Genomic DNA, 72089 nt, shown 5'->3' on the forward strand with positions numbered 1-72089 from the left:
GATAGGTTAACAGCAGGTATAAACTTAGCATGATTTTCATCTCTTTGGTGATATGATTAAAGTTCAATTTGAGCATAATGCAATAATGGTCAACACTGTGCTATGATGCCTCATATCTCTTCTCAAAGCTTATTTGGCTTTCCCCAGATCACCCCAATTTGACTCCAACCTCCTGTATTTAGTCAAAAATAGTTTTTTGTATGACAGAACTTATTGTATTTTTGTATTTTTAGATTCAAACATATATAGAGGTTGAACGTTGGACTTACAGTTAGCAACATGCCTTTCATTCAAGATGAGACAGATTTTGCCAACATCTTTGTAGTTCTTGTTGTAACCCTCTTGTTTGATAAAATATTTAAAACACTTATCAACTTTTGGTTGATTTATTCATTCTTCCCCTTTTTTTTGATATTTTCTCAAATTTTCTTAAAGCATGTTCTTTGTCATATTTAAAAATGTTTCATTTTAGTTGACCAAATAACAACAGGCTCGAGTATGACTGGGTAATCACTTTTCTGCCGTATCATTCGGAGAGATCTATCTTGAGACATGCAAAACAACTATGCATCTCCACATAAAGATTAGCATATTCATTATGTTTATATCACCTTAGATTTTACATCATCATGGGAAAGCAACCATACATGTTAATGGCTATACTAAGGTCTTTTTAGCCTATTAATTCCATATGATCAGCTAAGTAGTCAATGTACTATCATTTCCCATAAATACAGTTTAATATTCAATCACCCCAATATCTCTTTCTTATCAGGTTAATGGCTATCCTGTTTTGACCAAAAGTGGTCAACAGGGCCAAACATACATGTGAATATATGTCCTGTCAAAGTCAGAGTTGTTGACATAGTTTTAAGTGAAGAAATAAGAAACAAGTCATAATTGCCCCAAATGCATTCAGTTTTCAGGTCAATGGCTATCCTTTGAATCTATAGAGATTTAAGGACCAAACATACACAAGTGTATGTCCTTCCAACTGGGCAAATGACATAATTTTTCAGCAAAAATAACTACTTGAGACTTTTCCTTTTAAAAATCCTTCTTTTAAGCTTCTTAAAAGCTTGAACTGAATAATCTTATCATATCTCTACACCATTAATCAACTTGCTCATGTTCTGACCAAAATATAGTATTTATGCAAAATTCATTATTAAAATTCATTGAATCACTTAATTTTGACATAAAACAATTTTGACACAAACAGTTGCATCACACACTCAAATCTTAATCATTCTTAATATCATCAAGAAAAACAGACTGTTCTAACATTCAATGTCTATCCTATCTTAACAACTTCAGAAAATCAGATTAAGGACATATTCAAGTAACCATAAACATGTGATTACTCATGACATCACATAAGCATTTAATTTCACCTAAACAGATCAAACTGCTTATCATAACATCAGATCAGTTAACATGATAGTCAAGAATTACCATCAATTTCAAACAAATTGCACAGATATTTACTTAAGCACCTATCAGTTAACTTCAAAACAGTGACATAATCAAAACATATTCAATCAACATTCAGTTGAAACATATTCAATATGTGTAATCTCTAATCAAATAATCAGTTATCACAGAGAGACACACATAGAAACAGTTAAGTCACATAACATTTAACATACTCAGTAAAATATTCAGCAACATACTCAGTAACATATTCAGTAACATACTCAGTAACATATTCAGTAACATATTCAGTAACATACTTAGTAACATACTCAGTAACATTCAACATGTGTGACCTCTTCTAAAATATTCAAGTAGCACATAGAGGTACCCAACCAAGCACACATCCTTAATCAGATTTCATCAGAGTTGATCATCCCCAGGGCTTTCAAAAGAAAGTTGAATCTGGTTCTATCAAGTGGTTTGGTGAATAGGTCAGCCAAATTATCACTTGTATCAACTCTTTGCATTTCAATCAGACCTTTTTCACTGCAATCTCTGATGAATTGATGTCTGATCTCAATGTGCTTAGTCTTAGAATGTTGCACAGGATTCTTAACATTAAAATATGCAGCAGTATTATCAATCAGAATAGGGGTGTTTAGAAAATTCAAACCATAGTCCAGCATCTGATTTTGAATCCAGAGAACTTGTGCACAACAGGCAGATGCAGCAACATATTCAGCTTCTGCAGTGGAGATTGATACTGTAGTCTGTTTCTTGCATTGCCATGACACTAGCCTTTCTCCCAAAAACTGGCATCCCCCTGATGTTGACTTTCTACTCATATTGCATCCATCATAATCACTGTCTGTATATGCAATCAGATCAAAGGATTGGTTCTTTGGATACCAAATCCCAAAGTCTGGTCTTCCCTTCAAGTATCTGAATATTCTTTTAACAGCATTCATGTGGGAGACTTTTGGATTTGACCGGAACCTAGCACACACACAAACAGCAAACATGATATCTGGTCTTGTTGCAGTCAGATACATCAGAGATCCAATCTTGGCTCTGTATTCATGCTCATCAACTGACTCCCCCTTTTCATCAGCTATCATCTTTTCTTTGGTGTCCATTGGAGTTGAAGCAGTCTTGTAATCATGACAGTTGAACTTATTCAAAATGTCCTGCACATACTTAGTTTGGTGAATGAAGATCCCTTCAGCCTTTTGTTGAACTTGCAGTCCCAAAAAGAAGTTCATTTCACCCATGGAACTCATGCTGTACTTGGACTTCATCACTTCTTCAAACTCCAAATACATATTTTCATTTGTAGATCCAAAGATGATATCATCAACATAGACTTGTAAAAGCAGCAAATCTAACCCTTTTCGTTTGTAGAAGAGTGTCTTGTCAATGGCTCCCCTTGTGAAGCCATTTTCAAGTAAATGAGTTGACAGCTCATCATACCATGCTCTAGGAGCCTGATGCAATCCATAAAGGGCTTTGTTTAACTTATACACCCTGTTTGGATACATGGGATCCTCAAAACCTGGTGGTTGAGCCACATACACTTCTTCATCAATCTTTCCATTTAGGAATGCAGATTTAACATCAAGCTGGAATACTCTTATGTTCTTTGAGGCAGCATATGCAAGACAAATTCTTATGGCTTCCAGTCTTGCAACTGGTGCAAACACTTCCTCAAAGTCTATCCCTTCTTCTTGAAGACATCCCAGTGCTACAAGTCTTGCTTTGTTCTTAATCACCAAACCCCTTTCATCCCTTTTGTTTCTGAACACCCATTTGGTTCCAATTGCATATCTGTCATGTGGCTTGTCTACAAGATCCCATACATGTAGATCTCTAAACTGGGCCAATTCCTCTTGCATAGCCTCTACCCAACTATTATCTTTTAAGGCTTGAGCAATATACTTTGGTTCTAATTGGGATAGAAAGCAAGAGTAAAGACAGATGTTTGCTATCTCAGAATGACTCCTTGTTACTCTTTCATGCAGGTCACCAATGATATTTTCAACTGGATGATTCTTTTCAACAGTAGGAGTTTGTATTATCATATTTGTAGACAAATTTGTGTCAAGATTTGATTCATTAAGTTCAGGTTCTTCAATGATCAAATCAGCTTCTGCATCATGAAACTCTGGTGCTTCATCATTGGTTTGTCCTGAAGTAGATGCACCATTGTTTCCCAGATTCAAGCTTTGAAACAAGTCTTGAAATCTTACTGTGGAAGCATTTTCATCTTCATTTGATTGGTTGCATGTGTCACTCCCATTCTGAACATGATCATTTTGTACATTTGGAATGTCCTGATTGTTTACTTCCTCATCTTGTTCAGTGGCATTGCTTGAGGAGCTTTTCACAAAAGTATATTCCTTTTCTTTTCTTGCAACCTTTTTCCACAATTCCTCCAAGTCCAGTTCTTTCTTCTTATTCTCTTCAATCACACTGGTCTTGTAGAATGAATCATCAAAGTCTTCAGAATAAATCTTGAATGACTTTATTAGTCTCTCATGATCAAACAGCCATGTTGCACCACTGACTGTGTTGAATTGATTTTCATTAAAAATGATGTCAGATGACTCTATCACACTCATGTGATCTTTCACATAAACTTTGTATGCCTTTGAGTGAGTAGAATATCCAATAAAGAAACAATCTAGTGACTTGGTTTGAAACTTGTTCAAATAATCTCTAGTGTTTAATAGAAAACATTTGCAACCAAAGGTCTTGAAAAACTTGATGTAAGGCTTTCTATTATTGAAAGTTTCATATGGATTCTTGTTATGCCTTTTGTTTACAAGTATCCTGTTCTGAACATAACATGTTGTATTGATTGCTTCAGCCCAAAAAGTGACAGGCAGATTTGCATCAGTCAACATGGTTCTGGCAGCTTCTATCAAAGTTCTGTTTCTTCTTTCTGCCACACCATTTTGTTCAGGAGTTCTAGGAGCTGAGAATTGTTGAAATATTCCTTTCTTTGTGCAAAATTCTTCCATAACTCCATTTTTGAACTCTGTACCATTGTCACTTCTCATCATTTTGACTTTCTTATTCAGCTTGTTCTCAATCATTGTAACACAACCCATAATCAACTCAGCAGACTCATCCTTGGTACTTAGGAAATAGACCCAAGTATATCTAGAATAGTCATCAATGATCACCAAACAGTATCTTTTCTTTCCAATACTTGGCACACTCACAGGACCAAAAAGATCCATGTGAAGTAACTCAAGTGATTGATCAATTGAGTTGATGAGCTTTGTCTTATGAGTAGACTTGTGTTGCTTTCCCTTTTGACATGAATCACAGTGATCATCAAACTTAAATTCTCTTGTAGGTAAACCAATCACATGTTCACCCTTGACTAGTCTATTCATGTTCTTTAAGTTTACATGACACAATTTTCTATGCCACAATTTTGATTCATTTTCAATGGCTTTGGAAACAAAACATGCACCACCTCTTGAAATGGCTTCCTTCATATTTAACTCATATAAGTTGCCATTTCTGGGTGCCATCATCATAATCATCTCAGGTGGAATTACAAATTCAGGTTTTAAGATGAAGCAATGAGAATCATCAAAACTAACTTTGTAACCTTTATCACATATCTGTGATATGCTCAGAAGATTGTATTGAAGTCCCTCAACATGAAACACATTGTCAAATGACACCTTTCCATTTGTCAAGATTCCTTTTCCCACAATCTTTCCACCATTTTCATCACTCCCAAAGGCAACAGGACCTTCATATTTCTCTTCATAGTTTACAAGTGACCTCTTGTCACAAGTCATGTGCCTAGAACAACCACTATCCATATACCATATGTCATTCAATGGAGTGGCCTGTTCCTGCACAAAGAGAAATTTGATTAGTTAAGTGATGAGGTGCAAGTTTCATCAACTTGCAACCTATCAGTGTTAATTTCAGTGGCAGCCTGGGAAGTGAGTGTTGTAGGTTCAGAATCTGCATGAGTGATTTCCAGATTATTAGAATGATCAGTTTCATTGCCACATTCTCTTGGTGTTTTGAAAAGTGAAACTGAACATTGAGGCTCAACTGAGTCAGTGACATTCTCTCTCAAGACATAGTCCTTTGTTTCTGAGTAGTCTCTTACATCAGCCACAGCTTCAATTTTAGTTTCTGCTTTAGGTTTCCAAGTGAAACCTTGTGGTTCATATCCATGTTTCATCAAGAACTTCTCATCACCAGTAAGTTCAGTTGATTTCATTCTCTGATAAGTATCTTTTCTTCTTGTCTTTTCACTGTTTGATGATCCTTGAGAGTCATCAGACTTAACTGATTGAATGTCTTGATTAATCTTCAATGACTGATTTTTCTTCCTTGTCATATTCTTGTGCTTCTGTGGTGACATACTTCTTCTTACATACTCAGCCACTTGTTTCTTTCCTTTGATTTCAGCATTCTCTTCATTACTTGTCTTCTTTCCACATAGATTTCCTTTTCCCAAATACATTTCATACTTCTCTTTGTACAGAACAAAATCTTGACCATACATTTTTCCATCTGGTACATGAAATGGTTTGAGTTTGAATCTCTCATGGCATGAATCTGTGTGGTGACCATATTCATCACACCTTTTGCACCAAACCTTGCCTTTGAAAACTTCATGTTCTTTTGGTTTCTTGAATCTTTCACTTGGCTTAGGTGAATTGACTCCTAGAGTCTTCTGATTTTTCAAACCATCAAAGTCAATTGAAAAAGGAACAAATTCCTCAATCTTGATGTCTTGTCTTTCAACATTGCTTTTAACAAAGACAATCTTCTTCATAATCATAGGTTCTTCATCACTGCTTTCTCTAACCCTTGACTGTCTTTTCTCATATTCTTCCATTGTCTCCACTTCTCCAACATCCAACACTTTATGACTAGAAAAGATTGGATAAACTGGGATAAAGTTTTATGTATCAATCTTTTCATTTTCCTTCTTCTTCTTGTTGTTCTGCTTTATCCTATTCAATATAGTCTTGCTTGGAGGTCTAACTGCATTGTAGTTTATCTTCCTCCTTTCACAGATGTCAAAAGAGACATGTTCCCTTTTAATGTTGTCCTTTTGCTTCTTTGATTTTGGTGGGACTGGTGGATACTTTGGAAGCTTGTCAACAGATTCAGGTTTTTTATACTTTCTCCCTTTTTCAGCAGCTTGAATTTCCTTTTCAGTAATTTGATCACTCAGATCATCTTGATCAAACTCATTTGAATCAAAGTCATCCTCAGAGACTTGAACTCCAATTGACTTTTCCATTTTCACTTCTTTCTTAATCGCAAACTCTCCATCTTCATTCACTTCTACCTTTCTGTATAAATCAACAAATTCTTCCCTGTCTTGAAAGACATCTTTGAATTGTTGTAAGTATGCATCTCTTTTCTCTTTGTTAACTTTTGGCATAAAGTTGTTGTTGAATGGAGGTGGAACTGTCTTGTATTTGTCCTGTTCTTTCACTTGATTCAGAATTCCACAAATGTTGCCAGTTGAGACCAAATTCTTAAGAAATTCAGTTTCAACCTTTAGTCTTGTGTTTTGCACTTTTTCTTCAATCAACAATTTTTTTAAACCATCAATCTCAGTGATGTATCCTGTTTAAGATCTATAAATGACCATACAATCATATTCAAGGCTCTTAATCTTTTCATCACTAATCATTTCACTTGCCTCATACTCATTTATGATACTTTGTTTTCTGAAACACTCACCTTCCAGCTTACCTACCTTTGTTTTTAGTTCACTAATAAGTTCATTTAAATCAACTGTAGGAGCAGAGTGTACCTGAGAGGAGGTTCCCTTTTCTTTCTCAATTATGGCCATGAATGCCACATTTGCCTTTCTGATGTCATCAGCAATATCCTCCTCATGACTGCTCCAATCAAAGCTTCCTTCATGTTGTGTAGTCACTGCCACATTTCCTTGATTTCTGATCTGATTTTGATTTGCTGGAACAGTGTTGTTTTGACTACTTTGTGTTACTTGAAGGTTTTGATTGTGATTCATTTGAGGTTGAAAGCCTTGAGTCTGTTGCATATTCTGTTGTTGATTGTTCATATGAGGCTGAAAGTTGTTGAAGTTTGGATTGAAGTTTGGATTGTAACTGTTGTTGTTATTGAAATTGTTCATCTGATTGCTGTTGTTGTTGAATCTTGGCTGATTTTGCTGGTAATGCTGTTGACCTCTTGATTGATTTTGCTGATATTGAGGTTGACCTCTTGGTTGTTGATTCTGAAATTGATTCATCTGAAAATTTCTTGGATGATTGTATTCTCTAGCAAAATGACCAGGTTGCTGACAATTGTAGCATATTGCTTTTAACTTGTCAAACCCAATCCTGTCATTTGGACCAGAAACCAGAGATCTACCAGTTCTATTGTACAGCCTTCTACTTCTCAATCCCAACATAGCAGCTTGCCATTTCAAATCCATGTCTTCTAAGTCATCTGCATCAATTTGTTCTAAATCATCTTGAACCACACTTGCGTGAATCATGTTCTTTGCAACAAATGCATTATATGACTCAGTAAACATAGACAACAAAGCTTGTGTCTCATTGCTTTGAACATGTCCTGTTCCAGGGTTAGGAGCATTTCCATTAGACACAGATGCAGAGTCAGAATCATCAATTAGTTGCACATTGAACCTCTGCTGATTTCCTTGAGTACTTGTACTACCCCCAATGAAAGACTTTGGAGTCACAACATTATGTTCAGCAGGTTCTTCTATGATGGGAATTTGTTGTAGGTTCTTTGTTGACAGGTTTCCCATAGGTGCAATTAATGCATTTGAAATATTGAAGCTTGGTCTATCTTCCTTGATCATTTCATTTTCAATCATTTCAAGTTCAGCAGCTTGAAGAAAACATACCACATCATCCAATTTCAATTCATTGAAATTCTGCTTTTGAATGATGAATTTGCAAGCAGTATACCATTCTTTTGGCATTGAGTTGAGCAACTTTGTATTCAAATCAAAGTCAGTCATTACATAATCAGTTGTTCTCAACTCATTCACAATACTCAGAAAACGTTCAAGTATTGACTTCAACCTTTCTCCATCTCTATACTTGAACCTTTCCAACTGTTGCTTCAGTCTTTGTTTCTTAATGTTCTTCAATTCAGTGTTCCCTTCATACATCTCAAGGATGGCATCATACATTTGTTTAGCAGTTGTGTGATGAGCCACCTTGGTCAGAATTTCCCAAGACAAACCTAGCTTAAACATAGCCAAGGCTTTGTCATCCACCTTTCTCATCTTTTCTCTTATAGCAGCAGTTGCAGTAGCATTTGCACCCTCTTCAACAGTAGTTTGTGGACCATTCTTGATGGAGTGCCACATGTCAATGTCATTGTAGCATACAGCTGCTTCAAAGAGTACCTTCCATTTGATAAAGTTTTCCTGTCCATACAACCTAGGTATCTTGTTAGTAGACACCTCTTGTTCCTCATATCCAGACATTTTGAGAAATCAAAAATCAGTTTCTTTAAAAAGTTTCAAAATAATAAGATCTGAAAACAGAATGCTCAGATCTGAGGTGTCTGATATGATTAGAACAAGATTTAGATATAAATATTAAAAATTTAAATGAAATAAGGAAGAGAAAACACCGGTAGATTGTAGATCTGGAAGAAAAATGAAAAAACAGGGCTGCTGACGTCACAAATCAATCGAACAGTGCCTGCTTACGTCATTCTTCTTTAAATCTTAATCAGCAACAATCTTTCTAAAAATAGCAGTAAGCAGGCTCTGATACCACTTGTCAGGTCCCACTTATATGATGTTCGATTCGGCTCGGATCTTAATCAATCATGTCACAACTCACACAAAATTAATCGTGTTGACAAGAGAGTTAATGACGGGTTACTATATTTAGAAAGATGACCGTTTGTTAAAGGCGGAATCAATAACAAACATACGGTTGTAATGAATATTCAGGGACAGAAGGCACACCCAGGATTCACTCAAAAGATTTCCATTTATATAATGTTAATCATACAAAAGGATAATCGATTTAGGGTTTTCTAGGAATCCTAAGACAGCCGTCACACAATATTCTCTCAATAAATGAGTCAGTGTTATCCGTATTTTTTTTTGGCGGCGTGCCCTAAATATTCTATTTATAGGCCTGCCAACCTAAAACAGCTGTCATTCCTTCTAGAAACCCTATCCGATAATACATATTCAAAAATAAAACTAAGTGTAAAACAAGTCTTCCGGGTAGGCTTTTCATTAATCTTCAGTCTCCGAGTTCGCAGTGTACTCGGCCTTCCTTCAGACTTGGTAAACATAGAAGTGTACTCGGAATCAGTTTCCGGGTAGACTTTACTTAAAGAATATTTTACCAAGTAAAATATTCACCGAGTAGACTTCAATCTTCTTGGACTTATCAAACTTTGCCCGACAAATCCTTACGAGCAACCTTGTTATTCTATGGTCCTGTTCGGCTCATTGTTAGTTGAACAACTTATTGATAAGGCGTACTCAGGAGTACATACCTTACTTGAGCAAAACCTTACTCGAAATAACTTAGAGATATTCTATTAACTCATCAAGTATAATCGGACCATAATTATTAAAGAATACCTTGCCCGGTCTTCCAATTACTTGGCTTCTTGGACTTGGTTGACCATACCTTACTCGGAAGAGTAAAATACTTGATCTTGAAGAACAACCCTGCTTGACAAAGTGAACCTTGCTCGGATATGCCAAATCAATTATCCTTACTCGGGAAATCACTAAAAAGCATACCTTGCTCGGATATCCACTTAAGAAGACTATTTGAAGTAAACCTTGCTCGGAAGGCAAAATCTCGTACTCGGCTAAGTAAAAGCTTACTGGAAGGTCCAAGGTGTGCTCGGATTCAATACTTAGCAGTTTCTGAGGAGGTTGAGAAGATTCCAATCTTCCAAATTCTTCGTTTAGGTCAAATCTCCTCATTTGGGTCAAACTCTTGACCCAACATGTCCCAGGATAATTGATGCAAGTTCGTCTTAAAGTTGATATACATGTCTAACACATCACCATACTAAACGCAATCATTAGTAAACAAACAATACCGAGGATCGTCGATCCTTTATATCCTGATGTATATTTCAAGGATAAACTATCCATAAGACAGTCAAGGATAAAGGATCCTCAGTATAAAAATCGTGACCTAACAATTGCCCCCAAAATGGCGGGTGACAGTGGAGCACAGCTGTCATTTTGAAATTTAAAATCCTGCAAAACAGAAGGTGATTAGACGTGTGTCAGGTGGTTTAATATCCACAAACCATAATTACGCTCCGCCTATATATATGATAACTATAATATTCTTATAACCACATATCCAAGGGTCTCTCAGGTATCTTTCTTTCTTTTCATTAATCTTCCTTTAACCTGTCAACTGCTACTACATCTTCCTCCTCTTCTTTTTTCCATCCTGATGACCTTTATTCACAAAATCTCCTTCAATCACCCTCCTCCGAAATCTGTAAATTCACAAATTCGGATATCGATGAAATTCGATCACATTTTCCAGCAGACACCGTTTTTCAAACTTTCGATCCTTCAGCTCGTAGTGACAGCATTTTGAAAAACTGGGTTTTCTTTCCGGCCCAACCGTTTCTCATCGGTTATAAGTGTTAGGGCACGGAAATTTGACACTGTGGATACGTTATCCTGACATATGTTCTTGGATCAGTTATCCTTAGACAGATCCTGTCAGGATCAGTGGTCCTCAGTACTTGGTATTATTAACAATTGTTTCTTGTGTGTAGGTTGTTATTTAATAAGTATAACGGCTCCAAGACTTATTCCACCGGATATTTCGCTATTGGACTTGTCAAACACGTGGTCAAATGGCTATAACACGTTTAGCGGGAGAAGTGGCGGATTTATAGGACTTCTTATTGAGTCACAAATAACTGAATGCTGAGGATATGTTATTCTTGAAGACATGTCTGGATCAATTATCCTTCTGAATAGTTCCAGAGCTATATCAGGATCATGGATCCTCGGTATTTGTTGCTGTTAACGGTTGTTTCTTATATGAAGGCTGATATTTATCAAGTGTAACGGCTCAAGGACGTGGTCTACCTAAAATTATGCTACAAGGCACCCCCAGCACGTGGTCAATAGTGAAGACTAAGTTAGTGGGAGTAGTGCCATAAAAATAGGAGTTAGTTAGCCTTTATTTTTATATATATTGAGATTATGATCAAAGTTAGGTCACTTGTTCACATTCATTCACTGCTTACACTCGTAAATACTCTGTCAAGAACTCTCTAGCAGCTCATACACACACACTTAGATATTCTTTGTAATCTTTGATCATATCTTCACCTTTGTAACCCGATTTTTACCATTAATAAACTTGACGGTGATAATTTTCACCGTCCGGGGGTTTTTTGTGCCGGAGATCACGATAATCATATACTCGTCGACCAAAGGTTACCTTGTTGATCATTGACTAAAGTAATTCGACCAAAGATTATTTTATTAATCCTTGACCGAAGTTATTTTACCAAAGATTACCTTGATAAGTTTTGACCGAAGTAAGACTATCTTGGTTAAGGGCTTTTTCCCTTGTGATCAAACCTTTGTGTTCACCAATATTACGATTACACACTTGTCATTATCGAGTTAGCACCTTACCTCACTTAACAGATTTGGATACTTGATCCTTAGCAGATTTTTGTCCAAAACAATTTGGCGCCCACCGTGGGGCAATTGGTGCTATAATCCATATTAATCCCATCAATTTTTGATTTTCTCATACCCATATTACTATTAATGGCCTCTCAACCAACCTCTGCTTCATCAACCATGCCATCATCGATTTCTTTCTCATCAAGAAATTTGCCACCAATGCCTCCGCCAATCACGGGAGTACAACGAACTGCTGCTGCTGGGAGCAAGACGCAACTACCAGTCTTCCAGAGCTCAAAATCCGCTGCTGTAGCCCAGATGATTAATACTAACAATGATGATTCATCTATGTTTTCGCAGGTTAAAGAATATACGAAGCAACAGAACAAGACCAACCAGAGAATCCTTCGTGCGATAGAAGATCTCAAGAAGACTAAGAGGCCAGCGGAGGATCACACTCCTCTTATGCCCAGGGTACTGGATTTCACCAGTCCAGGATCCATGGCTCAGTTCTCGCAAGGATCATCTATCCTTCAATAGGGGTCCATGGGTCAACAGGCTCAAGGACCCTCAACTTTTCAGCAAGGATCATCTATCCTTCACCACGGGTCCATGGGCCAACCAGCTCAAGGACCCTCAACTTTTCAGCAAAGATCATCTATCCTTCACCACGGGTCCATGGATCAACCAGCTCAAGGACCCTCAACTTTTCAGCAAGGATCATATATCCTTCACCAGGGGTCCGTGGGTCAACCAACTCAATGATCCTCAACCTTTCAACAAGGACTATTGATCCTTCAACCAGGATCCTCCAGATTATATGTTCAAGGATCCTACAACTTCCAGCCTCAAGGATCCTTCTATCAGGGTCAAGGATCCTTAGGATTTCAACACCAACGATCTTCTGAAATCCATGAAGGAGATATAATCCCCATGCAGACCATAGCTTATGGTGGACCAACTCCTGTAGCAGACGCTTGTTACATCAGCCACTCTTCTGGAATGCCGACTTTCACGCAAAAAAGAGGTAACTTGTATGATCCTATATCCTTAGATGCTAACTGTGGTTCCATGCAGGATGCAGGTATCAACCAAGCTATGGCTAAGGAACTACAGAAACTCAAGGATATGATATCCAGCGTACCAGGGGTGATCCGTCCATTTCCTGAGATACCAGAAGGAAGCCACAAACTTTCCAGATTTGCTCCACCAATCTGCGACGCGGAGATCCCAAAACGCTTTCGAACCCCCAACATGAAAGTGTACGATGGTACCACTGATCCTGAAGAGCATGTAGCCCAATACAGGGAAAGAATGGAGATCAATCCAATTCCCGAGAGACTCAAGGAGGCTTGTCTGTGCAAGGGTTTCGGATACACACTAACAGGATCTGCATTAAAATGGCTGCTAAGTCTTCCTCCCTTTTCTGTTATTTCTTTCTCACATTTAGTTAACTTGTTCAATATCCAATTTTCTTGTAGTAGGAAATTTGAGAAGTTAACTAGTGACTTATATAGAGATGTCCAACCTTATGATGAGTCCCTTAGGGATTTTGTTACAAGGTTTGGCAGGGAGGCCCTAGAGATTCCTAATCTTGATATAGTTACAGTTGTTGAAGCATTCAAGATGGGACTTCAAAGGGGCTCCCCATTTTATAACAATCTTGTGATGACTCCATGCAGGACTTTAGATGAAGTCAGAAACAGGGCACTCAGATTCATAAGACTAGATAGAGGATGATAAAAGGATCTAGGAAAGATTGGGTACTTCAACAAAATAGGAGTCACCCGGTAAGAAATCAAGGATCCAGGATCCTGAAGAAGCCCCTTAGAAAGCAGCAGCACCACTACCAGATGCGCACGTGATCAACTTCGTCTCCAGAGGCGCAGATATATTTTGAAGTTCCTCTCCGACAGCAGAGACCCTCGTTGAGAAGACCGAATTGAATAATGAGGAAAGACCGCTTATCCCCACTACGTCAATAGCTGATAAAAGAATCTTCTTTGAACAAGAAGATAGTATAAGGATCCATGATCCTCATCGAGATGCTCGCATGATCAATTTTATTTTCGGAGGGTCAGACATATGCGGCACTTCTTTCTCTGCAGCTAAGAGGCTAGCCAAGGAAATAAAATTGGATGGCGGGGACCAACCGATTATATTCACCACTCTGACCACTGACAAAAGAATCTTTTTTGATGAAGAAGAAAAATCAAGCATCCAGGATCCTCACCACGATGGTTTGATTATTACTTTATTTATAGCTAACCATTATGTTCGCAGGATCCTAGTTGACGGTGGTAGCTCGGTCAATATCATCCAACATGATGTACTTCAGAAGATGAAGTTGATCACGTGCGCATCCCAAGAACATCGGTACTAGTTGGTTTTAATGGAGAAACCAAGAAAACATTGGGGGACATCAACCTCCCGATATACATCGAAGGGTTAAATTCTTATCAAAGATTTTGTGTAATTGATAACCTTTCTTGTTGCAATGTTATTTTAGGCAGGCCTTGGCTACATGGAATGAAAGCAGTGGCTTCTACATACCATCAGTGCATCAAGCTTCCTACCCCTTGGGGAGTAGTAAGGATAGACGGTGATCAGGTGGAAGCCAAGAACTACTATTCTTCGTCAATGAAGTCGACAGCCAAGCAGACTGTGGCATAGCAACCACAGCAACATCCTAGGGACGTTCTGGAAGCTCGGGAGAAAGACGTTAAAGAAGTATCCTTCGATCCCGAGGATCCAGACATAAAGGTGTTCCTAGGATCCAGTATCCCCAGCAAGATTGAGGAGGATTTGGTATCCTTCTTAGGGCGAAGAAAATCTACCTTTTCCTTTAAGCATTCAGACATGACAGGGGCAACATATCAAAGACGGTCAATATGATGTTCAAAGACCAGTTAGGCAAGACCATGGAAGTTTGAATGGACTCAAAAGCATGAGGATGCGCTGAAGGCTCTTAAGGATTAGCTATCCTCAGCACCAGCCTTGATGAAGCCAATTTATGGTGAGCCGTTGTCTCTATACTTAGACGTTTCAGGTAATGTAGTCAGTGCTGTTCTGTCCAAGGATCATGAAGGTCCACCGCATCCGGTATATTATGTAAGTAAAAACCTCTTAGACGTAGAGGTCAAGTATTCTCACATTGAGAAATTAATTCTTGCTTTGATTATTGCCTCAACCAAGTTGAGACATTATTTTTAAACACCATACTATTATTTTGATAACTAACTATTTTGTTAAGGATATGCTTAGAAAGATAGAGTTGTCAGGAAGGATGGCCAAGTGGTTTGTGAAGTTGAGTGCATATGACATTCAGTATGAGCCTAGAATAACCATTAAGTCACGAGAGCTTGCAGACTTTGTGGCTGATTTTAGTAGCGACATGCAGAAGGAAGCTGATTTGGAAGTTTAGCAACTAGAAGAAACAAAGGATCCTTGGACCCTCTTCACATATGGAGCATCCAACGTAAGAGGAACAGGATTGGGTATCCAACTGAAATCGCCAAATGGGGACATAATATCCCAGTCCATTGCATGTGCATTCCAAGCCACCAACAATGAGGCAGAATACGAAGTACTTATCGCAGGTTAACTTTTAGCCAAACAAATGAGGATCAGGTATCTTCAAGTTTATGTAGATTCTTTATTGATAACTAACCACTTTAATGGCTCGTATGCTGTTAAAGGTGAGAAACTAATGAAATATTTAGATGTTGTGAAGGAGTTATCAAAATCCTTCGAAATATTTAGTATTACACAGGTATCGAGGGAAGAAAACGCTGGGGCAGTCGCCTTGGCAAACTTAGCCTCATCTTTGAAGATTCCTGAGGATTTGAAGATCCCAATAATCCACATTCTCGCGCCAGCAATAGGAGAGCAAGAAGTTGGGGAAATAACAAATGATAAGAAGATTATGCTTTGGGATCCATTATCCTTGGACAATCAAGGATCCTGGATCTTCCCGATCAAAAAGTATATACAAACAAGAGAAATTCCAACAACAGAGAATCCTAGATCCTTCAAACTCAAGGTACCACAGTACATTTTATTAGATGATATGCTATATAGAAAATCTCTTGCAGGTACATACTTAAGATGCATTGAGGATCCTAAGATCAAAGAAGTACTCAAGGATTTTCATGAAGAAGATTGCGGCAATCACATAGGTGGAAGAGCATTATTTTCTAGAATAATTAGAACCGGATACTTCTGGCCAAAAGTGAAGAAGGATGCAGTGGAGTATTCAAGGAAATTTGATGCTTGTCAAAGACATGCAAACATCCTTCATCAGCCAGCGGAGCCTTTATATCCTATATTCTCCTCATGGCCTTTCATAAAATGGGGTATGGATATTGTAGGCAAGTTACCAAAAGCACCCGATGGAAAAGTATTTATGCTCGCCATGACTGACTACTTCTCCAAATGGATCGAGGCAGAAGCATTTGTACAAGTCCGAGAAAGGGAAGTAATATCTTTTATTAAACGAAATATAATAACTAGATTTGGTATTCCTGCTGAAATTATTTGTGATAATGGTTCCCAGTTTATCGGGAATAGAACCACTAACTTTTGTGACAGTTGGGGCATCAAAATGATTACTTCCACTCCGGTTCATCCTCAAGCCAATGGTCAAGCAAAGTCTAGCAACAAGATCATCATCAACAATCTGAAGAAGAAGCTAGGATCCAAGAAGGGAAAATGGGCTGAAGAACTTCCTTATGTTCTTTGGGCAGACAGAACAACTCCAAAGAATGCAACAGGTCAAACACCCTTTTCAGTGGTGTTTGAATCCGAAGCAGTAATTCCCACAGAAATGGTGGTTCCTACTACGAGAACGAGCATCCGTGATCCTCAAGCCAATGAGGATATCCTTCTTGAAGACTTGGATACTATAGAAGAACTCAGAGACCTAGCAAAGATCAGAATGGCAGCTTATCAACAAAGGGTAGCTGGGGCATACAACAAAAATATCAGAATCAGAAGATTTCAAGAAGGAGATTTGGTGTTAAGGAAAGCCTTCCAAAACACAACAAATCCGGTTGATGGGAAGCTAGCGCCCAAATGGAAAGGACCTTATCAGATTGAGTCGGAAGCAGGAAAGGGAGCATATCATTTGCTTACAATGGAAGGCAATAGACTACCAAGAGCATGGAATGCTATCCACCTAAAGAAATATTTTTTCTAATTAGGATCCAATATCCTGAGAGGATATATTATCCTTAAAAGATCAAGGATCCTAAAATCGGTAATATCTATCTGATTACTTATCATTCTATATTCTTGTTATTCTAAGGATAATATATTTTTAACGTTTATCTTTTCCAAGTTTTTAAGTAACAATGTAGATTCTAATTAGAAGTTCAATGTCTAAGAGGTTGGCCACCTCTCCTTTACATATAAGGTACTTTACTATTTCCCTTGGCTTTGTCCACGATTGGGTATGACCCCCGATGGTCATATCCCCTAAGGTTTAAAGGTTTTCACCTTTCTCACGATCGCCAGTTGCGCACGATATCCGATGTATAGTCCGGGGCAGCGGGACCAGTACACGTTTAGTGGCTGACAATTTCGTTGTTTCCGGCTATATGGAGGATCCTACGATATATGGTAGACGTACCATTCCCTAAGGTTTAAGGGGTTTTCACCTCTTCTCAAGGGCCTTGTCGCCAATTTAACCCTACGGTTTAAGGGGTTTTCACCTCTTCTCAAGGGCCTTGTCGCCAGTTTAACCCTATGGTTTAAGGGGTTTTCAACTCTTCTCAAGGGCCATGTCGCCAGTTTAACACCAGATTATTGGGCTTGTCCCCAGAATATTTGTTGGGTTTGTCCCCAGAATATTTGTTGGGCTTGTCCCCAGTTTATTGTATGGGCTTGTCCCCAGTTTGTTGGGCTTGTCCCCAATTTATTTTATGGGCTTGTCCCCAGTTTGTTGGGCTTGTCCCCAGTTTATTTTATGGGCTTGTCCCCGGTTTGTTGGGCTTGTCCCCAATTAATTTTATGGGCTTGTCCCTGATTTATTGGGTTTAATCCCAGATAATATCCTAAGTTATTTGCATCAGGTATCATAAATTAGATTCTGAGGATCACCGAAGGATCAATACTTATGGATTCAAAATCCTTTAATTCAGTTTTATAAGGATTGCAAAAGGATCAATACTTATGGTAAATTAGGTCTAACTAGACCTTACGGTATGATTTTTGTTTATCGGTTTACACTTATTTGATTTCAGTTTATATCTTCATAGATATAAGGATTCATTATTCTCAATCTATTTTTATAAGGATTTGAGATCCTGGTTTATTTTTGCAAGGATATTTTATCCTAAAAACTTTTTACTAAAATATATTATTTCTTAAAACTTTCAATAAAGCTAAAGCTATATCAAACAAACTTTCACAAAAATAAATAACAAGCAAACAGTCAAAAGTTTTATATTATTAAACATAAGTCACTTGGACTTATCCAAACCCTTAACCCGGATTTCACCATATGAAAGATGAACTGTCCACCCGGGTTAAACAGATGTTGCTAGTTGTTCATGATTTACGTGGAGAATAAGAAAATTTAGATATCTAGCTTGAAGGGAAGTTCTCAAGGAAACTCTACAGATATATGATAATTATATCTAGCTTGTCAAATCTCATATGTTTTTGCAGGAAGTTTGAAATCAAAGGCAAAATGACAGCTGTAATCTTATCACAACCGCCATTTTGGGGGCAATTGTTAGGGCACGGAAATTTGACAATGTGGATACGTTATCCTGACATATGTTCTTGGCTCAGTTATCCTTAGACAGATCCTGTCAGGATCAGTGGTCCTCAGTACTTGGTATTATTAACAATTGTTTCTTGTGTGTAGGTTGTTATTTAATAAGTATAACGGCTCCAAGACTTATTCCACCGGATATTTTGCTATTGGACTTGTCAAACACGTGGTAAAATGGCTATAACACGTTTAGTGGGAGAAGTGGCGGATTTATAGAACTTCTTGTTGAGTCACAAATAACTGAATGCTGAGGATATGTTATTCTTGAAGACATGTCTGGACCAATTATCCTTATGAAGAGTTCCAGAGCTATGTCAGGATCATGGATCCTCGGTATTTGGTGTTGTTAACGGTTATTTCTTATATGAAGGCTGATATTTATCAAGTGTAACGGCTCAAGGACGTGGTCTACCTAAAATTATGCTACAAGGCACCTCCAGCATGTGGTCAATAGTGAAGACTAAGTTAGTGGGAGTAGTGCCATAAAAATAGGAGTTAGTTAGCCTTTATTTTTATATATATTGAGATTATGATCAAAGTTAGGTCACTTGTTCACATTCATTCACTGCTTACACTCGTAAATACTCTGTCAAGAACTCTCTAGCAGTTCATACACACACACTTAGATATTCTTTGTAATCTTTGATCATATCTCCACCTTTGTAACCCGATTTTTACCATTAATAAACTTGACGGTGATAATTTTCACCATCCGGGGGTTTTTTGTGCCAGAGATCACGATAATCATATACTCGTTGACCAAAGGTTACCTTGTTGATCATTGACTAAAGTAATTTGACCAAAGATTATCTTATTAATCCTTGACCGAAGTTATTTTACCAAAGATTACCTTGATAAGTTTTGACCGAAGTAAGACTATCTTGGTTAAGGGCTTTTTCCCTCGTGATCAAACCTTTGTGTTCACCAATATTACGATTACACACTTGTCATTATCGAGTTAGCATCTTACCTCACTTAACATATTTGGATACTTGATCCTTAGCAGATTTTTGTCCAAAACAATAAGTATCCTTTCCCCAGTTTCACGCAAAGGTTCTTCAATTTAGCGGGAATTTTTTATATCCAGGCCACGCCAATGCTGTGGAGAGTCCTTCATACCATAGAAATGATAATCGTAGAAGAAGGAGTCGAGTTCGGCTTAGCAGAATTAGCGTATCAATACAATCTTGTTACCAATGGTTCCCAACGCTTTGTCTTCAAATCAAAACCTCACCAAGAAAATCCCATTTCCAAAGTCACCCTTAATAGTACCCTTTGGAAAAACCAATTTTTCTTCGTAAGACGAGATTCTTTTCCGGGTGGAACTAACCTTCCCAAAAGGTGGATACCAAAGGGTATGATCCAGGATCCTTAGGTCACCAAGACAGGATATTCTATCCTTCTGCTAATAGTTTTTATCATTTGTGCAGTTGAAAATTTCGAATTGTTGGCTGATCTTCCAGGAGTTGAAGATAGAGTGAAGAGGTTTCTGTCATTAGATCCTGCAATTAGGACTTTTCAAGCAAAATCTGTTGAAGCTTTCCAAAGATCAAACTCAGAATCAATTATGTCAAATATTAACTCTTAGTATAAAAAGTATTAATCATTTGAAAACTTATTTGTCTATTTGTTGTTCATAGGTGCTCCGAAATCAGGAAAATCTGCCTCCAAGTTTTCCCTTAAAGATATTGATTGCATGCTTACCAAGAAAAAGACCCCGAAATCAACCCCTACATTCGAGCCTCGCTTGATCACAACTTGAACGAAGTCTGGATCCAAGAGAAAGAGGAGTTCAGATACGGAAGATCCCTTTGACGCCGAAAAGCAGATTCTGGACATGCTTTCTTCTGTAAGGATCCTTTATCTTCGTTAATTTCTATTATTCCATGCATCTTCCTGAATTTATTCCGCTTTCACTCATAGGCCATTGATTCTGCCCGAAACCACTATGAGAAGACTATGGAAGAGCATGAGAAGACCCTCCCTGTGCTGAGATCAACGGCTGCTGCCAAGTAGAAGGCCCTCTCGAAGATGACCAAAGAGAAAAGAGAGATAGAGGCACACGCTGCTGCTTTGGCCGTTCAGATGCAGGACAAAATCAATCGGGTTTCCGAATAAGCGAAAGTATGGGCAGCCAAGTCATGGGAGATCAAAGAATGTTTACCGAAGCTAACGATCCATCTTTCGATAAGTCGTCATGGGAGATCAAAGAATGGAAGCAAGCCTTGATCGACTTGGATGGAGGCGAGGATGAGACTGAAGCAATAATGGTTGAAGCGGGCGATGCAAGAACAAGCGGTGTGAAGGATCTGAATGAGGCTGAAGGTGGAAACGAGGCACCGGTGGAGGTGAAGACAATCATATGAACGGGCGATGAAGGATACGAAAGACAAGGCCTAAGCCCGTTCTATTTTGTTTTTATTGTGTTTTTATGAACAATTAGTAACTTTCACTTAACCCGGATGGATGGTCCATCTTTTCGTATGGTGAAGTCCAGGTTAGGTAATTTTGGATTCGTCCTCGGGGCTTATCTTAATTAATATATAAATCTTTTGACTATTTACATGTTATTCATCTTCAAATATTTGTTATATATAACTTTTAGCATTATTAATAGTTTGACAAATATTCATAAGTAAAAGGTTTTTAGGATAAAAGATCCTTAAAAGTTGTTTAGGATAAAATATCCTTAAGGAAGAAAATATTTAGAAAAGAATATCCTTAAATCATAAATTTTAGGATAAAGTATCCTTAAGATAGAAAAATTTTTAGTATCCAAATAACCTTAAGAAAATAGTCTTTCCAATCGGAATATCCGAATTTATTGCAATGAATAACAAGTCTAGGTTTATCGATAAAGATCATACCAGAAGGTCCAGATAGACCTAAGTTACCAGAAGTATTGAACTCTCAATGTTCCTTACAAGAGTAGTTTTAGAATCCGAGATCCTTAGTTTCTCAATCTTCAGTAATAACTTAGAAAATTCGTTGCAAATAATTCATATTATTAATCGGGATCAAATTCGTTAAGCTGGGGACAAGCCCATAAAATAACCTGGGAACAAGCCCAACATATATTCTGGGGACAAGCCCAATAAACTGGGGACAAGCCCAACAAATATTCTGGGGACAAGCCCAATAAACTGGGGACAAGCCCAACAAATATTCTGGGGACAAGCCGAATAAACTGGTGTTAACTGGCGACATGGCCCTTGAGAAGAGGTGAAAACCCCTTAAACCTTAGGATTAAACTGGCGACATGGCCCTGGGGAAGAGGTGAAAACCCCTTAAACCTTAGGAAATGGTACGTCTACCATAATTCGTAGGATCCTCTATATAGCCGGAAACAATGAAATTGTCAGCCACTAAGCGTGTACCGGTCCCGCTGCCCCAGACTATACATCGGATAGCGTGCGCAACTGACGATCGTGAGAAAGGTGAAAACCTTTAAACTGTAGGGGATATGACCATCGGGGGTCATACCAAATCGTGGCCAAGACCAAGGGAAATAGTAAAGTACCTTATATGTAAAGGAGAGGTGGCCAACCTCCTAGACATTGAACTTCTCACTAGAATCTGCATGGTTACTTAAAAACTTGGAATAGATAAACGTTAAAAATATATTATCCTTAGAATAACAAGAATACAAAATGAATAAGTAATCAGATAGATATTACCGATTTTAGGATCCTTGATCCTTTAAGGATAATATATCCTCTCAGGATATTGGATCCTAATTAGAAAAAAATAATTCTTTAGGTTGATAGCATTCCATGCTCTTGGTAGTCTATTGCCTTCCATTGTAAGCAAATGATATGCTCCCTTTCCTGCTTCCGACTCAATCTGATAAGGTCCTTCCCATTTGGGCGCTAGCTTCCCATCAGCCGGATTAGTTGTGTTTTGGAAGGCTTTCCTTAACACCAAATCTCCTTCTTGAAATCTTCTGATTCTGATATTTTTATTGTATGCCCCAGCTACCCTTTGTTGATAAGCTGTCATTCTGATCTTTGCTAGGTCTCTGAGTTCTTCTATAGTATCCAAGTCTTCAAGAAGGATATCCTCATTGGTTTGAGGATCACGGATGCTCGTTCTCGCAGTAGGAAGTGGGAATTACTGCTTCGGATCCAAACACCAGTGAAAAGGGTGTTTGACCTGTTGCATTCTTTGGAGTTGTCCTGTCTGCCCAAAGAACGTAAGGAAGTTCTTCAGCCCATTTTCCCTTCTTGGATCCTAGCTTCTTCTTTAGATTGTTGATGATGATCTTGTTGCTAGACTCTGCTTGACTATTGGCTTGAGGATGAACCAGAGTGTAAGTAATCATTTTGATGCCCCAACTGTCACAAAAGTTAGTGGTTCTATTCCCGATAAACTGGGAACCATTATCACAAATAATTTCAGCAAGAATACCAAATCTAGTTATTATATTTCGTTTAATAAAAGATATTACTTCCCTTTCTCGGACTTGTACAAATGCTTCTGCCTCAATCTATTTGGAGAAGTAGTCAGTCATGGCGAGCATAAATACTTTTCCACCGGGTGCTTTTGGTAACTTGCCTACAATATCCATACCCCATTTCATGAAAGGCCATGAGGAGAATATAGGATATAAAGGCTCCGCTGGCTGATGAAGGATGTTTGCATGTCTTTGACAAGCATCAGATTCCTTGAATACTCCACTGCATCCTTCTTCATTGTTGGCCAGAAGTATCTGGTTCTAATTATTCTAGAAAATAATGCTCTTCCACCTGTGTGATTGCCGCAATCTCCTTCATGAAAATCCTTGAGTACTTCTTTGATTTCAGGATCCTCAATGCATCTCAAATATGGACCTGCAAGAGATTTTCTATATAGTATATCATTTAATAAAATGTACTATGATACCTTGAGTTTGAAGGATCTGGGATTCTCTGTTGTTGGAATTTCTCCTGTTTGTATGTACTTTTTGATCGGGAGGATCCAGGATCCTTGATTGTCCGAGGATAATGGATCCCAAAGCACAATCTGCTTATCATTTGTTATTTCCCCAACTTCTTGCTCTCCTATTGCTGGCGAGAGTATGTGGATTATTGGGATTTTCAAATCCTCAGGAATCTTCAGAGATGAGGCTAAGTTTGCCAAGGCGTCTGCCCCGGCGTTTTATTCCCTCGGTACCTGTGTAATACTAAATATTTCGAAGGATTTCGATAACTCCCTCACAACATCTAAATATTTCATTAGTTTCTCACTTTTAACAGCATACGAGCCATTAAAGTGGTTAGTTATCAATAAAGAATCTACATAAACTTGAAGATACCTGATCTCCATGCTTTTGGCTAATTGCAAACCTGCGATCAGAGCCTCATACTCTGCTTCATTGTTTGTTTCCTGGAACTCACAAGATATGGATTGGGGTATTATGTCCCCTTGTGGCGATTTCAGTAGGATCCCTAATCCTGTTCCTCTTACATTGGATGCTCCATCTGTGAAGAGTATCCAAGGATCCTTGGTCTTTTCCAGTTGTTGGACCTCCAAGTCAGCTTCTTTTTGTAGATCACTAGTGAATTCAGCCACAAAATCTACTAATGCTTAAGATTTGATTGTTGTTCTTGGCTCATATTGGATATCAAATGCACTTAATTTCACAGCCCACTTGGCCATTCTACCTGATAATTCTGGTTTCCTGGCTTCTGCATCTAACAGACTCTTACATAATATACGGGGTGTTGTTCACCTTCATGATCCTTAACAAGAACAGCACTTACTGCATTACCTGAAACTGCTAGGTATAAATATAAGGATTCTCCATCTACAGGCTTCATTAAGGATGGTGCTGAGGATAACTAATCCTTCAACGACTTGAATGCTGCCTCATGCTTTTCTGTCCATTCAAACTTCTTATTCTTTCTGAGAATATCGTAGAAGTCTTTGCATTTCTCGGTGGATCTTGAGATGAATCGGTTGAGAGCAGCTATTCTTCCTGTAAGCCTTTGGACATCCTTTGTGTTTGCAGGAGATTTCAAATTGAGGATGGCCTCAATTTGTTCGGGTCTTATTTCAATTCCTCTCTTAGTCACCATATATCCCAGAAATTTTCCAGCCTTAACACCAAAGTGGCATTTTGATGGATTTAATTTCATGTTATATTGGTCGAGGATGTTGAATGCTTCCTTGAGGTCTCTAAGGTGATCCTCAGCTTTCTTTGATTTCACCACCATATCATCTATATAGACCTTCATGATCTTACCCAACTGATCCTTGAACATCATGTTGACTAATCTTTGGTATGTTGCCCCTGCATTTCTTAGTCCAAACGGCATAGCGGTATAACAGTATATGCCGGTAGAAATCATGAATACTGTATCCTCTTAGTCGAATGGTTCCATCTGAATTTGTTGAAATCCAGAGGAAGCATCCATAAAGGTAAGCATTTCATGTCCTGCCGTAGCATCCACCATGGAATCTATATGTGGTAATGGGAAAGGATCCTTGGGGCATGTCTTGTTTAAATCAGTAAAATCGACACACACCCTCCACTTTCCATTCTTTTTTGAAAAAACGACCACATTAGCTAACCATCGAGGATATTGAACCTCTCTGATCATACCGGCCTTAAGAAGTTTTTCAACTTCTTCTTGTATGATCTTGTTCCTCTCAGGAGCGAATTTCCTTCGCTTCTGATGGACAGGTTTTATAGATAAATCAAGGCCGAGTTTATGAGTGATTACCTCTTTTGAAATATCTGTCATGTCCGAGTGCTTGAAGGCAAAAGTAGACCTTCTTCGCCCCAAGAAGGATATTATATCCACCTCAATCTTACTTGGGATACTAGATCCTAGGAACACTTTTATTTCAGGATCCTCGGGGTCCAATGATACTTCTTTAAGGTTTTTCTCCCGAGCTTCTATCACGTCCCTAGGATGTTGCTGTAGTTGCTATGCTATGGTTGGCTTGGCTTTCGGCTTCATCGATGATGAATAATAGTTCTTGGCCTCCGCTTGGTCACCTACTATCTTTACAACTCCCCAAGGAGTAAGTAGCTTGATGCACTGGTGATAAGTTGAGGCTACAGCCTTCATTCTATGGAGCCACGGCCTACCTAAAATAACATTGCAACAGGAAAGGTTATCTATAACACAAAATTTTTGGTATGAATTTAACCCTTCGATATAAATTGGGAGGTTGATGTCCCCCAGTGTCTTCTTGGTTTCGTCACTGAAGCCAACTAGCACCGATGTTCTGGGGATGATTTCTGAATCCGGGATATTCATTTTCTTAAGGACATCATGTTGGATAATGTTGACCGAGCTGCCGCCGTCTACTAGGATTCTGCGTACATAATGGTTAGAGATAAATAAAGTAATAATCAAACCGTCATGGTGAAGATCCTGAATATTCAGCTTGTCTTCTTCATCGAAGAAGATTCTTTTGTCTGTAGTTAATGTGGTTGAAACTATTGGACGATCTCCGTTATCCATCTTGATCTTCTTGGCGAATCTTTTTGCGGCAGAGAAGGAAGTTCCACATATGTCTGAACCTCCCGAGATGAAGTTAACTGCTCGCACATCTGGCTTGTCTTGTCGAGGATCTTGGATCCTTGAATTAAAAAAGATTCTTTGATCAGTCACTCGAGTAGTGGGGATGAGTGGTCTTCTCTCATTATCCAACTCGAATTCTTCTGCGGGACTTTCTGCTATGGCACAAGAATCTCTAAACAATTCGTAGTCTCTGGAGACAAAGTTGATCACATGAGCATCCGGTGGTGGCGGTGTCGCCTTTTGTGGAGGATCTTCAGGATTCTGGATCTTGGTTTTCTTCCTTCCCAAGAGTTCTTTAAAGTGACCCTTGCTCAGGAGGTATCCAATTCCTTTCCTTAAGGCGATGCACTCATCTGTAGCGTGGCCAAAATCTTCGTGAAAAGCGCAACACTTAGACTTGTCTTTGAAGCCGACAACCTTTTCATTCTTTCGTGGCCACCTCGCTTTTTCTCTCAAGTCCTTCATGGCACAGATCAAGCCATGAGTGTCCATAGAGAAACAATAATCGGAGATGCAAGGATAGTCTTCATCGTCATCTCCTTCTTCAACTGCCCGTACGTTGTGATTATTGGGCTTGGCGTACGGCTTTGAGTTGTTGTTCCTATTCCAGAATCCTTTATTCTTTTCAGGAGTTTCTTGCTTCGTTTGTCCCCCAAGACAATCCTGGATCTTTTTATCTTCTTCTAAGCGGATGTATCTTAATGCCCTGCTTCTGACTTCATCTAATGTCCTGCATGGAGTCATCACTAAATCATCATAAAAAGGGGAGCTCTTTTGAATTCCCATCTTGAATGCTTCAACAGCAGTAGTCATATCAAGGTTTGGGATTTCTAGAGCTTCCTTTCCGAACCTGGTAACGAAATCCCTAAGGGGTTCATCACTAGGCTGGATAACACGATATAAATCACTGGTCAACCTCTCAAATTTCCGACTACAGGAAAATTGAGTGTTAAACAAATTAACTAAATGAGAGAAAGATGTAACCGAGAAAAGGGGGAGACTTAGCAGCCATTTTAGTGCAGCTCCCGTTAGTGTGGCTCCAAATCCTTTACAAAGGCAAGCCTCTTTGAGTCTCTCAGGAACAGAATTAATTTTCATTCTCTCCCGATATTGGGCTACATGTTCCTCAGGATCGGTGCTCCCATCATACGTCTTCATGTTGGGAGTTTGAAACCGCTTCGAGATTTCAGCATCACATATGGGCGGAGCGAATCTGGATAATTTGGGACTCCCCTCCGGTATTTCAGGGATTGGACGTATCACTCCCGGGACACTGGATATCATATCCTTTAGCTTCTGTAATTCTCTGGCCATGGCCTGGTTGATACCTGAATCCTGCATGGGAACATGGTTAGTATCTAAAGATATAGGATCGTGCCAATTACCTCTCTGCTGGGTGGAGTTTGGTATTCCAGACGAATATCTGGGATAAGAGGAGTCAGTAATCGGAGTAGGTCCTCCAGAAGATATGGTCTGCATGGGGATTATATCTCCTTCATGGACTTCAGAGGATCGCTGATGTTGGACGCCCGAGGATCCTTGATTCGGAAATAAGGATCCTTGATTCAGGGTGAAGAATCCTTGAGGTTGGGTACTATAGGATCCTTGTGGAAGGATGACCGATCCTTGCCGATAATATGAGGATCCTTGATTCTGCTGACCCATGAATCCCTGTTGAAGGATAGATGATCCTGGCTGAAATAGCAAGGATCCTTGAGTCTGTTGACCCATGGACCCCTGTTGAAGGATAGATGATCCTTGAGAGAACTGAGCCATGGATTCTGGACTGGTGAAATCCAGCATCCTTGGCATCAGGGGGTGAGATCCTCTGCTGGCCTCTTGTTCTTCTTGAGATCCTCTATCTCACGTAGGATCCTCTGATTAGTCTTATTCTGTTGTTCCATGTATGCTTTAACCTGCGAAAACATAGATGAAACATCACTGTTAGTATTAACCACCGGGGCAACAGCATTTTTTGAGCTCTGGAAGACTGGTAGTTGCGTCTTGCTTCCAGCAGCAGCAGGCCGTTGCATTCCCGTGATTGGCGGAGGCATCGATGGCAAAGTCCTTGCTGAGAGGAACCGTAGCCGGCATGGTTGATGAAGCAGAGGTTGATTGAGAGGCCATTGATAGTGATATGGGTATGAAAAAGTTGAGAATGATAAGAATAATATGGATTATAGCACCAATTGTCCCACGGTGGGCGCCAAATTGTTTTGGAAAAAAATCTGTTAAGGATCAAGTATCCAAATTTGTTATGTGAGGTGAGGTGCTAACTCGATAATGACAAATGTATATGCGTAATGTTGGTGAACACAAAGGTTTGATTACGAGGGAAAAAGCCCTTAACCAAGATAGTCTTACTTCGGTCAAAACTTATCAAGGTAATCTTTGGTAAAACAACTCCGGTCAATGATTATTAAGATAATCTTTGGTCGGATTACTTTAGTCAATGATCAACGAGGTAACCTTTGGTCGATGAGTATATGATTATCTTGGTATCAGGCACAAAAAACCCCCGGACGGTGAAAACTATCACCGTCGAGTTTATTGATTAACAAAAAGTGATTACAAGTGTTTGTGGAGTATACGATCGAGGTTACAAAGTAAGCTAGTGTATAGAGAGTATTAATTTCTGCTCTAGTGTGTGTGTAAGTACATGCGTTTTCCTACCCGATCATACTCAAATATATAAGGAAAAAGTAATTAACAAACTTAACAATTTCATCCTATTAATCCGCTAGTCTTCCATTCTTCACCAACGTGCTCTTTAACCACGTGCTGGTAGCCACTCACTAGCGAATAAAACGGTAGACCAGGTCTAGATACCGTTGTTGTTATTTAAACGTCAATCTTCTAGAGGGTTCGTCCATAATCAGCTATGTTGAATTAGGATCCTAGATCCATGTTCCAGCTATAGGATGTCCCATGAGGATAATTGATGCAAGTTCGTCTTAAAGTTGATATACCTGTCTAACACATCACCATACTAAACGCAATCATTAGTAAACAAACAATACCGAGGATCGTTGATCCTTTATATCCTGATGTATATTTCAAAGATAAACTATCCATAAGACAGTCAAGGATAAAGAATCCTCAGTATAAAAATCGTGACCTGAAAATGTTCATGTGGAAACAACACTTATTGCTGCCTAATTCTTTTTGGTTTTGTATTTGTAAATAAATTAATTAGATGTTTAATTATTGAAATCGAATGTTGGTTGGACATTTGAACTATGTAATATGTAAATATGTAATAGCTCAAAATGCAAACATCATGATATTATATCATGGTACATTAACGAGGATTATTTGTCAAGTTAAGACGTTACACTACCATTAAAGAATTATTTTTACCAATTATATAAACTCTTTCAGATTAAAATGTTTCAACTTGTAATTCAAAATGTCAATCGAATAATTCAAAAAAACAATAGCAGGTGCGTATTTCAATCTTAAGTATCAACCAAACTGTAAAAAACGGTGTTTTTAACACTAGCAAAGAATCAAACTTTTGATGAAACGATACAACGTTTCATTGAATAACCGAAACCAAAAATCAGATTAAACTTGAATGAGCCATATGCGCCCTACACCGGCCTCTAACGCATAAGAAGGTTTATCTAGATTTTCGTTTGATTCAAGTGAAACTCTAATAGTTAGGATGTATTAATAACACTAAAATCATCAACAATGTTTTAACCTGATTAAAGCTTCGTGCAAATATAACAATATATAGTATTGTCTTTGTATGCCATAAATCTTTATATGTTGTTCAATCTAAGTTACAAAGGTTATAATAGTGCTTCGTTTTTTGGATTTATTATTGAAAAACACTTTTGATTGTTTATTTAAAATAATATCATATACGTATTTATGGCTCTTTTTTCACTTGTGGAGCTTATGAAACGTTGGACCACCATACCAACCTTTCAAGGGCTCAAATAAGTTGGTCGGACTCATAGAGGAAACTTTCTCAAATGCCCTTGTCATGGATGTCTAGAAATTTAACACGTACAACTATAAATCAACATGATATATATAACAAACTAAACACAAATATTTGTACTTTTGTACATCGAATGTCGTCAAAAACCGGTCAATTTGAGTTTGTCATATGTGTTGATATGGTATTTACCTAATGTTAGATATGAAATACTTAGGGTACATCTTGGCTCTTTGAGTTTTGAAAGCCCAAAGATAACAAAGTTTATGCAATTATATACAACATACAAGCTATTATAGTTGTATGTTTAATAGAGAGATTTAATATATGTTGTAATATACTAACCAACATCTGGCTTATATGAACCAATATTACCTGTTTTACTACTAAGATCTCATATTAACCAGTGACGGATCTTGAAATCTAGTATAGATGAGCGAAATTCACGAAATTCACAAGAGCCAAAAAATATTTCCCCTACTTCTATGTTTCGGGTCGGCAATCTGATTCGGGTCGGGTCAAACAATATAAACTATATTCAATCATTCAAAAAAATACTAATTTGATAACTTAAATTTAAATTCAGTAATTCAAATTACCGTTCTAACAAAAAAAAATCAAATTTTTAAACAAACAAAAACAAGATGCAAGGAGAATGATAAATACCTTAAAAAGAATCACAACTCAGCTCGGCGACCTTTAAACTCTTTGAACTCATCAGTTATTCATGAGATAATCATCGGACATCTTATTAAGAAAACGATTCTTAAAAATTTTCATTGCTAAAAATCCCCTTTGTTGTTGCAGTAGAGACTTGAAGTGCCAAGATTAGCTGAACCACTCTATCAAGCAAATAATATTCGCCACGTAATTGAGTGTCCGCAAGACTTTTGAATAGATAAACAATAAATGATGCACCACTTAGCTTGGGAATATTGGCTAAGTAGGTTGTTCAAAAATAATTCATTTGGGTAACCGGGCTTTATTTTGTAATCTTTCGTGGCTAGCTCGGACTCAAATAATGTGGATGGGTCAGACTCAAGTAACATGGCTGGGCCGGACTTTATACATATAATTTTCTTGGGATACTTTCGATAAAAATACACAACAAACGAAAAAGATGATGGGGCCACAGCCCGGTTTGACCCAAAGAAAGGACCTCCTTGATATTTACAAAGGCCACTTGTTCTTGAATTACCTTCGCATGTTCATACTTCATTGTGGAGTTCTTTTCCCATAAATATAATGATATTTGAGATCAAATATTATTTCCAGAACCTCAAAATCTATCTCTCTAGCTTGTCCATGATCAAACTTACTACAATTTGCAAAGGGTGTCACACGCACATATATGTTAATTAATTAAACAGATGGTCAATGTGGTAACATCATACTATAGTTTTACTCTCACTTTGTTTGGGAATTACATTTTAATTATCTCATTTGTTCACTCAATTATAACCGGTGTTTTAAAACCCGGTTTAAACCGACCGGTTGAACCGGTTAAACCTGATTTCGCACAACAGCCCGGTATTTTAAATTCGGTATTTTTGGCCGGTTTGCTAGAACATCATACCGGTGATTTTTTTTCTAAAATACTGGTTTTTACCGGCAAACCGGTTTTAAGTACAAGAAATTTGTTATATTTGCAACCCATATTTTTCCAAAATTACTTTTAACTCAACAATTAACATTTAAACGTGTAAACTTTAAGACTATATTTTAAAAATTTTGTTTTTGTATTATTTTTTTATATATAGATTAACTTTTTGATTATTTTTTGTTATGAAATCATTTACTTTTGGGTTATTTTTGGAGTTAAAGTTGAATATATAGAAAACAATAAAGTAAACTATTCAATCGGTTGAACCTCCCGGTATAACCCGGTTCAACCGGTTGTACCATTTTTTAGTCCAATCTGGTATAAGTTAAATACCTTTTTAAACATTGATTATAACACAATATTTGGTTCTTAACAATCAGACAATGTATATAAAACTTATATGAACCTGAAATTAAGAATAATACAAGGGTTAAGCTAACTAGAATCAAGTAAAGTCAAAAGATTCATAAATTCTTGATAATATGGTTTAATGCAAGTGGGAGGCCAAGGTTGGATTCCATTATATATCCCACAAGGGAACATGAGCAAATTAATAATCATATATGAGTCGATCCTTGGCCTAAAGTATTTGATGATGATATGATCGATGTTCTATAAAAACTGAAAACGTGTTCTCACACTTGGGTTGTCAACGAATCTACGATCATATGTACTATGTACTTATTCAACAAGTTGAATCTTGTGTTTGTGTAAGGGGATAACGCTTGAAAAATAAATTTTAAAATAATATTTAATTATACATAAGAATAAAGAGAAAGATAATACATTATAAATAAAAAAATACTAAAATTTTATTTGTTATAAGAGGAAGATAAATAGAAAATACTAAAATGTCATCACCTGACTGCCATCATCGTTACCACTGCCCCTGTCACCATCACCATCACATCATCACCGTTGTCGTCGCCACCGCCATCATTACCGTCACCACTACCAACATCATCGCCACAACCACCCCCACCACAATGTCACCACGTGACCATCACCACCACGTAAAATTAATCTGAATGAAGTATTAGATTTATAATATGACTACGTGTTATATTTGTGTTGTTTTTTTGTCAAAACATGAGAGAGAGAGAGAGAGAGAGTGTAATTCATCCGTCATATAGCAAGTGTTCACTTTTATAGCCCACCCTTAGACGAACGGTCAAGTAGAAATAATCAATCGAAGCATTGTTAAAGGTATCAAGTTGAGATTGGGAATGGACGGAACATGATATCTTGATGAGTCGCCACATGTTCTATAGGCTAATTGAACCATGCCAAAAACAAGCACGAGAGAAACACCGTTTAGCCTTACTTATGTGTATATAAATTTTATTAAGTCTTTTCCTCTCCTTTTATATTAAAACAAAATCACTCTATTCATGAGTATTGGAGATATATATTTCCATCTTTCAATCATCCAAGCTAAGAAACGAAGAGATTTTTTACTCTATTTTATATTATTCGTATTTTTTGTATGCTCATAGGAACCGTAAAGTTTTATTTTCTTGGGACGAGTGGTTAAAAAACCCTCTTCTCTTGATGTAAGTTGTTTATTTTGTTTTCGACTTCTGGCCGATTTCTTTGTTTTTTATATAATCTCTACCGTTAAAAAAAAAACTCTATTCATGAGTATTCTCTATTAAAATTTAGCCAGTAATGAAATTGTCATATATTTTTGTGTATGTATATTAACACTTCCATTATCATAAAATGTTTAAACTAAAGATCTTCTCTATATCTCGGACAAATTCTTTTATTAAAAAAAATATACATTTTAACACGACACAAATAGTGTCTTTTTTCAGATTTGGTCTTAGATTTTCCTAACATAATATGCCACCTAAATCCTACGTTAACTAACCTAGCTACTAAGAAGCTAACTATATTCAAACTTTATGTAGGGTTAGCACTTGTTTTTCTTAATTTTCTTGTAATGGTTTACACCACATCTTCAAAGTAACATTAAAACTAATTAGGTATCTACGTACCACTATGTATTAAATTTCTCTTATTACTTTTAACAACTAAAAGGAATAAAATCGCAAACGAATATATTTTAACAATATCACTTGGTATATACGAGGCTTTATATTAATAATTAAGTTCCCAAAAAAGATATTACAGTAGTTTAAGAAGAAGAAAAAAAGTAATAAAATTTCCTATTCTATTAATAATTTGTGAACCTAGCTTATATTAGATAGTGAAGTAGTTAAAGTGTGAAAATGTGGAAGTTCAAAGGTATATTAAAAAAAATAAATAAAAAACACTAAAATTATAATTAAATTTAAAGAATAGACAATTCAATGGTTATATATGTGGAGAGAAGGAGAGTGGCGCGTGGGGACGAGAACACCAACTAGTGGCACAGTCGCAAGTAGCTTAGCGTCATCGTGACGCCTAGGGTACACATTAGCCCCAAGATAAGTGCATGAGGAATAACACATGTAGAGACGTGACTATCATTTTATTTTAAATTGCACCCACCACTTATAATATATATATATATATAATTATTTGGCATGGTTTTGATAAAATTATTTTGTGCAATATGTTAAACGAGTAACTAAAAGAAATATAAATTAATAGCTAAACTAATAATAATAATATATGCACTTGCATCTAAAATATATGGAGATGAATGATTTTATAAAAATTGGTAAAAAAATCTACAAAAAGCTAATCATTCTTTATATATACATGTCAATTAATGTAACTTGGTTCTATGTTATAATGTTATAATGACTTATTATACTGGGCTTTGCCTTGAAGCCCACTAGCCCTTGGGTGTAGAGTAGCACAAATCGGGTTTTCTGAATACCCGGTTTCGGATATGGAACCGGGTTCGGGTATAACCGAGTATTGAAAAATCAGGTATTTGCAATAATCGGGTCGAGTTCGGGTTCGGGTCCGGGTATTGTCTCTAAAAACCATACCCTAAGCATCGGGTTCGGGTCGGGTATAGAACCGGACATTTGAATATCCTATTTCCGGGTAGTGAAAAAACTCTATTTTCAGTTTTTTCGGACTTTTTTCCGGGTGTTTTTCGGATATAAATTGGATTTTTTAAGTGGTCGCACTTGTTAGGGGATTTTCGGGTTTTTTTAGGTATTTTTCGGGTATAGATCGGGTATTTGAAAAACCTAGTTTTGATTATTGGAGAAACCCGGCTTCAGGTATGGAACCGGTTCGAGTTTTCGGGTATAACCTGGTACAAATCGGGTCCGGTTCGGGTACGGGTTCTGGTACTAAAATGCATACCCTATCCATACCCTACGGGTAGAGTCGCGTACGGTTCGGGTATTAAAAACCCAGGTATATAAAATACCGATTCCTGGTTTTTTTTTTCAAGTCAAGTTCCAGGTTCGGGTTTTTTTTTCACCTCTATGTTTACCATTTGTATGCTTGTTTAGTGGTTTTTGTATTTCAACTTTTAGTGCACAAATATATATTGAAGTAATTAATTTATATTTCATAAGAAATATCTCTTAGAATAGTAATAAAGTTAAATATATTAAGTTGAGAATCACGAAAACCGTACACGCGTAATTTTTAATACGTTTTGCTTTAACAATTTACGTACTTTCTTTCTACCTTTCAATACATATATCAAGCGCTAAATGAAATACATTTAACATACTGAACGATGGATGTGGTTTCGATATACCTTCGAGTTTAATTAGATATGAAACACGAATGCTACACGTAGCAATAAAATGATATATTGCAATGTACGCCCTCACATTAACTATATTTACACAATTTCACCGTTTAGTTTGAAAAAACCGAAACCGGATCAACCTTGATTACTCTAGTGTTGTATGATCCACAACATCCACATTTGTGGTAAAGCCAGTGAAAAGGAGCACTTCCCTTTGTATCGCAGTCGTTGCATAATATATCCTGGATAATTTAAACTCAACGTTAGTCGAATTTAAAATAAACGCGTTAAAAAGATATAGAAGTAAAATATTTACATGACGGCGGTCTCTAAAGTCGCCTGGAAGCACCTCAGAAGACATTAAAGCATCAAGCATACCAAAATACACCTGCAAATACATAACATTTTTCAAAAACTTCACTATTTAATACAAAAATAAGTAAATAAACAAAAGTAATTGCTGATCATTTGCAAACGAACCGAACGAACACAAACATGAACGGGCATGTTGTGTTCATTCGTTTAACTTTAACCGAACAAAGATCAAACACAAAACAATTAAACGAACGAGGTTTTATTTTTGTGTTCATTCGTTAAAAAAAGTGTGTTTGTGTTTTTTATGTTTGTTTGTTAATTAGTATAAACGAACGATTCACAAACGTAAACGAACACAAACAAACATAACTGAACACGGATACACGAATATAACCGAACGAACACCAATTAAAAGTAAATGTGAACACGTCAATAGGTTGCACCTAAAAATTGAATAAAAATAAACGTAACTTTTAAAGTAATATTATAATTACATAAAAGTAAACTAAGTTGTAATGAGCCTAAATGATTAAATGAATATATAAACTAACGAACATAAACGAACGAAAATAAACGAGCGTAAATCAACGAATGAAAGCAAACGTACACGAGCATAACGAATGAGACATATGTTCATGTTCCAACAAACATCAAGCTTCACAAACATCAATGAAAGAAAATAAACGAACGAACTTAAATAAACATAAACTAACGAATAATGAACATAAGCGAGAAAAAATAAATGACGAACGAGGTATAAATGAATGGTTCACTGAACATTCAGTTCGTTTACAGGCCTACTTACCGACATATCTCCCATGGATTTGCTGCATATCGGACAGATGTAGTGTGTATGAGCATACGCCTGTCGGAAGTAAAATGCAATAATTCAGCATAACAAGTTTTGAAAATAAATTAATAATAATAATATTAATAATGTAAGATTGTGCCACCTGGAAGCAAGCAGAGTGCATAAAATGACCACAAGGGAGTGCTCTAACGGCTGCACTTGAAGTAAACAAAAAATCACAGCAAATAGGGCAGTTTGTTTCCAAGCCTTTCTCCCTACACTTATGATCAGCTAACTTTATCGCCAGGCAATAGTTACACGTCATACAATGAAAAAAGTCAACCCCGAGCCCTTTTCCAAGCCGACATAAATTACAAAACGGGCAATGATATACATCCCTTTCATCATCAAAGAATTTGCAATAGCTACAATAATATTTCGCCATAGATAGTCCATTGCAAGATGGAGTTGTGCAAACGGGTCCCACGGGTTGAACTTTCAAGCAGTTCATACACATCATTTCAGTTGTAGCTTTCCTAATATCATAAACAAATAAATAAATAACTATATTGATATGTTGTTTATTGAACCAAAGTGTTTTATATATATTATAATACCTGTCCATTGTATGGTCACTGACATTATCATGACAGAATCTGCATGCGAATAGCTTTTGACAACAAACTGCACGAAGCTTGCAGTTGCGTTTATAATGTTCGCAACCGAATATTTGTTTATCCGCGTCGCGAAATGAAGGTGAGCGTCCATGTAGACCTTCATTATCTGACGTGTCGTTTTTTCTTCCTTGAGTTAATTTCTGTTGGGCAGCTAACCAACCACTACATTGACCATTGATTTAGTCAGTCGGCAAGAATGTTAAATTTATTTATTTTACATTAAAATAAGTAGAATAAGAAACACACCTGGTCATAAGGTTTTGCATGAGATAATCCTTCCCTCTCGGGTCAAGAGTTGGATCCCTAGAAACTTTTCTTATTTCTGACTCGAGCTCCGTTTGATTCATCCGGAAGATATCTTTCCACCCGGGCTTGAAGGTGTACCTGTTTGGATCTAAAACTTCATGTGATTCAGAACCTAAATGAATTAAAAGAAATAGCATATTAGAAAAAATAAATTACTTGGATTTAGAAAGTCAACATGAAACTAAGTTGACCCCTACAAAAGGCTAATAATTTGATTTCCTTTAATATAAGGTAATAATTAAAGATAACCAGGTTTCAAGTGTCACATAAAAAAAGCCAACTGGTCAGAGTTACATACATGTCAGCTGCCATGTCATAACTTTTTAGATTAATTTGTAGGTTTTTAAACAATTAGCCCATAAAAAGTTAAAAAAATATCAACTGGTCAAAGTTGCATAAACGTCAGCCGCCAGGTCATCATTTTTAAATATAATTTGATGGTTTTTATGCAATTAGCCCCTAAAAAATTACAAAAAAAAATGCAGAAACCAGGTTTCAAGTGCCACATAAAAAAGTCAACGGGTCAAAGTTACATACATGTCAGCTGCCACTCTGCCAGGTCATCATAATAATAACTAACCTTGTGAAATATTTTTATCTGATGATGATGAGGATGCATCTACAGAACTAGAAGATCCTTCCCACCATTCATTTAACCACTCTGTAAACATAGTATTTTTGGTAGCTTGCTTCCACGTGTCCATCATTGTGTTCTGTTCTTCTTGAGTAAGTACAGATGTCACCCATGGCAACATCGACTGCAATACCTCAGCACCCGTGGTCCCAATGATCCGACCTACAAGCTTATGTTGCTCATCAACCGAAAAATGTCTATCAAACAAAGGCCATAATTCACGCTCTTCAAGCAAAATATGTCGATCTAACGTCACTCTGATTGACTTACACATCCCCTGAATCTTAGTCGCCAGCTCAGTATAAGTTCTCAAACTATTATTATTGTTTTTGTCATGAAGTTCAAACAGTTCAATGAGTGAGGTTGATATATCCTTAAAAAGGTTTTCTTCTAGCTTGTGGTCTAACGTATACGAGTGACTCACATTATGTAATGTTTCTTTGGATTCTAATGCAGGGAACACGATATCGTCTTCCGCGTTACTGTGGGCTCGATACAAACCCCATAGTAAACGAAACCGACCATTAAACTGGTGTAAAAAACTCTCATTTGACTCGGTTAATTTGCCCGATTCAACGTCTAAAAACTCCAAGTCTTTTCGAATGGCTTTGTGAAATTTAAAAATTGTGTCGATAGGTAGACCCGTACCCTCTTCGATTAAACTTATGCCCGTTTCCCAGTTAAAAAGATTTGAACTTGATGAAGGAGAAGATGGGCCAAAAGATAAAGCCCGTAAAGATTTCGTGTGGCCCGTTTTCAGTTTGTTACTATCCATTCCTAGCCCAGGAACACACCCGTTGCTTTCTTTTCGTGAAGTTGAATTGGCCCGTTTGGTTGGAAGGTTGCAGGGACAGGAACGTGGGCCCAACCCGTCGTTTTGTTCAAGAAACACGTTTGCGGGACAGCAACCAGTTGCACCGGAAGATAAACATGATTCATGAGGTCGGCCTTTGCAAGCCCAACCCGAAAAGAGTGTCACAAGTGCGGTATCCGAAGCCGGGGCTAACCAAAACACCATATTAGATTAGCAACAAAGAACATACAAATGAATATTATAATTAAATTATTAATAGGCCTATAAACGAAACGAACTTTCAGCAAAACTGTTCTTGAACTGTTCGGCAGGAAGTTCATTATGTTCATTTATTTAATAAGCAAACAAACATGATCAAAAAGAAAATTTATTTAGTTAAACGAGGAACATGAACACGTATCTCGTGCAGTCACTTATGTTTGTGAACGTTCGTTGATATTCGAATAAGCGAACGAACATGATCAACAAGAAAATTTATTTAGTTAAATGAGGAACATGAACACGTATCTCGTGCGGTCATTTATGTTTGTGAACGTCCGTTTATATTCATGCGTGAATGTTCATTTTTGTCCGTAAGTTCACATTTGTTTAAGTTAGATCATTTATATATTCATTTAAAATATTTAGGCTCATTACAAACTAGTTTAGTTTAATTTTATGAAATTAAAATATCACCAATTACAATTTAGTCTGGTTCTATTAGTTTTCAGACCCACTATATTGATGTTTACGTTTACTTTAAAGTGGTGTTCGTCCGGTTATGTTCGTTCATTTATGTTCAACTATGTTCATTCATTTACGTTCGTTTATACTTTTAACAAACGAACATGAACACGCTAATTTTCTTAACAAACAAACACAAACAAGAAAACCGTGTCCGTTTAGTTGTCTATATATGATCGTTTGTTCGGTTAAATCGAACAAAATTGTTATTTTGAAAACTTTGAAAGACAATAGACAAACCTGCCATATGCATATTATGAAGAAATGATTTTGCTTCATCTTCGGAGAGTGATCCCACCAACCACGGTAACACACACTCAATTAACCTTAAAGGCATCACACATAAGCTTTCGTATAAAAGCTCTCGTTGCTTTTTGGGACTAAAATGCTTGTGTGCGAGTGGGAGAACCTATATATGTGATTTTTACTTAAATAAGCCTTGTGATAAATACTAAATTCCAAGAAAATGTGTCATTTTATTTGCCAGCTCACCTGAAGTTCTTCATTTTTGAAGTGGTTACCAATAATAGCCATAATATGATCAGCATGTGAGCACAGTTTAGAACAAAATTCAGATGAAGATGAATTTGCTCCATCATTTTCAATGCTTTCAATCAAGAATCTAATTTTTTCAAATTCACTCTCTTCTTCCGCGTGCTCTTGCGTGAATGACAACTCAGTATCGAAAGCAGGGAATATAACTTTATCTTCTGCAATACTGCACCCAAAGTGTGAAACAAATTAATACCAATTCAGATGTAACATCAACAACATTACGTTATATTGCAAATCGCAATACCTATGGAATATGCAAACTTCTGCAATAAATTGAAGCCGTTTATTAAATGAAGATAGATCTGAAAAATCTCCTGATAACTGTATACTTCTAGCGGCTTCAGCTATATCAATTAATTCCTTTTTTATAGCTTTGTGCCAGTGTAATATTTCATCAACGGGCCGATCAAGAGGTGAAGATTCTCGTTTAATGAGTTGGGAAGATGAACACGGGCACTGATATGTGCCATTATCTTCTAGATTTTTGCGTTTCTTGAAGATATTGACACCATCCATCCATGTGAATATGATCTTTGATTACACGAATGTATAATATGTCAGACATGAATAAATATAAATATAAATATATAATCTTTAATGTTAAAAAATATTACCTGTTGAAGAAGTGTTTCTTCTGGAATTACTCTGCATAAACTGCTACGCATTTCTTGGCGTTCATCAGAAGATACAGAAGCAGAAAGCCATGGAAGAAACTCTGCCATCATATTAACGGGAATGCTGCACAAAAACTGCCAAACTAATGAAGCTTGTTCTTCAAATGAGAATTTTTCAACAAGCAAGGGTATGACCTACAAAATTATGAAAAGCAATTAATTATTATCAAACTATTATAATAAAAGTAGTTGTTAAACAGAATTACCTGTTCTTCTTCCTTGGACATGTGTTGACTGATTGATGTTTGAAGAGCACCTGTACAGGATGCTAACTCTCTTCTAAAGCTTTCTTTATTTTGCATATTTGAATCAAGTAATGCAAAGAGTTGATCAAAAATGACACTTTCGCCCTCGTGTTCGAGAGAATAAGTTCGCGCTACGTTCTTGACGCGGATATCGAGAGCCGGAAAAATAACCTGCCAATCCAAAAATAATCAGATTAAGTTCATTATACGGTATTAACAACTCAGATTAATATCCTACTTAAAGTATCATCTTCAACAGATACGATTCACTTCCTGTTTCAAAGCTGCTTCTGAACGTAATATTTCCCCCCTACTAACTATAAATTAAATCAGATTAATATCCTACTTGAAGTATCACCTTCAACCGATATGATTCACTTCCTATAATTGTTTCTGAGCTGCTTCGGAACATAATAATTTTCTCCCTACTAACTGATCATCAATTAAATCATATTAATATCCTACTTAAAGTATCATCTTCAACCGATATGATTCACAATTCACTTCATATTATCATTTCCAGCTGCTTCGGAAAAGAATACTTTTCTCCCTACTAACTGGTCATCAAATTAATCAGATTAATATCCTACTTAAAGTACTATCTTCAACAGATAGGATTCACTTCCTATTATTGTCTTCAGCTGCTTCTGAGCATAATTACATTTACTTTTCTCCCTAGTAACTAATCACCAGATTAGATCAGATTAATATCCTCCTATCATCTAGCCATTCAAAAAAATTTACAAATAATAATAATAATAAGGTTTATTGGATTTTAATAATCCCTATTGAATGGTATTGGCCGATACTAATTCATATTCATTTTACACGCCATTGGTGGTCCCAAATTTAAAAAATTTGGCCTCCAATGGTCCCCCGTTAAAAAGGACTTAACGTCGTTATACTTTTTTCCGAATTTCAAACGAATGTCTTAGGGCTTTTGAGCGGAAGGAGAATATGAGTCGACTAATGTAAAACTTAGTTCGAAACGACGCTCCAAAACGAAGAAACAATGCTTCAATTCGGGTCTTTGAACTTACAATTAACAAAAATCAAGCCGTTTGGATCAACGTTTCGAGCTAACTTTTACACCAATCGACTCGTTTCATCCTTCGATCAAAAGCCCTAAAATATTCGTTTGAAATTCGGAAAAAAGTATAATGACGTTAAGTCCTTTTTAACGGGGGACCATTGGAGGCCAACTTTTTTAAAATTGGGACCACCGGGCTATAAAATGAATATGAATTATTACCGGCCAATATCATTCAATAAGGATTGTTAAAATCCAATAAACCTAATAATAATGATAAATTTTGAAAATTTTACAAATAACAAAAATAATAATAATATTAATAATAAAATAATTAAGTATCATCTTCAACAGATATGATTCACTTCCTATTATAATTTCTAAACTGCTTCTAAACATAATACTTTTCTCCCTACTAACTAATCATCAGTTAAATCAGATTAATATCCTACTTAAAGTATCATCTAGCCCGTTCAAAAAATATTCAAAAAATAACAAATAAATAATAACAATAATAATAATAATCATCTTCAACAGATATGATTCACTTCCTGTTATTGTTTCTAAACTCCTAAACATAATACATTTCTCCCTACTAACTGATCATTAGTTAAATCAGATTAATATCCTACTTAAAGTATCATCTAGCCGTTCAAAAAAATAACAAATAATAATAATAATGATAAAATTTAACTGTCATCTACATCAGATACCTTTCTAATTCACCCTACTAAATTGATCATCAATTAAATCAGAATTCAATTATTATCAGCAGCTCTATCATTAGTGTATCATCTAATTTCATGTTTACTTAGGTCTCCTACATAATAAATATATAATACAGTATATATAAATATATAATCCAATAAATCATGAACAATTACACACACACCTCATCCTCCGCATTACAGTGATGCTTATAAATCGACCTTAGAAAACGATACCGTTTCAGCAACGGCTCAATTTCCACATGCGAATTAGTCGCAAAATCCATAGCCGATCGATGTAACAGATCCAGCTCGGACCGGATAGCTTTATGAAAGTACAGGAATATATGAACCGGTGACGGTTCGTTACTATCAATCCGGTTCACCGTCGCCGCCGCTGACGCCATTACCACGTCTCGCCGTTGCAATTCTGTCAACGGCGTCGCCATTTATATAACAAAATTATTAATGTATAATTGTATATATGTATTAATATGTATGTGTGTGTGTATGAATAATATTATGAATGAAGAATTATAATGTGTTTAAAGAGTTTGTTAGGGGTGTGGATAAAGAGAGTGTAATAAGTATTGTGTGGTGTGCCACGTGGATAATGGGATGTGTTATGTTGTTATATATTAAGTGGTGTGCCACGTGGATAAGTGGGGTCTCTGGCTTGACTTGGTGATGGAAGCGGTTAATTTTGTGGGTTGAGTTTGTTGGGATATGGATGGCACGTGCGAGATGAAGTGCCACACGTGCGTGCATTGGGCAAGGATTAGTTTGATACTATTCTTTTAGGTTTTCTATCATCAAAGTTTTAATGCAACGTGAATATATGTTTTGGATTAACTGACATGACCCATATTTTTAAAAGGTTAACTCGAACCTAACATGTTTAAAAAGCAGGTTAACCCAAACCCGACCCGTTAAAAAATGGGTTGACATGTTAACCCGTTTAACAATTTTGGAGAATATAATATTTTTTATCTTAGAGATAAATGTTTTAAATTTTATAGTTAAATACTTAGTTTGTTAATTTTTCATGTATCAATTAACTTTTAAAAGTAAAATATTTTGTTTTTACACTACTTTTATCTACTTTTTAATTTTCTAATAACTTCATTTTCTAAGTTCTAACGGTATATTTTCTAGTTATTGCATTCGTTTGTTCTTATCTTGAGCTAAATATGTTAAACTAGGTTTGTTAATAGAGAATGAGAGATAAATACACAAAAAACAATTAGATTTATCACAAATTATTAACAGGTTTTATATGAATAAGAGTAATTGATTGTTTAGTATATTACTAAGTCAATAATTTTTAATCATATTCGTATATGAACGTAAAACGGGTTGACCCGAACACGACACGAATTTAAATTGGTCGACACGACACGACCCGACACGAATAAAATACGGGTTTAGGGTTGAAGAATCTCAACACGCTAACCCTCCAACCCGAAACCCATCAACCTGCAACACGCCAACCTGACACGATTGACACCCCTAATCACATTTATGTAATTCACGGTCACAGTTAGTGGCGAGGCTTGAACGAAAACACTGGGGTGACCGGACTCAACATGTATAAACAATTCATAAACCAGGGTGGTCGGGCTCAAATTTTCCGGATGAGAAAGAGTAATCTACACTAAAAAAAAAATTTTCAGACGGAAACACATAAATTTACACTACCAAATAAAAAAACAACGAAGCCACCTGGGGCCACAGTACAAGCTTCCCCCTTAGCCATAGCAGATTTGCAGAACTCACTAGGCGTTGCTAGGTCAGTCGAACACATGTTAATTAAGCATACACATGTTTAAAATCGCCTAAATTTGAGTAATCGTCGCGTACTTGAGCAGTCTCGAGTTGACCACCGACTAGGTCCAAGTCACCACCTAGATCCGAATTCCGAGTCCAAGTAATAAACGTTTTGTAAGTAATCGAACATAGTTTTTATGAATACCACACATTTTAGAAGTGTTGGTCAAACAAAAACAAAAATGATAGGTTGAATTTTCTACATTGAGAATAAACCCAAAGTCCTTCATTGACTCAACAATTAGCACAAATTAGTGAATATTGCTATAAAAGCAAATACTTTTTATCCTCTAATCACCTTTAGTATCTCGTACTTTCTACAATTAGTAAATAATGGGTGAAGGACCTTGATTGAATACTCTAAACATGTACTGAGTTGTTTAATATTTTATCAATACCATAAATATCGAAACATTTTATAGCCGATATTAACACATAAACTTTCGTTATGACTAACATGAGTCTTTCATTCTTATATTATTGTTAATCATAATCAACTATTTCTATATAGTTTAAAGTGTTGTTGTAATTATTAAGGAATAAACATATGGATGACTGATGTCATGATAAAAATGAAAGATAAATACGACAATATACCGCTTACACTTCTTGACTTTTATAGTAGAGCTACACGTCTACATATATTTCACGAGTTACATGAATGCATCACTGAACGGATTGTAATAGTCGAACAACGATAAGGAGATAAAAGAAATATCACACTAATAGTGTTTATATATAGAAATATGAGAAAATTCCAATTTGCCTCCCTATGATATATCAACAGGAGATGGATTGACCACTGAAAAATTTGCGCATTATGTAACAATGTATTTGTTAATTTTGTAATATGAGCCCTTGGTTGAGTGTATTGAGCCCCTGGTTGAGGGTACTTTAGTAATTAGACAAATAATAATAATAATATCTAATAATAAAAAATAATAACAATAATAGTAATAATAATAATAATAATAATAATACTAGAGCAGCTCATCATCATCATTATCATCATCTCAACCATCATCATCATCTTCTCAACTCTCTCATCCCTCCCCCGTCGCCACCGTCGTCGTCGTCCACCGGAAAACTTCCCACCACCAAACCCATAGGTTTTATACAAGAATTTGAACAAAAAAAGCATAGATCTAAATCTAAGGTGTGAATGAGATTTGAAAATAAATATGGTGATGCCACTTTGGTGAGCAAGAATGGTAGCGCGTGGTGTTTGGTGAGTAGTGATGTGATGATGGAGGTTGAAAATGTGAAAAGGGCTGGAATCTGATTTTCCGGCAGCTGGTGGCCGGAATCCAATTTTCTGGCAGAGAGGCATGAGAGGATGGCAGCTGTAATGTTTAATGACCGGAATACGATTTTCGGCGGCGGTGACTGCGATGGCGACGGTGACGGGTTGCGGGTGAAGAAGATGGGTGGTGGTGATGAAGATGAAGATATGGTGTGGCGAAGGAAAGGTGGTGACGGCGGCGGTGATGGGTTGTGGGTGAAGAAGATGAAGATGAATGATGAAGATGAAGATATGAGTTTGTGTTTGAATGATGATGTTAATTTATGTGTTTGTATAAGATTTATAGGTTAGGGTTCTTAGACGAAGATGATGTTCTTGATTTTTTGGGTTTGTGTTTGTGTTAGGGTTCTTGATTTTCTGTGTTTATGTTCTTGATGTGTTTGAATGTTAATGATGAAGATGAAGATGAAGATGAAGGGTATAATAGTCATTTAACCAATTATTAACCACTGCAGGGAGCATTCTGATCATAATAAACACTGCAGGGAGCCAAAAAAACCCGCCTAGTAAACACAGGTGTGCAAAATGCGCAAATTCTTTTTCAATGGTCAATCCATCTCCCGCCGATATATCATAGGGAGGCAAATTGGAATTTTCGCTAGAAATAAAGTCAACAACATCTTGCATGAACAAAAACCACATGAGAAATAATTCCTACAAAAAGCGACGTCCATAAAAGTATTAGCGACCATGAATAATGAAAAAACTACAAGGTAGTGATATTGATTTATAGTTACTTATAAGTCCTCTGAAGAAACGTGGATCTACTCACTGGTAGCAGATCTACTTTCCTCGGGTATGATTAAACTGTTTCACCGATGGTTCCTCTGAATCCGTGTTCTTCCACCTACAAAATGAACAACGCCGTTACTTACCCCTCAGAAAGGGACAGAGGGGTCCTCTTTGGGGTAACCCTCCGGCGTGAGAATCAGTATCTTTGTGGAGAAGATAATAATGTGTGAGTCAGTGAATCTCAAGAGTATTGCTGAATCGCTGAATACTCTTGATTGTGTGACTGTGTGTTTTCTGTAACTGACTGTGAATGAATATAATTCAATATGATTGAATGTGATATCACTGCTTGTAACTGTCAATGATTGAGTGTGAATGTGTCATCAAAGTGGAGTTGATGCTGTATTTATAGTGCTAGGGTTACCACCGGTTGGGCTCAACCTCGTTGGCTTCCTCCAATCGCACTGCGCCACGTGTCCTCCGGGACACCTGGCGCTTTCTCGTTGGTTGTAATCACGTGGTAACACATGTGTCATGCTGAGTTGTCGACCTTTCATTCGGCAGCTATCAACATCAGCATATTCTTTCTCCTTAAAAAGATACCTTCTGGAAGGTTGTCTGATGTGCACAATCAAGGTTGCCCTAATCCTGATTTGGATAAGGACGAGGTTGATTATGTGCACGTATGATATGCGCTCACCCTGAGGATGCGCGGGGTCTTCTCTTTATTCTCACGCGCAGATATTTCATGCGCAGATGTGATATGCACGAGCATGTGATATGCGCCGCGCGCTGATGCGCTGCGCGCATATGTGATGCGCGAGCATATGTGTGCCTGGGCATATGATGCCTGAGCATGTTTTGTATGCGCCATGCGCATAGGTTTTGGCTTTGTGCCTTCATAATGTCTTTATCTTGTGGGTTGACCCGCCTTGCTTGGTGTTGAGGCGGGTACATACCTCTTCAAGCCCCCCCAGTCTAATGTGTGTCTTATCTCGCGCGAGCGCGGTAAGATGGATATTAGACTTACTGATTTTTGTCTTTTAATGGGGTTTTGTCGTTTTCCTGGTTGCTTCCATCGTTGCGCGAAGTTCTATCCATTTGGTTGAAAACGAAGGGTCCAAACACGTGGTTAGTTGGTGGTGACGTGCGCCGTAAACATGTCAGACGTTTCGTGTGCTCGAGGTGCTACAGTTGCCTTTCACGTCCCTTCACACAGCTGTCTTGAACACGTGTCGCGCTCGCATTGGTTAGCACCTGCGAGTGGGGGCGCGTCTCTGCTCCGTGGCAGGTCGGTTACAATTTTATGTCCCCTCAACAGTGTTAGGGACACGTGTCGCGCCCTCGTTGGCTTGGACCCGCGAGTGGGGGCGCGTGAAATCCGATCAGCTGCCACATTTCTCTCTCCTTGGCCTATAAAAGGAGGCCCTTAGGAAATTTTTATCTTCATCTTCATTGTTGATAATTTTCTTGTTTCTGCCTTTCATATTCTGAATTGAGTGTTTTCATCTTTTCGATTTCTTGATTATCTGCTGCTGCAGTTGTATGTCTGATAGTTCAGACTCGTCTAGCCCCTCAATCACCTCTGTTGCCTCTCGAAGACGCCGTGTGAAATCTGTGGTGATGTCGACATTGAAGCAAAAGGGGAAGGGGAAGAAGGTTGTTGAGACCACATCGGAGGAAGTAGGGAGGACCAAGGCCACCAAAAGGTGGAATGAAATCCCCTGCAAATTGAAGCAGGCAGATCTCGACAACCTCATCACCTCTCAGGGCTTTCCCACCCTGTTTGGCTGCATGTTGCCTAGGTCCGGGCAAACGGCGGCGGACCCGCCTGCCGGCTATATATCCCTATATAGCCACTTTTTCACCCACTGTAACCTTCGTCTCCCGATGACAAGGTTTGTGGGTGCACTGCTGAAGTTCTATGGGATTCATATATCCCAAGTCCATCCGTTTGGACTCGTGCGCGTGACTCACTTTGAGTTCATGTGCAAATCCCAGCGCGAGGAACCCACTCCTGGCGCTTTCAGTATTTTTATAAGGCCAAGATCCAAGACAATTGGATCTCTTTTATTCCTCGCAGTCAGAAGGTGAAGTGCTCCACTGTTTCATTCAAGAGCCTTCATGACTGGTCTGAGAGGTTTTTTTACATTAGGGCCGGTGTGATCCCCATCCGTATGACCATGCGCTCTATCACTTCTGCGCCTGCGGATGAGGGTGTCCTCAAGAACCCAACTGGCGCCTGGGTTAAGAAACTGACCGCCGAACCATCCCCCGCGAAGAAAATTTGCGAGGAGGCGCTGGTTGGGGTCGGCATGAGTAAGCTTTGGGCCGATAGCGCGCTTGAGCCCGTTATCTAAGTCGACGGGTTGTGTAAGTTAATTTCATTGGTTTATTTATTTTTTCTGCGCGAACATAATTTTTTTGCTGATATCACTTGATTTGTTTTTGCGCAGTCACCAAGGATTATGTCCTTGCCGCTTATGATGAACAAGTGGAGGGTGGCTCCGTCGCGCTTGGCGCTGGGGAAGTTGGTTTCCCAGATCGCTTCGATGACATGTTCATCCCAGTGGATCTGGAATTTGACTTTAACAGTGACGCGCCTGGTAAGCCTTCGCACTTATGCTCATTCCTATAGAATATCCAAGTTTATTAACAGTTGTGTTGGTTGTTTTTGTAGATGCGCTTGAAAACTACGAGCTAGAGCTCGCGGAAGAGGAGGAGGAGGAAGAGGAGGCGCCCCTACTAAAGCGCAAAGCTAAGGGGAAATCTGGCGCAGGGGCCAGTAAGAAACAGAAGAAAGATGACACCCCTGTCGCTCATCCCCATGCTCAAACGAAGGGACCTAAGGAAACCCAGGTGTTTACCACAAAGGTTTCTTTAGCTTCTCTGCCTGTGAGAGTGGGCAGACCTCCTGTCCACTTGAGGTATGGTGGCGTCGCCTCCTCCTTTCGCGCGGCTGAAGAGAGAAGCAGTGCCGCGCCTGCAACAGGTATACTTTATTTATCTTCATCTGGCTGAATTGTTATTAAACCTTTGCTCCTTTAAATGTTTGCAGAGGCAGCGACGGTAACAGATCAGCCGCAGGCGCCACAAGGTGCCACGGCTGCGCCGGGGACTCCATCGAAGTCCCCTGTTCTACCCTCTGAAAAGGGTAGAATGGATTTTATGGCGATGTTCGATGCGCGAACAGAATTGCGCCAAGGTAAGTTTTGCACATATGTCTTCTGAATTTTTCCCTTTGGAGTCAGTCATAAACCATTTTTCCTTGTTTATTTGTTCATAGGAGTTGTAGCTGGCGCAACAGTTGCTGGTGATACTCCTGGCGCCGCTGCCGGCGCCGCTGGTTCTGGTCCTGCTCCTGCTAGTGCTGAGTCTCCCCTTATTGGGATTACCAAGGAGCAGGAAACCGTATTGCGCGCCGAACTGGCGGCGTCGAGACCTCCCTCGCCTCCTCCTGCACGCAGCCCTCCCCGCGAGGCTGGTTTGGTCCCTTCCAGGTCGCAGGAGAAAAGGCCTGTTGAAGAAGATGAGGAGGACGAGGGGGTTCAAGTTGAAGACTCCTTGGGAGACCGCGCCAGCCCTGCGATGCCGCAAGTGTTCGCAGCGCAGACTTCTGGTGGGGCTGGCGCTGACTTTCCTGCTTCATCCCCGCAGGTATGTATTGATTTGTTGGTCCGCTGCGCGTACCTCCATATAAGTATGTTTTATGACTTAGAACTTTTCTTGTGTTTTGCAGGAAGGTGACCACGTTTACCGCCCGAGATGGAATATTAATGAAGAGAGTTCCTTTCAATCCATGGGCGTATGCGAGGACTTCTGGGCTCATGCCGTGCCTCCTACTGAAAGGAGGTATCAGGAGGAGCGCACCCGCGCGGACTTGCTGAACGACCATGTTTTCGCTGGGTCGGCTTTCTTCGCTGCTTCCCAAGAGCTTCGTCGTGATTATATTAAAGTACGCGACGCTCTTGTGGAAGCCCAGCGAGAGGCTAAGGTGGCCGCCTGGAACCTGTCCGATGCTCGCGCGCGAGCTGAGAAACTCCAGGCGGAGCTCAGTGAAAACCGAGCAAGTGCCAACACCGCATACATCAAGCGCGGGCATGAGCTCCAAGCTGCGCGGGAGAAGCAGCAGTTGGCGGAGGCCGAAGTTGCCAAGTACGCGCGCAGAGTGCGTGTCTTGGAACAGCAGGCCGAGGCGCGTGACCAAGCTATCGTCCAGAGTATCACTGAGAAATCATCACTGGAGAGCGAGGTTGCGCGCCTGAAAAGGGATTTGGCGGCCGCGCAGGCCGATAGAGATGAGGCCTTGGCGACGGCGGCGTCTAGCCAGGAAGCACTTGGTGCTGCGCAGGCGGAGAAAGAAAAAATTTTGGCGGCAGCAGCGTCTGATAAGGAGGAACTAAAAAAGACTAAGGAAACTGTTGAGTTATTAAACTCTCAGGTTCCTGCCCTCGAGACGTCTGTTGCTGGCCTCGCGCAGGATCGCCAATGGCTGGTGTCACAGGGCATGGCTCGCTGCGCTTTGGCGATGAAATATTCCGCCGAGTTTCAAGCCCTTGTGATGGACTGCAATGCCGCCGCGCGTTTGGTGGGCCGAGCTGAAGGGTTTACGGATGGGTATGAGTATGGCATGTTGAGGAAGAACCCATCCGAGTACCCTTACAAGAGCGATGCGGCCTGCGCGGACATGGCCGCGGTGGGGGAAAAGTATATGAATACTCCCATCCCCATCCTTATGCAGGTACCTTGATCTTAATGAGTTTTACTTGACTAACTTTTCTAAGTGTTTTGTACTCATTACTTTTCTAATGATTTACAGATAGCTGCGCTTGCTGACCAGCCCGACCTCGGCGCGCTAAAGAAGTTGCTTGATGATTGCGAGAGGGCTGGTGGCGATGATGGTGGCGCGGGGGATGTTGCCCCTGCCAGCGGCTCTGGCGCGGCGAAAGAATCTGCTCCTGACACCGTTGTGATCGAAGACTCCAATGAGGAGGAAGAACTTGACTATGGTCAGTTCGGGAATGAGGAGCAGACCGCGCCAGATGCTGCGGGAGATGATGAGGGTGATGAAGCGGCTGACGTCGACGTGGAGACTTGAGAAGCCCTTCATCAAATTTTGTATATTTATTTTTTTTTTATTTTTTTGTTTTTGTACTTGTAATTTGTAACTCATCATACTTGTAAATTTCAATGCAATGGAATGAAACTTGTTTTCTCCTTCTTTCATCTTGTGCATTTCCATTCATCTCTTCATGTTTGCTTGTATAGATATAAGATATGGTTGCACGTTAAAATAAGAACAAGGTTGTAAGGAAATTATTCACTTAACCATAGTCCTATTTTGTAAGTGGTTTCGCAGTATCTCGTTTATGCTGACATGCGCGATAACTTTTCACAATTCCATTTTCGCGCGTCATAGTCGCGCTGTTTTTACATGGAAGTATGAGTTTTAGCCATTACATGTCAGCATGTGTTAGTCAGATATCCACTTTGATTCTTCGCGCGCTCTCGACCTGAGACCTTAACAACTATGTTATGGCATGTACTTTGCCTTAGTCGTTTAAGGAGTTTTATGATCAAGCTGCGCGGGATGTAAGATGGATGTTTGTGAGTGTTTTGAGCTAAGGCTCTTTGTTTTGGGCTAAGGCCCTGACGTGTTTAGAGTTAAGACTCATTAACGTGTTTGAGCTAAGGCTCGTAGGTTTGGGCTAAGGCCCTGATGTTTTAGAGTTAAGACTCGTTAACGCGTTTGAGCTAAGGCTCGCGCATGTATGTTTTACTTCGTTTTATTTTGTTTTGAAGTCAATATAGTGTTGTCATATTGCTCCAAATTAATAAAGGAAGCGTGAAACATGTATGCAAAGGTTTATAGAACAAATATTGAAAGATAGCGCGACAAATGTTGAAAGATAGCGCGAATCATCATTCATGATGGCTTAAAAGCCTTGATTACAAATTTGAACTTTTTACATGAAGCATTTTCTAAGTTGTGCCGCGTTCCACGCGCGCGGTATTTTTTTTCCATTCAAATCTTTTAAAGTGTACGCGCCTTTCCCCAAATCTTCTGAAATTTGATAAGGTCCCTCCCAATTGGGGGACATTTTTCCTGGGGGTATTGCGCGACTAGCTTCATTGTTTCGAAGGACAAAATCATTTTTCTTGAAGTGGCACTCTTTAACGCGCTGATTATAATATTTTTCCAGTTTTTTCTTGTATCTGGCTTCATTAATGATAGCCGTTTCTCTGCGCCCTTCAAGCAAGTTAAGGTCCAATCTTCTTTCGCGCTCGTTATCAGTTTTGCTCATCATGAGTACCCTATGGGATGGGCATCCAATTTCTGCTGGGATCATAGCCTCTGTCCCATAGGTTAGGCTGAACGGGGATTCGCCATTGCTAGTTTTGCTTAATGTCCTGTGCGCCCACAGGACATTAGGTAACTCTTCGACCCAAGAATGGGATTCTCCCTCCAACCTTTTCTTCAGCCCATTTAGCAAACTTTGATTCGCGCGCTCCACTTGGCCATTCCCCTGAGGGTGGTAGACGGACGTGAAGATTTGGTTGATGTGCAATTCTTTGAGCCAGCTTGATATCTTCCTGTCAGTGAATTGTTTTCCATTGTCGCTCACAATTTCCATAGGAAGTCCAAAACGGCAAATGATGTGGCTCCAGATAAATTGCTTCATCGCCTCAGCTGTGATTTTTGCTAGTGGCTTGGCCTCAACCCATTTTGTGAAATAGTCTATCGCCACTACCAAAAATTTCACCCGCCCTTGCGCTTGCGGCAGGGGCCCCACAATATCAATGGCCCATTTGTGGAAAGGCCATGCGGAGGTCACTGGAATCAAGTTGTTCTTTGGACGCATGGTGTTTGGCGCGTAGCTCTGACATGCCTTGCATTTTTGGATTTCTTTTAGCGCATCCAAGTACATGCCTGGCCAATAGTAGCCTGAACTCATTGCCTTGGCAACCACCATGCGCGGACCAGCGTGTATTCCACAGATTCCTTCATGAATCTCCCTAATCACATAGCTTGCTTCTTCAGCATCCAGGCATTTCATGAGCGGTCCAAGATAAGAGCGCCGATATAATGTACCATCAAGTAGTTCATAGTTCTGCGCCTTGTGTCTTATCTTTCTCGCCTGTGCGCGATCATCCGGTAACGTCCCCTCCTTCAGGAATTCCATTATTGGAGTTATCCAGGATGAAGGGGTTGTATGAATTACAAGGACCGATTGCGTTTGCACTGACGGGCTGCTCATTACCTCCACCCTGACATCTTTGCCAAAGTGATCAAAATTAGTGGATGCCATTTTACTCAACGCGTCAGCGGACTTGTTTTCGCTGCGCTAGATGTGTATGATTCTGAAGAAGTCAAACTGCTCAACGAGCTTTTTTGCCTGCTCTAGATACAGAGGCATTGTGTTCTCCTTGGCGTCATATAGGCCGTTGACCTGAGCAGCTACCAAGTAAGAATCAACATGCGCCTCTAGTCTTTTAACCCCAAACTTGCGCGCGATGCGCAGACCAGCCAGCAGGGCTTCATACTCAGCCTCATTGTTGGTACTCTTGAAGTCCAACCTGATAGCATAAGTATATTCATGATTATCAGGGTCCACCAGTTTGAGGCCTGCGCCGGACCCTTCGCTGTTGGAGGCTCCATCAGTGAATAGCCTCCAAACATCTTCTTCATCATTTGCTCGCAGAGGGTCTACCTCGCGCTGAGCTTCTTCAATCTTTCCGTCTGGGATTTCCGTGATGAAATCCGCCAAAACTTGACCCTTTATCGCTGGACGGGGCTTATAAGTGATCGTGTGTTCACCTAATTCCAGCGCCCACTTTTTCAGCCTTCCGGAGAGCGCGGGGCGTCGCAAGACTTGCTGGATGTTGTAACCAGTCAGAACTTCAATAGGATGACCATTGAAGTATCTATGGAGCTTGCGCGACGCGTGTGTTAGTGACAAAACTAACTTTTCCATGATGGAATAGCGCGTCTCAGGGTCTGTGAGCACCCGACTCACATAGTATATTGGCGTTTGTATCCCCTTGCGATCCACCAATAATACTGCGCCGATCGCGCGGTCTCCAGCTGACAGGTACAATGTAAGGGTTTCGCCAGGAAGTGGAGCTGTGAGCGCTGGCAACTTTATGAGACATTCTTTTATCTCAGTGAAAGCTTGCTCAGCCTCAGGCGTCCACTTGAATTGGCTCTTCTTCAAACAGTTCCTCAAGGTGTTAACGAATGGAGTAGATTTGCTGGCGTGGTTCGCTAGGAACCTGTTGATTGACACCAATCTACCATTCAGCTTCTGAACCTCTTTCATGGTGGATGGTGAAGGCATGTCAAGGATGGCTTCCACCTTTTCAGGGTTCACCTTGAAACCATCCTTAGTGACCATTACACCAAGAAATTTCCCCTCTTCTGCGCCGAAAGTACATTTGCTCGGGTTGAGCTTCATGTTAACTTCCGTTAGGCGCTGAAGAGTTTCCTCGATGTCTTTGAGCATTTGTCTCTCCTCCCTGCTCTTGATCACCAAATCATCAACGTAGACTTCTAGATTTCTTCCGATTTGTTCACTGAAAACCGAATCCATAAGTCTCTGATAGGTTGCGCCCGCATTCTTTAAACCAAAGGGCATTTTTGTGTAACAGAACCCTTGTCGGTTCTGAAGGCAGTCTTGTCTTCATCCTGTGGTGCCATTTGAATCTGGTGATAGCCTTTGTAGGCATCCAGGAAACATTTGAGCTTGAATGGCGCCACGGAGTCCACCTTTGCGTCGATGTTTGGGAGGGGGTAACAGTCTTTCGGACATGCTTTGTTGAGGTCCTTGAAGTCAATACACATTCTCCATGACCCGTTGCTTTTCTTTACCATCACAGGATTGGCTACCCATGTCTGGTATCGGATCGGGCGGATGATGTTTGCGCGCAACAGGTCCTCCACTTGCTCATTCATGGCCTTCGCCTTTTCATCCCCCATGATTCTCTTTTTCTGAGCAATTGGCTCCACCGACTTGAACGTGTTAAGAGAATGTTGCGCCAAGTCTCGCGGGACTCCCGTCATATCGGAGTGTTGCCACGCGAAAACCGACGTGTATTTTGTGAGCAACTTTTTCATTGTCAATCTCGTTTCGTCTGAAATGGTAGCGCCAATTGTGACCGTTTGCTCTGGGAATTTTGGGTTTAAAATCCACTTCTCTGGCGCATTGTCAGCCATTGGAAGTTTCATTCTCCCTTCCCGCGGCGTGCTTGTCACTGCGCACAAATGATCGCGGTAAACAAATGTTACGCCTGTTGGTGTAGGGATCCCCAATGCGCCGTGCGCTGGCGACGGTACAGCATTAAATTGGGCAATCGTTCCCCTACCCAGGATCATATTGTGGCATGACGTGGTGGGCAAGACCAAGAAGTTGACAACTTCGGCTCGCTTGTGCTCATCATCCCCCATAGTTAGTTCAAACTGAATCTGGCCTAGGGGATGTATGATTTCATTTGAGACACCACAGATTGGTGCGTTCACAATTTCGAGCCGCGCTTGGTCTGCCGGGTCTAACTTTCTGAAACACTGCTCATACATAATGTCAGATTCGCTTCCAGTGTCCACCAGGACCTTTGACACTTCGTAATGAGCAATGTGTGTGGTGATGACGAGAGGACTGCTTATTGAAGGGCCTCCCCTGATTCTTGGGAAGATGACTTGCTCCTCGCGCCAATCTCCGTGGATTTGCGCGCTTCTTTTTTTTTACGTCTGCCCTTGTCGTCCCCCCTCAGCCACACAGATTCTTTTATATTTCTTGTTGGCAGAGGCTCCTTCCGGTTGCTCATCCTCTATTCTTTGGTTTTTTACCAAGTGAGCCAGCCTGCCTGACTTTACATCCTTCTCGATCGCATCCTTTAAATGATGGCATGCATCGGTGTTGTGGCCCGGGGACCTGTGAAATTCACAATATTTGCCACTGTTTTGCGGTCCCTTGTAGTGTAGTTGTTTGGGGGGCTTGAATTGGACATTCTCAGTACTTAACACCTGTGAAGGTGTTTTAGTGAGGGGCGTCCATATTCTTGGCAGAGGTCTGCTAGGATCTCTGCCGCCCTCCCTCTTGTCACCCTCCCCGCGATTACGAACTTCTTTTTGGGGCTGTGGTGAGGTTGGTTGCGCTTGTTTTTCCGCGGAAGAAAAACTTGTTGGCTGCAACCTGGACCATACAGAGTTCTGTTTGGCCCTCTTATCTTTGCTGCGCGGTGATTCTGCCTGATGCGCTCTTTCTCTTGCCCTATCTTGGGCAATCAGTTTCTCATTTCTCGCGAAAACTCGCGATGCCTCCATTAACTTGGCCCACGTGGTGGGCATACCATCTTTGCTTACGAGAGCCCGGCGGAGTTGATCACTGCGCGCGCCTTGTATAAAGGCCACGCGCAGGAGCTGCTCAGTTATACCCCCGATTGCCAGGGATTCCTGATTGAAACGAGTGATGTAATCTTCAATCGTTTCATCATTCCTGCGTATGCAGTGCATGATGTCATCAGGATCGCGCGTGTGCCTGCGCTGCTGTACGAAGTGGGCTTGGAACTTTTCTAATAGTTCCTCGAACCCATCAATTTGCCCTGTCGGCAAGCTTTCGAACCATACCCGCGCGGCGCCCGTGAGGCAGCGAGCAAACATATGACACCATGTTGGCATCGTCCAGCTCTCTAGGTTTCCCGTGTTATAGAAACCTTGCAAAAAGTCATCTGGATCTGTTGTGCCATCATATTTGCCCAGACCACTTGGCATCTTTGTCTTGTGCTGGATGGGAGCCTGCGCGATGCGCAGTAAACTTTGAGTGTTTTACCAGGATGGCTGGTCTGTAGGGCGTGGTTACGTCTACTTGCCCTCTGACCGGTGGGCTGTAAGGCATGTGCAGATCCAGATCTGCTCTGGCTCCAGGCGCCATGTTCACAGGCGCGCGGAGCTGTGAGCCTCCTGCATGAGTATCCCGTGTCTTCCTCATGCTATGCACTTCTTCATCACTGAACTCAGTGTGTGCAGTGTGAACAGAATGTCCTTCTTCCGGCGCGCGCGGCCTCTTTGTAGTCTGCTTATCAAAAGCTTGCCTTTGTGTTTGGTCGGCTAGCTTCTTCTGCTTGACCATTTCGTTGTACTTTTCAATCAGACGCCGCTGCTCGTTTATGAGCCATTCATTCGGATCATTTGCTTCATCTTCTGGACCCATTGGTCCTTTCAGCTTCGCGCCGGCCATATTTTGTAACGTGAGATCGTCTGGAGGAGTTTCAGTCTGGCCGTGAGGGGTTGTGACGAAGGGACGGTTGCTGGTGGTACGCGTAGAATCACGCGGAACCCTCAGAACCTGCTGTCCGTCGTTAACACCCTCACGTTCAATATCCTCCAGAGCTTGATCAACGTTACGAACTCCAGAAACCATGGTGATTGATTTTTTTGTAGATCTGGATGAGATCTGATTGCCGTTTGTAACAGTGGATGGCGCCAATGAAGAAACGTGGATCTACTCACTGGTAGCAGATCTACTTTCCTCGGGTATGATTAAACTGTTTCACCGATGGTTCCTCTGAATCCGTGTTCTTCCACCTACAAAATGAACAACGCCGTTACTTACCCCTCAGAAAGGGACAGAGGGGTCCTCTTTGGGGTAACCCTCCGGCGTGAGAATCAGTATCTTTGTGGAGAAGATAATAATGTGTGAGTCAGTGAATCTCAAGAGTATTGCTGAATCGCTGAATACTCTTGATTGTGTGACTGTGTGTTTTCTGTAACTGACTGTGAGTGAATATAATTCAATATGATTGAATGTGATATCACTGCTTGTAACTGTCAATGATTGAGTGTGAATGTGTCATCAAAGTGGAGTTGATGCTGTATTTATAGTGCTAGGGTTACCACCGGTTGGGCTCAACCTCGTTGGCTTCCTCCAATCGCACTGCGCCACGTGTCCTCCGGGACACCTGGCGCTTTCTCGTTGGTTGTAATCACGTGGTAACACATGTGTCATGCTGAGTTGTCGACCTTTCATTCGGCAGCTATCAACATCAGCATATTCTTTCTCCTTAAAAAGATACCTTCTGGAAGGTTGTCTGATGTGCACAATCAAGGTTGCCCTAATCCTGATTTGGATAAGGACGAGGTTGATTATGTGCACGTATGATATGCGCTCACCCTGAGGATGCGCGGGGTCTTCTCTTTATTCTCACGCGCAGATATTTCATGCGCAGATGTGATATGCACGAGCATGTGATATGCGCCGCGCGCTGATGCGCTGCGCGCATATGTGATGCGCGAGCATATGTGTGCCTGGGCATATGATGCCTGAGCATGTTTTGTATGCGCCACGCGCATAGGTTTTGGCTTTGTGCCTTCATAATGTCTTTATCTTGTGGGTTGACCCGCCTTGCTTGGTGTTGAGGCGGGTACATACCTCTTCATCCTCTAAAAACAAATTTGACTCTTACTTAACACAACTCATATCAACTTACTTAACAGAAACTTATACAATAATTTGATATATGGCTGTAAAAAAATTGAACGAACACGAACATGGCCTTGTTCATATTCTTTCACTAAGGAATGAACTTGCTCATGAACTATTCACGAACGCTTATCGAATCAGGTTGACAATGCGATATTCCATCTGAGCTTGTTTCAAGTTTGATTCCTGACTTGGAACTTGACCACACAAAGACTCGATAGAAAGTGTTTGATCACTACCATGCTTTATAACCTGTTCACCAAAGTTGAGTTCTTGTATCACATATTTAACAAAAGGTACTTAATATTTGTGAGGATTGTGTTTGATTATGCAAGTAGTTTGATAGAATTTACCAGTATATTTATGTTAAAGCTTATCATCCTAATTATAAATGTGTTTTGTGTTAGCGAGTTTGACTTTCAATGAATAAATATATGTAGAATAACATACGTTACGTTGCTTAATGAACACTTGAGAAAACTGATAAATATGAGGAAAACAGGTTGGTTTATATATGGGCTTATGATAAATATGAGGAACAACAAACTTCTTTTAGATAACGTATTTCTTCATAACTTACACCATGGTTTAATATGTAACTTTATATTACCTGCTACTATAGAATTATTTTTTCAAATCAAGGAACTTGGGGGCACAACTGAAGTGCCCGAAGAACTCGATTTGTATCATCCAACCAAATGAGAACACCTCATTTTTTTACCGAAGTACCAAACTACAAGAATGCATACCAACCAATAACATGGTGTTCCATCACATACAACTAGTTACGCGATTCTAGTAGTGAAAAACAATTTTCTTAACTTATTTCATTTGCCGATTTTATTGGGGTGCTAATAAAAAAGAAGCTCATGTACCCGAAGGGTACCCCAAGCACCCCCATATATAGTTAATAAAAATGATGATACAAGTTAAAACATTTGTGTAAAAAAAGTCGTAAAATACTAGGGTATGTTTGGTAGCCTCTTTATAATTTCATTAAGAGAGTATATTTGAATCAATCATAAGTGAGTGTGTTTGTTACACTAAAAATACAACTCTTAATCATTTATGGAGCATTTTAATGAATAAGTTTTAGAAACATGTTAAATAATTCAAATACTACCTTTTAATCGATCAGATTTGTGATTGATTCAAGATAAAATTGTCACACAACCCCCAAACTACAATCATATACCTTAAAAAGTGAAGCTAAATAGGGAAAACAAGATTTTTGAAGCAACAAAAGGCAACATGCCTGGAGGGTACATATGTAAATTGAAGAGAACAAGTCCAAAGTGGATTTGAAATTTTGAAAAACATGAGGAAAGTGCAAGCAGGATGTGCCAATTACAAGGTGGCATGTGACACATTGGTGGTGTCACAAGTCCGACCAGAGTACCAGACAAACCCCATCACATTCGGAGCTGACCCCACTCCCGCTTGATCTTAACTTTATAATTCTCATTTTTCTTTAATTAGATAATATACAAGTATACAACTTAACTTAGAGCTAGCCATAATTATATCACTAAGAAAAATCACATTCACCATAAGTTAGCCAATAAAAAATCATAAAACTACTAGAAAATAATCAAAACTCAAAATAAGACATGAGCTAGCAGGATATTTGTGGGTTTGGGTTTTGATGTATAGAGTTTCTTGATTTGATTTCCTCGGTTTTTCTTATTATATTATCGGTTAACTTGAAAATCAAATCGAACCAGAAACCGAATCTGAATTTGATTTGTATTCATTTCAAAACGAACTTTACCATATGGGATTTCGTTGGCTTAGATTTCGGGTTTCACGGTTCAGTTTCCCTGGGTTTGTAATAATAGGTAAAGTGGTGTTGGGTTGTACAATTACAAAAATTCATGGCTGATATATATGAATTCGGTTATCTCGATTAACCGAAATGAGTTTTGAAATCGAATAACTAATTTGGTTTGAATGAAAACCAAATATATATTTCGGTTTGTTTTATAGTTTAAAATTACATCTGGTTAGGTTTGTTGGGTGGTTAGATTCAAATACAACTTAACAATCTTTTTATAACGTCGTTAAACCTATGTTGATTGTGTACGAACAAAATACGAGTCCAAAGGCGAGTTAAGAATAAAAAATGGTTTAGCTATAAGAGAAATTAACTCTTCTAGGAACCGGTACGCGTAAACCGTGTGAAATGACAAGAAGTGTTTTGAATAATAAAACGCCGTGATAATTCGAATCAAGTTTAAAATGGACTAAAGAGTATAGACTATGAAATAATCAATTCTATGATTTTATACCATTTATAAATCAAACATTTTTTTGTAACTTTTATATTTTAATGACAGAAAAAGCAAACTGGGTACAACAAACACAAAATGCTTGGCTTTTTTGTACTTAATAAGTGGTCCGGTAGAACTTGCTCTTGAAAAGTGGCTACATTCATTTGTGGGTCAAATATTCTACTTGATAAAGACATTGAACTGATCTTGAAATGCTTTAAAACAGTGGTAAGTGGTAACATCAATTTTTTTTTATTAACTAGTTAGTTTTTCTCTTTTTTAGTCATTTCACTTTCAATAACTTTCTTTTTTGTAGGAGATTAAGGATAACACTTTATAAGAAAAGTAGCGCCTGTACTTTATTTCATAGTAAAATGTAATGTCGGGATTTTTGTTATTTTAATTTGAAGGATGTAAAATTATTGAAATTAATGTGTAAACCTATAACTATGAAACTTGTAAGAGTTGAGTGTAAATCGAGTAAAACTTGATGTATATAAGATGAAAATAATTACATAACTATATCTCCTCTTGCCTATGTTTCTATGTAAAGATTGAATTTTGAGCTTTAAATAAATCCTTGCAATTTGTCCAAAAAGTTAATGCAAAAGTCGAAACGAACAACATGGTGATCGTTAATCTTAAGTTTGGTTATTGATTGTTAGAGTTAGATCATGTAAGTAGGTATGAGGTAATAAGGTATCGGTTATTTGTTATTAGGCTATGTGTTGTGAGATAACTAACAAGAGTTGGTTATTGTGCCACGTTACTGCCATTTAGACATAAGAGACTTAACTAGCGCGTTGTGGATTAATTAAATTGGTTTAACTAACATTTAAAATAAAAGAAAAAAAATATTCGAGTGTTTGAATATGATTGGTGAGTTTGAAGTAAACCCTATCCACCAAGAGGGGATGACGCCTTGGTTGAGATGGCGGTGTAGGTGAAAATGTGTTCAGGAGCGCTAGTGGACACGGGGAGGGAGTAGGCGAAGCGTGTCGTTCGTAATGGAAAGAAAGAGACCACTACTTCGCTTTTTTGTTGGATCGCCGGCGCGAACACAGTGGTCTCTGACCAGGACCAGGAACCAATTCGAATTTTGATCTTGACATGTCGGTGGTTTTTAACCGTAGGCATTTTGCCAAGAAGTTGGTGGGCTCATCATGAATTAGGTCGGGGTGGCTGGTGGTTTCGGGATCCCGTGGAAAATGCTTCTTTTATGCCTCGGGTATTAGCTACAGCTCGTATTCATTCAGTAATTCTACCCAACCATCATGGAGATTAGGGTGTTGTGGAATGGCGGCGCCATTTGGTGGCGACTAGGTCAATGACACATGTTTTTATCTCCACAACGGAGAGCCTTAGGGTTTAGACTGTGTCTAACAATGAATTCTTAAATAAAGCTATAATTAAAGTCAAGTTAAGTTTTCTTATGGCTAGATGTGAAAGAGTAATATTGGAGTTCAACAAATTTGACCAAATAATGGGTTAAGAATAACTATGGGTTGGTTTGGACTAAAATTTTTTGTTTAGTCGGCGAACTAAAAAAGCACGACCATAACTGTGGATAGATTTTCTTTGAAAGTGAGATCGTACTTAACCTTTTTCATCTCTAAAATGAAAAATCTAGGTATGAACTTTTTAAAAAACGCTTAACCATCTTAACATGTTTATTTAGTGGGCCGTGCTTGGTTAGTCATTTATTAAATACAATTATACATGTTCAAGGTTAGTATCAGACTGTTAACCAACCCAATAAGCTGTCATTTTTTATGTCATATCTGGATCATGTTAGGAATTTTTCATCCAAATCATACATATTGTGTCATATAGGAATCAACCACACCTAATCTACTCCATAATTCATAACGAGACTCGAATTATCGACAATCAAAAGTTGCTAAAATTTGACTTTGTGTTTAAGCTTAATATGTCAATCTTGATACAAAAACATATTGTTAGTTGGATATGTTAGACATTGTACCATACAATCAATTCATAGGCTGCCAAGTTTTCTTTTATGTGATAAATTACTCCAGCACCCTTATATTTTTCTCAATATTGTTGTCCGTAAACTTATTGTTTGGTTCTTTAAGTTGCTCAATAGGTTAGGTTTTTCTATTGTGATATACTTACATGCTTGTATTTATTTAAAATATACCAAAGAATCAAAACCTTTTAAAAGAATATGCTATTCAAAAGAAGCTTTATAGTTATAAAAATAACCATGGAGTATATTGCATTGTGTTTGTGGAGTATGCTTTTAGGTGCTCTATATGGTGAAAGAGCACCACTAGCGGACTTAATACATAAAATATAAAAAGAATGGTTTCAAGTGGGTATACTTATTGAAGTTCATTTGAATTATGAAATATTCTTAGAATAATTAATACATTTTGTACTATGAAATAATCTCATAATAATTTTTATAATTATTGCAAGTATAAAATAGAAACATGCTTGGCATTTAGAAAAAAGAAAAAGAAGTAAACAAAAAAGATAACTTTCTACGTAAAGTTATGTGTAGTGGATGAGCTACAAAATGGGACGTTTGCGTCATGTGACGCCTAATCAGCAAATGGTGAGTTTTCGTTTTTTGGGTGTAATGATGTAGCCCCATGTATATGTTTAATATTATTATATAGGTGTGTGATATATATATATATATATATATATATATATATATATATATATATCACGCACCTATATATAATAATATTAAACATACACACACACACATATATATATATCACACACACCTATATAATAATATTAAACATATACACATATATATATATATCACACACACCTATATAATAATATTAAACATATACACACAACAGGTGACAAATAGTTGCAACCCCCCCCCCCCCCACAATTCGCCCCAAAAATCGCCTGGATGCGATGTTCGCACACCATTTCGCCCAAACAATTCGTCCACTACACTTAGCGTAATAGAAAAGGAAAACCTTGATGACCTAAAAGACTAAAACTTCAACTTTGGTTCAAATTTAAAACCTAGTTTTGGTCGTTTTACCTGTATAACATAAAAATGAGTTATTGACTTATTGAGTTATTTCATTATCAGAGAAAGGATAACTTCTAGAAACGAAGTTGTCTTTGATAAAAAGCCAGCAAACCTAAATAAGACTTTCGAAGACATAAAGGTGTTGAAGTATCTTTGGATAAAAACCGATCTTTTAAATGCTTGTCTACGTTAGATTGGACAAAGATTTCGTTGTAAATTAGGCTCTTTTTTTCATGATGTTTGTGTTCTCTAGCTTCTTCTTTTTTCAGAACGACGACTTTCTTGTATTTAGGCTACCCCACTCTCTAATTTTGGAGAGCCCTGATGCTCACTCTAGACATACTATGTTATCTTAACAGGGTCCACGCTGGCTTCAAAGTTTGGCTTGGGCGTTCTCCCTGAAAACATACCGTCGACTGCCACTTGACAGTCGTTGTGCCGTCACAAGAGCAGAACTCTCCACGTAACATACGATGGGATGAAAACTTGAGTGTTCTATAGCTACTTGCTAGTAGTTTATGATGAATTTAGCCATTCCAAAATAATAATAATAATAATAATAATAATAATTTTAAGCGAAAATTCAACTAATCCAAACCAGTCCAATCCATGCTCAACCTCATTACATGTTGGTTTTATACTTTTATATATTTAATTATTGACCAAGCATGCTCACTTAGATTAGTAGATACTCTAACAAAGTATCTTAATATAAATAAATACGAATAACGACAATCATTGTATATCTCCCATAAGGAATATTGATAAAATAAATAAAGAATAAAGTCGATTTTTATTAAATTATAATCTTGGCAAAATAATTAATAATTACAAAAAGGTACCCGCATGTGGAATGCTTATGCCCTCCACACATTTCTTTAATAAACTATAGACACCATGACCATATACATCACAAACAAACCAAAGGTGAATTTGGTCATATGATAAAGCATATCTATTCTTCTCCATAATATAATAAAGTAAATGCCCAACCCACATATCAAAATTAAATAAATCAATAGTGCTACACATTAGCATAATAGCATTCACACATATACACCTACAATATACACACATAAACACACACATTTGGAAATTTATAGAAAAATGTCCATCACCAATTACGAATCCAAGAATTTTGTCAAGGAAAGAGTCGGTTGGCTAAAAAAAGAAAGAAATGTTGATGAAAACTTTGGTGTTATGGCTGACGGATATTTGTTTATAATAGATTCATTTCCCGAGTTTTTATTGAATAAGTTGACTCTATATTTGAAGTCGACGTTTGTTGAAGTCTTATTAGCATTTCAATTTTGTATAATGTTGACTATGGATTTGTTAACGGTTGTATACTTGTATAAACAGAAACTATACCGGCCATTTAGTGCGCACTAATATTGTTAAATAAACAAGAGACGTCTCTAAAGGATATTATGGTGTAAGGTGTCTTCGTATATTTTAAAAGTGAAGGGTTTAAATCCTACAAGGTTAACCATATGTGGATTAGGAGCAGTTCTAGAAACACTAAACAGGAGACAAACTTTTAAACCCTTATTTATTAACCGAAGTTTCATGAATGTGGGATTGGGAGAAAAAAATAAGGTTTGATCATGGAAATATGATTTAGGCTGTGTGGGCTCGGGCTAGGCATGTTCAAAACGGTTTGGGACTAGGAACCGAACCGGTTCCTAACCGGTTCCTATATTCAAAACCCCCTTTTAAACCGGTTCCAGGCTCGAACCGGTTAAGGAACCGAACCGGTTCTCCCACCCTCGGACCCCTAACCTATCTAACCGGTTCTTACCGGTTCCTAACCCGGTTCCTGTACCGTAACCGGTTCCAACCGGTTACAGTGTAAAAAAATTTTTTTTTTTTTCGTTTTTCGTTTGCGATTTGGATTCTAAACTACGATTTGTATTTGTATAACATGAAAAATAAAAAAAACAATTAACATAAAAATAAACAATTAACTGATGAAGAAAAGACAACTACTGAAGATGTTTGCCACTGAAAACAACTACTGAAGGTTGCCACTGAAGACAACTACTGAAGGTTGCCACTGATGACAACTACTGAAGGTTGCCACTGATGAGGAATACTCATCAGTGGGAACATTCATCAGTTGCAGAGTTTGTTGTCACTGATGCAAAATATGAATCAGTGACACATCAGTTGTAGAGTTTCATCAGTTGGAACATCATCAGTTAAATATGTAACCATTGTACAATGTAAACTTGTTCATTGGATTTGCAATACAAGTGCATTTAGTTTTTTTTTTTTCGTTTTTCGTTTGCGATTTGGATTCTAAACTACGATTCGTATTTGTATAGCATGAAAAATAAACAAAACAATTAACATAAAATTCATTTTATTTACTTTAAGAAGTTCAAAAAAAAAAAGGTTACATGTTTTAAAATCTTCAAAAACAAACTAACAAAACATTAAACTTATAAATATAAAGTTGTGACATATTATTTCTAGAAAAGCCTTCTTGTTCGTCGTAATTATTGAGCAGCGACTTCTTCCTCGGAATTACTTGTAGAAATGCCTTCTTGTTCGTCGTGCACTCGAACATCAAGTGGTGTTTCATCTTCGAGAGTGGTTACGTGTTGAATACGATCGATTGAGTCCAAGTGATCCTTTAAGCAAATGCACATCTCCACCGACTCCGAATTTAGTCTTGTTCTTCTCACCGATATTACCCTGCCACTAAGAGAAAAAGCGGATTCCGAAGCTACCGTAGAAGCTTGGACGGTTAGTAAATCACGGGCCATGGTGGCAAGAATCGGAAACTCGGTTTCCTTTACCTTCCACCAAGCCAAAACATCAAAAGTGCCATATTCCTCTTCGGATAAACCGGTAGAGTAATCATTTGCACTATACCTTCCTAGTTCGCTTGAAGGGGTGTTACCCCTTTGTTTTTTAGCCGTTACGTTGCGAACGGTGTTCATAAGGCTAATCATGGGATCTCGTACTCTAGTAGCACTTGAACTTGATGAAGACCCCCCGGCATAGGCATGTGTATGTTTGACCCATATTTATTTAAATAAAAGTCATACATAAATTTAAAATTCAAGTTAAAATCATTTTTTGCCTCTGTTGAAAAGTTTGGGTCAACTTCATGCATATCTAAGGCTGAAAAAATTTCGTCTATCACACATTCAACCCCCGTAACATTTAACATTGGGTTTAAAGCGGCGGCGCAAGTAAAAACCGGTGGCAATTCAAGAAAGTATTTTTTTTAATTTAAACTTCATTGGTAATATGATGTTTGAAATCATTTGACTTTTATTTTCAAATTCTTTAAGATTGTTAACGATTAAAAATAACTCCGAAAGAACCAAGGGACTTGTCGGATAATACGTTCCCGATAGTTTCGTAGTTGATGTTTTAAAAACTTCAAGAAAAGTCGATAAGTCATTGATAATTTCCCATTTCTCATTTGAAAAGGGGATTGCCAAATCATTCTCGGCAAGACTAGAATGAAACATTTGTAAAGTTTCTCTTTGTTTCAAAGCACTTTGAAACATTATGCAAGTGGAATTCCATCGATGAGGTACATCCCAATTAGCTCCCAAAGCTTTTCTTCCCGTATCTTTACAAAATTTTCTATATTCCATTTGTCTTTTTTTACTTTTCTTAAAAACTCCATGTATCATTAGTCTAAAATCGTTTATAACCGATGTAACCTCATCCGAAGCAAGTCCGTCTTGCACGATTAAATTAATGATATGTGCAACACACCTTGAGTGAAAAAATACACCATTGCAAATCGGCGTATATTTTAATTTTAATTTATCAACCGCCGATGTATTATTCGACGCGTTATCAAATGCCATTGAAAATATTTTATTTTCTAGTTTATAAGTTTTTATAACATAATCTAAAATTTCAAACAAATTATCTCCCATATGTGGATACTCAAAGAGTTCGAAAGCAATGGTGCGTTTCATCATTTCCCACGATGGCGGGTCTACCCAATGAGCGGTGACACAAAGATAAGATTCGGGTAGACCATGTGGAGCCGACCAAACATCACTAGTTAAGTTTATTCCCGTATTTATATTTTCAAAATATGCAATTAGTACCTCTTTGGCCTTCTTCCACAATTTTAAACAATAACGTTTAAGAGTATGACGACTTACGTGAGTGTATTGTGGTTGAATCATGGCGGTTAAGCGAGGGTTGTCGAAGTGGCTAAACGGCAAAGCTTCTTGAATCACAAACTTCGCCATACGATCTTGAACTCGATCAATTTGGTATGTAAATATTCCGCCTTCACTATCCATTTGCGTTTGTTGCGAATCGACGTTCTTTTTCAACGCCTTGCAATACGGTTTTTCGATGCGTTTCTTCAAATTTGAATTCGAAAGTGGGTTTAAATAAATCCCACAAAACTTGGACCGAGCCTTCAATGAATGGTCACTCAATTCAACCAAATCCCAATTGCACCAAATCTCTTGATTACGATTATGAGGTACAATACGAACGAAACTTGGTTCGGCGTTGGAACCTTGACCAACCGATGATTGTGAGGCAGCCATAACAACAAATATGAATATAGAAGAAGAGAAAACAAGAGATTAGAGAACTCAAAACGTTGTAATAGCGTTTTTTTGTATTTTTTTGCGTTCGGATTTGCGTTTTGAGTGTTGTGATGAACCCATGACACCAAATACAGTGGGGTGCTTGGGGGAGCCAAAAAACGGCTATTTTTGACCCCAACGGTCAAAAAACGGCCAAAAAAACGATTTCCAACGGCTATATTCGATCCAACGGCTAGAACCGGTTAGGAACCGGTTCCGAATGGTTCGGTTCCAGAACCGGTTCCGGTTCGGTTCCGGTTCCTACCCGCCCCCACTCAGAAATGCAAGAACCGGTCACGGATCATCGGGTTGAATCAGATAGGGTCCGGTTCCTACAAAAAACGGGTAGGAACCGGTTCGGGTCCGGTTCGGGTCCACCGGTTCGGTTCCAGGAACCGGTTTCGTTGAACATCTCTAGCTCGGGCTACTAGATTATGTTTTCTTATTTGCTATTGGGCCTACGTGGGCCTGGTCCTTCTTCATGCTCAAATTTTAAACAGGTTTATAAATAAATAAACAAATAAATAAATAACGAAAAGGGAAGCAATTATATTCGTTGAATGCATATTAAGATGGTTGAAAACTTGAAATATACCCATGCCATAGAGGCTACAACAATCAAGCGACTAATCAATTACCTATGAAATATATATGTTGAGTATATCCTATCATATATAGTGACTAAAACGTAGAATATAAGGTCAATGGTTCATTCTAAACATTTAGCTATTAAAAAAATTATTTATATTAACATATATTTTTTTCACTTTGTCAAAATAAAAAAAAATGTATATAAATCAAATCGCTTATGCAATAACTATATGTTATATTGTTTCGTTCACACACGAGATATTGAGTCATGTAAAACCTTAGATACTTGTGACGTTTAATGTATTGACTGTAAATAAAGAACAACTCCACAATCAAATATATCCTGTGAGAGTAGTTTCAGTGTGTTGTTATTCTGAACAAAAGTCATCTGGAGTATAAAGAACAGAACCGTGATATAAAAAATAAAAAAAATACATGTAACCATTTAAGATATAAAAATACATCAAATAATTCATGTTCTTAGATTACACCGTTAAGATTGTAAAACACACTAAGGTCAACAAAGATGTTGTCAACGTTTGTACAATTATGCTTAGTTATTCCATCAATATATTTTAAAAATCAAAAGATTAAATATATTGTTTAGAATTTTAGATAGCGTTTGTAAAAAAGTTAGAACAATCACATGATAAAAAGAAAAGTAAAAATAATATTAAGAAGTTGTACAATTAAAACCGTCGATGGTTTCTGATCAAGCAAATGGATAATACGTGACTTCTAGTCGAGTAGTCGCGCAGCACATATATACACTTATTTATGAACTTATGAAATTAAAGTCTAATACGCGAATAAAAGGTATACACGTAATTCATATTTGACATATATGTAACACACGACACTAGAAGCTTGACAACATGATTAGATTTTTTTATTATGATTAAAAATGAAATTGTTATAGGAATTAAATAATCCCCAAAGGGTGTACAATTAGAGGTTATAATATTTCAAATGGATCGTCAAAACATAACATGGGGCAATTGGACTTAATAATAAAAGTTGAAACATTCCAAATTTAGATCAAACAATTTGAATACGCAAACTTGGCTTGCAACTTTAATAAATGCTTGTTTATTCGAGTTTTGGATTAAATCTATTTAGAAAAAAATTCAGTCTTGTAGGAGTATGGCCACTGGAGAGCCACGAAACGGTAGGGATGTCATCTACGATGTTGTTTCCGGTGCCTTTGCAGGTATACATTCTTTTGTATTTTACGTCATAAAGTTAACTGAGTACTTTATACCAAAAGGATTAAAGATGACTCAAACACAAAGATAGATTTTATAGTGTAAAACTTAAAATGAAATTGTTTATACATATTTGTATTCTTTGTAAATTTGCAAACATTTCAAGAACTGGTGTATTCGTGCATGCCTATGAAAACTCATGTTTTGTCGGGTCCATGTGGCTAACATGATTTTCGTGTTTGATTTATCTTGTGAAAAGTCATGTCATGTTTGGGTTCATTTATCTAACATGATTTTCAAATTCGTGTCAAAATTTCGGTTTCGTAAGATGTTAGGCCTACCAACTTGCAAACATGACTCATTTAACACCTTTGTGCTTCCGTTTTATACCTTGTCGCTTTTGTGTGCTTCTCATTTTTTTAAAACCGTCAACTGAGATCATATTAGTATATTACCGTGTAATTTTATTTGTATATATTACTGTTTATAGCCTACGGACACAATTTAGGTTTTTTATAATCTGATGTAGGGGCCATTGCTGCCACACTCATGAGCCCATTGGACGTGATTAAGACAAAAATGCAAGTTTTGGGCCGGCCCGATGTAAAAGGTAATTTCATGCCAATGTGTAATATATGCAAGTTTTAAAACTTGATTACTATTACATGACTACGTGACACAAATGAAAAATTATCAAAATGAACATTGACTAAACCGATGTTAACTATAAACACTAACTTTTTTACTCTCAATAAAAAAAATTCAACGAAAATTTAGACAATATACGAATTTTGGACGAATCAGATCATGACGTGTGTCATTATTAGGCGAAATTATGTCTGATGGCGACTCGTTAACAAAGGTTATATACATTTTTTATGAAATCTTTGGGACAATTATACGAATTTTTATTATTTGACATTGATTAGGCAGTGTTATTGTCACAAGCCTACAAGCCATTATAAGAAATGATGGACCAAGGGGACTACGTTGTGGCCTTTCACCAACATTAGC

At 38.4% G+C, this 72089-nt stretch overlaps 2 protein-coding genes across 3 annotated transcripts in view; one reads left to right on the forward strand and one right to left on the reverse strand.

Moving 5' to 3' along the window:
* Positions 1-35614: 35614 nt before the first annotated feature.
* On the reverse strand, positions 35615-43509 carry LOC143615855 (zinc finger protein BRUTUS-like). Of its 2 annotated transcripts, none has more exons than XM_077088864.1 (13): positions 43246-43509; positions 41285-41494; positions 41019-41213; positions 40649-40935; positions 40342-40567; positions 40090-40258; positions 38259-39314; positions 37619-37790; positions 37313-37534; positions 36859-37231; positions 36711-36770; positions 35907-35978; positions 35615-35832 (listed from the first exon to the last, which is right to left on the reverse strand). In XM_077088864.1, exons 1-13 carry the CDS (start codon positions 43507-43509, stop codon positions 35701-35703), a joined length of 3438 nt encoding a protein of 1145 aa, XP_076944979.1. In that variant the 3' UTR covers positions 35615-35700. The 2 variants fall into 2 exon arrangements, with proteins under 2 accessions (XP_076944979.1, XP_076944980.1); XM_077088865.1 differs by lacking the exon at positions 43246-43509 and adding an exon at positions 41682-41813 and having other exon boundaries at positions 35621-35832; positions 41285-41573.
* Positions 43510-71013: 27504 nt separating this feature from the next.
* Positions 71014-72089, forward strand: part of LOC143615857 (nicotinamide adenine dinucleotide transporter 2, mitochondrial-like) — a 7019-nt gene continuing 5943 nt past the window's right edge. Inside the window, exons 1-3 of the mRNA XM_077088866.1 lie at positions 71014-71080; positions 71605-71685; positions 72005-72089. The exon at positions 72005-72089 is cut by the window's right edge and continues 22 nt beyond it. Of these exons, the coding sequence (XP_076944981.1) occupies positions 71014-71080; positions 71605-71685; positions 72005-72089 (233 nt within the window). The remainder of the gene's footprint in view (positions 71081-71604; positions 71686-72004) is intronic.

Source organism: Bidens hawaiensis, unplaced genomic scaffold, assembly GCF_021521415.1.
Source record: "Bidens hawaiensis isolate Kalapana, Puna unplaced genomic scaffold, B.hawaiensis_p1.1 tig00044727_1, whole genome shotgun sequence".
Classification (NCBI taxonomy): domain Eukaryota; kingdom Viridiplantae; phylum Streptophyta; class Magnoliopsida; order Asterales; family Asteraceae; genus Bidens; species Bidens hawaiensis.

What these genes read in the sequence shown, in the direction of transcription:
- LOC143615855 (XM_077088864.1), bottom strand. Translation starts at nt 43,509, where the DNA reads ATGGCGACGCCGTTGACAGAATTGCAACGGCGAGACGTGGTAATGGCG. An exon ending in TCATAATATGCATATGGCAG is followed by an intron (nt 39,315 to 40,089) that starts GTTTGTCTATTG and finishes TGTTTTGGTTAG; the next exon opens with CCCCGGCTTCGGATACCGCA. An exon ending in ACTTTAGAGACCGCCGTCAT is followed by an intron (nt 35,833 to 35,906) that starts GTAAATATTTTA and finishes TAAATTATCCAG; the next exon opens with GATATATTATGCAACGACTG.